Raw genomic sequence first — 72,089 nt, forward strand, 5'->3', positions numbered from 1 at the left:
TTCTTGGTCTTTCTATGATTTCAACTTTATCTTCAGATTTATGAGAGTCTGACCTGGTTAGGACTGTCCTCTGACAGACTAAAACTCTAAAATTGCTGTCCTCTGGTTGTTTTGACTGTGCTGTGTAATAGAGGATATTGTTAAGCCTAATGACTAATATGACAATTGCTGTGAGCTTCCACTTTTAGCTTCGGCAAAATAAAAGTTGTAAGAATCTACTTTAGAAAAACTGGAAGAAAACATATTATGGATATTTTTAACTTGTATTGCAATATTCTAGGTGCAATATGAACATTAATAACTGAAGGTAGTATTAGTAATGATTTTGAAATTTCCTGTTTGTCCATCATGAGCATATTAATCTAAGTCCTAATAAAAAGCAATGCATTTTTATCATATAAAGAAGAATCTTTACAGATTACAACATAAATATGACTTTAGGATAAATTAAATTGCTTATATTTTTTGCTTATATTTTTCCCATATAAATTATGATTTAAAATAGTTTATTGATTTTTTTAAAAATATGAGCTTCAGTTTAGATTTGGTTAGAACTGGATGCTTTCTATTATAAAATTAATTTTAAATCATCATGAGGTATCATAAAGCATAGAGTTTTCTGAACTGTCTTTATCTTAATACCCTATCCCTCAAACTGCAAAGTCAACTGGAAGTCACTGCTAAAACGATAATGACCCAAAATGAGAAAACAATTTATCATTTTCCCTTGTTATGTTCTTAGTTTGAAGGGTAAGAGCAGCAATAACAAAGGATCAAAAATGGGAAGTGACTTTAGACTAAAGAACAAAACTTCAGGAATTCAGGTGAATTGCAACATATCCAGCAGAAAGCAAACAAGATAATGAAGAAGAGTATTTTCACTCTGGACCTGTGAGAAATCTCTGGCTATGGAAGAGCTAACTAATCTTAGGAGGTGGGACCTGACCTCTGGCCCCTGAGCCAGGCTGCCTTGCACAATTCAGCACCAACAGGTGCTAGTCTAACACACCTACTCATCTCGGTGGCTTACATGGATGGTGACATGGTAACTGTAGGTTTCCTCAAACACAGCTACAAAGTACTGCCAGGTCAACTGTATGATGTTTGAGACAAACTTACAAGAAAAAGCAGAGGAATTTATGAAAAAAAAAAAAGCTTGAATTAAAAACAAGTAAAAGATTTGTTTAGATCTTGTGGCACAAAAATGAATTCTGCCATGGGACATGAACTCAGAAGCATGTTTGGAATATTATTTAGGATCAATAGCCGCAGTGTGACTAGAGGCTCTGCGGATTTCCCAGAGCACTAGTGAGAACAACCATGACTTTTTGGTCATTTCAAAAGACTGCTGGGGCCTTGAGGATAATAGAAAGTTTAAGTCAAAAGTCAATTCGAAATAATGCATTGCTGCCCACTAGCAGAGCCATCCCAGAATCCCTGTGTGCCTCCTTCTCACCTATTTACCCATGGCAAGCACCTAATTTGCACTTGGTGCTAATTTCAATCCCATGGGAATGCTACTCCACACAGCAATGAGAACCTCAACTCTAGATCCAAATGACCCTTGGCCTCCAGGGACATTTCCCCTTCCCCCTATTCTGCTGTGGGTCTCCTCATGTCCTCACTTCTCATCCTAGGATTCATATCTCCCCAGAATGATTGACATTAGGACTATCCCTTCCTCTCAGGAGAAAGCTCACTCCCGTCCACAGAAATGTGACCTTTCACTATAACCTTGGCAACAATCATTCAAAAGTCGGACATTTGTACATTTCTCAAATTCAGCATTATCCAGTCTAAGTAACACTATTACAATAGTTTAATCCAGATAGGGCGTGCCAAGCTCAGAAAGGTTCCCTTCCAGTCTCTCCTTGTTAATTAATGAGTCAAGATCTGTTACAATGGGGTTACTCTTCCTCCACTAAAATCTTCGGACTCCTTTACAAATATCCTCTTCTTCAACCAGTCCTTTTAAGGAGGGAGGAGCAATCTTCCAGTAACTTCCCACTGGCTGGAAGGAATGGTAATTTCCACACAAAAGACAAAACCCTATTGTGTGAGAGATAACTTCTTATAGCAACTAAACTAAAGCCATATAACAAAGCCCTGATACAGGGTGAATTTTTTGTCCACCTCATCTAAGAATCATCACATAATTCTTCACTTTGATTTCCTCTAGAGTGAAAAATCTCTCTCCACTGGGTGAGACTGCAGTTTCTCCTGCACATTCACATGTCTCCAGGAACTCATTGTGTGCATCTATCTGTTCAGAAGGCATTGCTCAAGAGTGAAGGTTACAGGTGTGAGTGGGCTGACTGCCAGACCTCATGTGTCATTGATGTCATTGATCCCGGCGTCATTCCCTGATTCACTGCCCCATCAGCCTTCTTTCTCAGAAGTTCAGAATGACCATTCCTTAACATCAGCCTGGAGAAGGAGTGTATTCCCCAGTTTAGATGCCTATTAACTAGCTCAGGAGCAGAGAGGCAGCTTTTGCCACCAGCTCCCCATGGGCTAGCAAATTATTTAACTCAAGAATTATTTATTATTTTATTAGTTCATAATTACATATTAATTAATGCTATTTACCTCAAGATTTGTTCATCTTGATTTGTCTTTTCTTTTCAGCCTACCAAGTATCCCAAGTCTTTTGTCTCTAGATGAGGGGTAGCTTTCTACAAATTCGCTATTTACTGTTCACTGAGTCGGCGCAATCCCAGAACAATAACCACTTCTTTTCTTGCCTTGCTTTCAAGGCTCATATCTGTATCTGTCTTTCCAATGTTATAAGCTACACCCCTCCCTAACTGATAAGCACTAGTCTTGACTTACATACATCTATGGCGGGTTTTACCAGATCTCTGTTTCTCTAAACAACTCTAATACAGAGGTCCTGCCTGAACATTTAAAAACTGAGGAGCTAGTAGTAGTTCGAGTAGGTTTGTAGGCATGTATCAAAAAAGCTATTTTGTTCCCCCTCCTAGTAAGATTACAGTGTTCTTGACAAGTTCCATAAAATCTCCTGCTTAGAGACTAACTGAAGTTTTGAATTATTTGTTGACTTATCTGATGTAGTTGCCTTGGTGTAGGTCCACGTGTTTTTCCAACCTCTGGCCTCTTAATCTTGTAAAACTGGATAATTTTGAAAATTATTTTTCCTTCTCCATTTGATCCAATTTTGGTGATCCATACACCTATTCCCAGTCAGTTGGCCAAAGAATAATATTCCTGACCTTTCCTTCTTTCTTGAGTAACAATTTATATGTAGTAAAATCCATAGGCCATAAATGTACAGTTCAATGAGTTTTGACAAACATATATACCTATGTTACCATCATTCGGGTTAAAATATTTCTTTCACCCCAGTTCATATTCATCCCTACCCTGGGGCAACCAGTGTTCTGCTTTCTGTCACAAAAGAATAGTTTTGACTTCTCTAGAATTTCACATAAATGGAATCACACATTGAATTAGTTACCTATTGCTGCCTCGGTTTTTATCTACTAGACATCACTTGTGCATTACTCCAAAACTTAGTGGCTTAGAGGAAGGACTCATCTCACAGTTTCTGTGGAATCCAGGCATGGCTTAGCGAATCATATCTGGCTCAAAGGCTGTCATACAGGCTGCAATCAAAGTGGTTAGCTGGGGCTACACTCATCTCAAGGCTGGATGAGAGAGAATCTGTTTCTAAGCTCACTCATGTAGCAGTTGGCAGACCTCCAGTTCTTGATGATTGTTGACCAGAGACATCAGTTGCTTGTCACAAGGGCCTCTCTAGGGGATCAAACAACATGGATACCTGGCTTCCCTAAGAACATGTGAGAAAACTAGAGTTTCAAAAATGGAAGTCACAGTCTTTTTGTAACTCAGTATCAGAAATGATACCTATCACCTCTGCTGAATTCGATTGGTAAAAGTAAATTGCCAGGAACAGTCCACAGTTAAGGAGAGGGCATTACACAGGGAAATGACATCCAGGAGGCAGAGATCATTGGACCCCATCTTCAAGGCTGAATGCCACATGGTATCGATGCTTTTGTGTCTGCTTTCTTTCATTCAATATATTTTAAATTTATACAATATGTTTGAATATATTAGTAAGACATCAGTTTTCATTTCTTTTATATTTATATCTACTTGTAGAATTACCCAGTCATAGGATAGATGCTGTACTCAACTTTATTAGAAACTACCAGACCAATTTCTCACTTCTTCCTTAGTAATATATGTGAATTTCAGTTGTTCTGCATACTTGCCAGCACATTTTTGTCGGTCTTATAATTTTAGCCATTGTGGGTATCTCATTGTGGTTTAAATTTGCATTTCCCTGGTGACATTATGTTTCATTGTGTTTGGAATTTTCTCTGATGGCTATTGATGTTGAGTAATATTTCCTATGCTTATTTGCCATTTGTAAGTACAATTGGATTGTTTGTTCTTTATTGTTTTGTAACAAAAATGTTTACTAAATGTTAATGAAAATTTATTTGTTATGTATAATATATTATTTAATATATTATTTTTATGTATAAATACATTATTTAAATGTTTATTAAAAGAAATTTCAACCTGGCCAACATGATGAAACCCCATCTTTACTAAAAATAAAAAAATTAGCTGGACGTGGTGGTGGGCACCTGTAATCCCAGCTACTTGGGAGGCTGAAGCAGGAGAATCACTTGAACCTGGGGGGGCAGCGGTTGCAGTGAGTTGAGAATGAGCCATTGCACTCCAGCCTGGGCAACAAGAGCAAAACTCTGTCTCAAAAAAAAAAAAAAAAAAAAAAAAAAAGTTTTGTGCACTTTGAATGGAATTATCTTTTATTTGTTAAAAACACAACTTGAATTTTCATTTCTATTCCTCCATTTCATAAGAACTGTGAAAGTGTGAAAGTTCTTGTTTCACAGGGTGAATTTGTAGGTAGAAAGAAGAAGGCAAAATTATCTTCTCTAGAGCATTACTATCTAAACTTTTAAACCAAAAGACCCTTTAAAGTTTTGTTGTGGATGCCAAGATAAGATTTATTGTCATGAAAGACAAAGGCCCAGCTCTGTAAATGACTCAGAGGTGTGGGAAGTTTCAGCTGCACCTGGGTGGGAACTGACTAAGGCCTGTTACGTCCACAAGTGAAGCTACACGTTTAGGAGCATTATCATCAAGAGGAACATTTTTTAACTCTGGCCGCATGTTGGTGTCTCTAGGGAGCTTTTAATAAACACCAACCACCAGGCCCCACCTCAGAATCCACCTCAGAATCTTTGGGGATGGGGGCTCTATATTGTATGTTTTATATTATTTAAAAGCTTCCCTGGATACTCTAATGTACAGGTCAGGGAGACAATTCTTGCTCTAGATAAATTATTCTCAAAATGTGGTTCATAACCATTGGCATGTGCACCACTGGGAACCTGAAGGTTCTTCACTTACTCTGAAATATGATGACAGAGATATAAAACCCATGAAATGATGAGACCAATTTTGGAAGAATTCAGGTCTCTGGGTTTTTGTAAGAGGCAGTTTCTTAAATAACCCTTTAAAGAAACCTGTTTTATTTTGACTTAGAAGTAACATCTCCATTCACCATTTCTTAGCCTTCTTTGCAGCACTTATATAATCTGTCTAATCTGTGTTTTAACGAGAAAGGCTTAGATCTGCTTTTGCATATTTCATGAGGTCCTTTCATGGTAGGCATAACAAAATGTACTGCAGTTCTACCCCTTGTACTGCCTGGACTGTTGTTATCTGTACTCCATTATTCTTACTTGCAGCATCTCTCCTTTGATTCAAGCAAGTTTCAGTAGAAGCCTATATCAAGAAAGTATTTCTCCCACATAACCATCCATGTCCAGATCTTTTCTATCTTTAGTGAAATATTTATGGCTAGAAAGCTTCTAATGGTTCTCTTCCCCATGTGAAGGAAAAGAGTATTTATTCTAATCCCTGAATCTTGATGTTTTATGTGACTTCCAGATAGACTGTACTTGCCATTAAGATTTTCCTCTGCTTGCAGTAGACAAAACTCTCACAATTTACTTTGATGTCCACAGTCATTAGCAAGAAGAAAAATCCCCACATTATTTTGGTATTCTTTTCTTACTTGGATAGCCAAAATGATTATCTAAAACTTGAGTAAACATGGAACAAAGATAGGTGTTTTGACTGTCTTCATACTAAATGGGGCAATACAATACCTTATTAGTAAAGGGTTTATGCCAGTCTTGAAATCAAACTTACTTCTCTTTGAAATAGTTCTATTCATGTTTACTTAGAGGTTATGGGGTTTTGTTTTTGTTTTGATTTGTCCTAATTTATTTCTTTAGCTCAAGCTTTAATTACTTTTTTGTCTTTCTAGCTCACACTCTCAACTGGAACATTAATAATGTTCTCAGGCCACATGTAATTAACAATGATGACCGCATAATGCCTGAAACAACCATTTTCTGACACACCTCTTTTAGGAAATCCAAACAGCCCTGAAAACTGAGCTAGTTTAAATAGCCTGAGAAATGGGTATTTTAGAGACGTTTCCTGGGAAAGGTTTACTGAGATGTGAACTTTGGTTGGAGACTTGAATGATAGAAGAGATTGATGATCTGGAGTAAAAGTATTCTAGCCTAAAAGAACTGCAAATGTAAAAGCCCTGTCCAAATAGCTGGGTACATTCAGGGAACACAGAGAAGCCCACAGGTGCTGGAGCAGAATGAGGTAATGAGGGGTACTAGAACAAGAAGTAGAAAAAAAAAAAAAAAAAAAAAAGATAAAAAACAACTCAATGGCCTAAAAAGGTTAGGTTTTGTTTTAATCTCATGTGTTCTTAAAAGCCACTGAAGGATTCAGAGGGTGGTATGATCTGATTTATGCATTTCTAAAATCACTTATGGTTGTTGCAAGAACACAGGTTGTAGAGGGCAACAAATGGCAGATGAAGTAAAACTTGGATTTGTAATACGACGTGATGTTAGACCTCACAGGACTGGCTTATAGATTGGAGATGCATTGTGAGAAAAAGAGAAAAGCTAGGGAGTGAACGCAGATAGAGGTCATGGGTACTCCAACTCCTAGAGTCGGGAGGGCAAGAGGAACCAGCTCCACCTAGACTAAGGAGGAGCAACCAGTGATTGAGGAGGAGCAGCCTATGAACGTGGTGTCCCATAAGCCAGAGGACAGTTGGTCAACAAGAGGAAGTAATTACCTGACTTCAAACTATACTACAAGGCTACAGTAACCAAAACAGCATGGTACTGGTATCAAAACAGAGATATAGACCAATGGAACAGAACAGAGCCCTCAGAAATAATACCACACATCTACAGCCATCTGATCTTTGACAAACCTGAGAAAAACAAGAAATGGGGAAAGGATTCCCTGTTTAATAAATGATGCTGGGAAAATTGGCTAGCCATAAGTAGAAAGATGAAACTGGATCCTTTCCTTACTCCTTATATGAAAATTAATTCAACATGGATTAGATACTTAAATGTTAGACCTAATACCATAAAAACCCTAGAAGAAAATCTAGGTAATACCATTCAGGACATAGGCATGGGCAAGGACTTCATGTCTAAAACACCAAAAGCAATGGCAACAAAAGCCAAAATTGACAAATGGGATATAGTTGAACTAAAGAGCTTCTGCACAGCGAAAGAAACTACCATCAGAGTGAACAGGCAACCTACAGAATGGGAGAACATTTTTGCAATCTGTTCATCTGACAAAGAGCTAATATCCAGAATCTACAAAGAACTCAAACAAATTTATGAGAAAAAAACAAACAACCCTATCAAAAAGTGGGCAAGGGATATGAACAGACATTTCTCAAAAGAAGACATTCATACAGCCAACAGACACATGAAAAAATGCTCATCATCACTGGCCATTAGAGAAATGCAAATCAAAACCGCAATGAGATACCATCTCACACCAGTCAGAATGGCAATCATAAAAAGTCAGGAAGCAACAGGTACTGGAGAGGATATGGAGAAATAGGAACACTTTTACACTGTTGGTGGGATTGTAAACTAGTTCAACCATTATGGAAAACAGTATGGCGATTCCTCAAGGATCTAGAACTAGAAGTACCATATGACCCAGCCATCCCATTACTGGGTATATACCCAAAGGATTATAAATCATGCTGCTATAAAGACACATGCACACGTATGTTCATTGCGGCACTATTCACAATAGCAAAGACTTGGAATCAACCCAAATGTCCATCTGTGACAGATTGGATTAAGAAAATGTGGCACATATACACCATGGAATACTATGCAGCCATAAAAAAGGATGAGTTCATGTCCTTTGTAGGGACATGAATGCAGCTGGAAACCATCATTCTCAGCAAACTATCGCATAAACAGAAAACCAAACACCGCATGTTCTCACTCATAGGTGGGAACTGAGCAATGAGATCACTTGGACTTGGGAAGGGGAACATCACACCCGGGGCCTATTATGGGGAGGGGGGAGGAGGGTGGGATTACACTGGCAGTTATACCTGATGTAAATGACGAGTTGATGGGTGCTGATGAGTTGATGGGTGCAGCACACCAACATGGCACAAGTACACATATGTAACAAACCTGCATGTTATGCACATGTACCCTAGAACTTAAAGTATAATAATAATAAAAATAAAAATAAAAAGAGGAAGTAATTAACTCTGGCACCGTCTTTTGAGGAGTCAAGTGAGATTAGGGCTAAACACTGACCATTGATTTGACATGAATAAAGTCATCGGTGATAACAAGAAATTAAGTTTTACTGGAGTGGTGATGAGAAAAATATGACTGTGGAGAGCCAAAGATAGACTAGGTAAAAGAACAAAGAAAACAAGGCAGAGCCAGATGTTTCTCAGATCCTTGTTCCCTCATGCCTGTCACATCTTGGTTCCCCTGAAAGCAGAACCTGAAACACAGATGTGAGTGATGCTATTCTATTGGGATATAAACCCAGAGGCAGAGGCAGAGAATGGGAAAATATAAAAATCAATAAAAGGTGTGTTATTGAGCTGATTTATGCAGTATAATCCTGTGGGTTATACCCTCTAAGATATGATGTAGAATGCACCTCAGAGTTATATTCTGAAACAAAAATTTTTTACTAAGTAACCCTAAGCTGCCAAAATCTTCTATGTGTGAAACAGCACATATTTATTGTCCACAGTTTTTGTTTATCAGAAGTCTAGGCATGGCAGAGCTGGGTCTTCTGCTTGAGAATCTCACCAGGCATTGGCTGTGTTTTCATCAGGAGGCTCAACTGGTGAAGGACTCACTTTCAAGCCCAGTCATGTTCTTGGCAGATTTCCTCTTGCTGTATAACCAAAGGCCTGCTTTCTGCTGGCTATTGGCTGGAGGCCACTGTTTAACTCTACAGGCCACCTGGCGTTTCTAGAGGATTTTATCACATGGGCTTCCTTAACATGGCTATTACTTCCAAGCTAGCAAGGAAAACTTCTTCTTTAGTCTTCTAAAATAGAGTCTTATAAAACACAGCCACAGGAATGACATCCTATTACCTTTGCCATGTTCTATTGATGAAAAGCAACTCATAAGTCGTACCCATGTTCCAGGGAAAGAAAATTACACAAAAGCATGGATACTAGAAAGCAGGAAACCACTGGGGGGTCTGCTCAACAAACTGGAACCTAGGACACGTATTCATTGACCCTTGTTCCCCTTTGTTTGAGAATGGGGCCTGAGGAACAATAACTCTTCTGATCTCCAGGGCCGTACCTACACACAGACCAAGAGACACTTCGCAGGTGCTGTGGGTGAATGCTGGCAGCATAAAAGGAACCATCAGCCTCAGCTATGCCACAACCCGGTGAAGAGGGGTTGTGGTGTGCTGCACAAAAGGCATTTGTGACAGTGTCATAAAGGGAACTGGAGAAAATTTAAAAATAGCGGAAGGGCAACTTAGTAAAGAAGTTTTATTCATATGAAAGAAGCAAATTGCATAGCGGTTAAGAATTCAGACTCAGGAGCCAGACTGTCTAGTTCAAATATTGATTCTGTCACATCAGAGTACTGTCACTCTGACCTAGTTACCTAACCCTCTGTGCCTCAGTCCATAAAAGAGTAAGAAAAAGAATTCCTAATTTGAGTGAGAATAAAAATAAGTAGCATGTGTAAAATTTTACAACAGGATATGGCGCATCATAACTGCTATGTACATGATACCTATCATTTTTATTAGACATTTCTGTTTATTAATGAGAATGATCCAGGCAAAAGTGAATAATTAACAATGTAGGAGACAGAGGTTTCATTTCATGAACAAAGGTCTCGAGGAAGCAAAAGTTCATAGGAACCAATGTAGTAATAGAGTGGCTGCCTTAAATAGGAAGAGAAGTTCATTCAAAAAGGATATGTCAGTGTATATGGTACAGATGTTGATAGTCTAGTATTGTTGGTGGTGGAAAGTTAAGGGAGTTTTCTTCTCCTATTTTGTATGTGAAATCAGGTGTGAAGTGAGGAAGGCAGGTTAGAGATTTGAGAAAAGAGTAGTTGTAAAATAGAAAATTGACTAGGTCAGTGTTTTGAATTGTTGACTCTAATCCATTATAAGAAATATTTCTAATATTGTGAACTCTTCTGCAATTCATATATGCAATCTGGAACAGACGTTTTGTGAATAATACTTACCATTCCTATGTCTAATATACTCTGACAATTTCTGTTCTTGTCTTCTAATTCATTGATAATGCATGTTGTCACCTCTGAAGTTAATCTTATGTCCCTCCACTGGGTTGTGTCTCACTGTTTGCAAAATCCCTGAACTTAGGTAACAGGGTACAATTGTGGGTCAGGAATGAGAGTTCCAGGGCCCCATGTTCCAGGGCTCAAGTAAAAATCACAAAGTAGGTAGAAAATGGCATTTATCGAGTAATGGGGTCTTGCCAAGTGATTACAAAGGAGGGGAGAAAGGGGGGGAATTGAGAGTTATGGGACAATGGATGAAAGCAATGAATAAGTAAATTTAAGCTGAGAAAGGAAGAAAATGAGACCAATGCGCCTATGAAGTGATAGAGCTTTCCAGTTTTGATAAATATTTGGAATAGAAGTGCTAGAGTAAGAGAACTAGAAAGCTAACAGGAAGTTTTTAGAGATAATGATGCTTGAAATTTCAATTTTGGATGTGGCACAGTTAGAGGTTATTGGGAAATCAAAAATATAGGCATGAGAATAGATAAATGAAGGGAGATGGTGCAAAAAGGTCTTTGTAGTTGAGCTACCAGAGAATTTGGATGGTTATGTTTTGAAGAAAACGGAGTAGATTGGTGAATTAAATAAAAAAATAGTGCACTAGGTGCTGAAATATTTAATGAATGAGGAGGAGTATCTAAATGTCTATTAATTTCTAGACACCAATAGGTGTCCGCAAGAAGGTGTGATGGGTGTTGTGGTCTAGTGGCACTCACACCAAAGAATGTGAGACTCCCTTTTTGGAGAGAAGGGAGGAGGAATGGTCTTCATTGCCAGTGACAATGATGAGGGAGGAAGACATCTACCTGTCCCAGGAATGTGGGAAGGAAAAATTGGCCAACACTTGATAGGTCTCTGGCAAAAGTCATACTCAGAGGGTAGCCTGAAGGTTTTTTCACTCAAGATTAACGGTAACAAGGTGAAGAAAATGGTCAGAAAAGAGATTAAGGGTCTAGGGTGACTTCTTTGGATTCAGACTATGAATTTCAGAAGGCAGAAGGAAGCATATGAGGGCACAGAAATGGATGAAAGATTAGATCATAAATTTCAGTTTGTCCTACACAGTCGTGGCTTATTAATGTCATTCCAAGGTATCTGTTTCCTAATAGCACCCTGTTTCATTCTAAAAAGTGTTCTGCTTGGAAGTTAAATTACATAACTACCATACCTGAGAGAATAAGGATTTCAGAGACAATGGATAACCTGAGAAGTTTAGATTTTTGGTGGTACAAGTCATGACATGAGTAATCCTGAAGAGCTCTTAGAAAGTTTGAGAGTAAGGTGTTCTAATGCCAGCCCTTTTCTTGGGGTTGGTCTCTTAGGCAGCTGTGAAGTGGTGATGGGAGAATGTGCTCCCTGATCTTGGTCTTTGCTCATTGGCATTAACATAATAGAAGGGAGTAGATAAGCATTTTGTGTATTTAATCAATGTTCATGCCCCGCCTACTTTTGAAAAAGAAGGTTTAGGAAATTTAAAAACATGAAGTAGATAAAAATAATAAGGTATCAGTAAGGCAACTGAGATACATTAATTGCTATCATTGAGTCTTGAATTTTGCTTATTATTTCTTGGCTATTCAGCCAAAGTAACATACTTTTAGTTTTAGAGCAACATCTTTTTCATTGTTCAATAAAAGAAAATATGAAAGTCCATCTACAGTGTTAAGTTTTATCTTAGCATTGTTTTAGAATGCTAAGAAGACAATTAGGTGCAACATAATGAATCTAGTTTTCCAGTCTGCTTTTTCACAAGCTTTAGAACATTATTTAAATATGCTGTTCCAAGATGAAAGATATTTTAATGCAGAGGGCACAAACGCCTAATCCCTAATCCCTCTCTCTTAAAGAAAATGTTTAGAAATGTTAATGTTTTAATTTAAAAAATGATTAAAACTGAAAGTGTTGCCTTTTCTTTTTCTTTTCTGCTTAAACCTAGAATGTATTGGCAGGGTTTAAATTATTAATGTTATTCTTGGAAGAAATAGCATATCTAATTATAATTGTAGAAAATGAAGTTGTATCTGCAAGTTAAATCCTGCTCTGGTCTCCAGGAAAGCATCCAAATTATTTCATTGCTTTGACCTTATTTTTTACAGCCTTGTGAGACTATGAATCCATCAACCATATAGAGGGTTTCAGGATTATTTTTATTATGTAGAAGTGTTCTTATAATCATATATATCCTCATAAGATTTCTATGTGTTAGGCAACAAAGAGGAATTTAAATTAACCGATGATTGTATAAAAATTTTGTGTGAGATAAGAATTGCATTAACATAACTGAAAATGACTGGTATTTGGGATTTTTGTTTCTTTCATTTCTGCAAAGAAACTTCAACCGCTATAATGAGGACAACTAAAATAGGAGATTATCTGTATTGCCCTCATTATAAGACAATATCTATTGTTTCTGCTTCTTATTTCACTGTACACCTATCGAATCTGTAAACTTCTGATATCCTTCCAATACATTCTCTCACACTCCCAAGATAACCAAATTTGCCTTCTGTTGCCTTTCAGAAGCTTTGTTATGACATAAGTGTATTAACTTTGTGTTTTCCTGCTAGAAACACATTATTAACTCTGTGTTTTTCTGCTAGTTTTCTTACTAGAAGACATCTGGTAACGGCATCGTGTTTTTAAAACTTTTGGGTTTAGGTTTGTATTTCTTTCAGATATCACACCACACTGAGATTGACCTTCAAACTGGAATGAATAGGACTTTGAACTTCACTAAACCTGAATCAGCTCTTCTAATAGGAAACTTTTACAGAAAGGGAGAGTTATAGTGAAAAAAAAAAAGACACCTTATTGCCTTTAAAATGTTAACTCCATCTGCTGCAGTATTACTAGTATGGTAAAGATGGTTATTAACTACTAGAAGTATGGCCTGAAGTTCCTTTCCCAAGTGCTCGCTTGTGTTAATCCTGTAATTCAGATTCAAATGAAATAAGCTGTGTCCCATTCCTTGTGTGGAAGGATATTAGAGTGCTCCTAGACTGTCTAGGTATTCTAGACAGCCTGTTGTAGTTTTCTGCCTACACACCACTCTGATCTCTTCCTTGCTCTTGATTAGCTCAGTTTTCTGCTACATGTTCCTAGAGAGCACTGTAGCACACTGCATCACCCCAAGTGTGAAATACAGCCTCCATTTCTTGTTTTCCACAGAAAGTCCCATGCACATAAGGTATCTCAGTGGGTAGCAAGCTTATTGAAGTTTGAGGCAGTGGAAAGGAAAGATTTTCCTCTGAAAACTCTGGACACTTGGTGGAGCCACCCCTCAGCATAGGACATAAGTTAGCCCCAAAGTCTCCACCAAACCTGCCCTAAGAAAACTTAAGAAGCCTCAAAAGGACTCAATGTATTTATTTAATAAATAACTTAAACTGCCTGCCAGAACAATGTTCAACAAGAAATGAAATGGATTTTGTTTATTATCATAAGGTAAATTCCCAATGTCTAGCACTAACCTGTTTAAAATTTTAAAATGAGTAAACTTTTAACAGCTTTCTCTCCTGAATGATGAGAGAAACTCACAGTATACCTGCCTCCCCGCAGGAGGACACTTGCTGTTGATTCCAAAGGAATGCTGTAGTGATCAAAATGTGAAAGGATTGAGACTTCTCTTGCTAAAAAAAGATCACATACACACACACACACGTGTGTGTGTGCACACTTAAAATTTGTAGTGTGTGCACATTTAATATTTGTAAGAACATTCCATTACAGATTTCTTGTGGCACTTATTAATACATCTCTGTGAACATTTTATATCATTTCTGGGACTACATATTTTTGAAAGCAGAGGCCGTATCTAACAAATAGTAGATACCAAATAAATTTTAACACCTAACATTTACATAAAACTATGTTCTAGCAATTTTGTAAAGCAAATGAGAAAACTGAAGACTAGGGAAGTTCGGGATACACAGATGGTTTGTGGTAGAGCCCAGATCTGAACCTTGCCTGTTGGGCCCCAAGGGATCCAAAATTCAGGTTCCATCCCAGACTGCTATGTTATATTGCATAGAGAATGCAATTCACTGTGCAAAGATTAACTTTAATTGTGTCTACTACAGGAGAAATAGGGAGCAGCTTTAGCTTGCTAAAAAGTGAACACATTTAATTGGCTTAAAGTTGTTTCCATTAAGCAAACTTTGCTTGAAATATTTCATTTGACAATTCTAATAAATTAATACCTATTTTTAGTCTAGACAGTGCATAACAAATTACTGATGACAAATCCTAAGTGTGTTAAAGTAAAATTTTAAGACCAAAAGAACATGAATGTACTCAATTTTGATAATGTGAGATGATATAGTATTTTCTTTCTGCTTTCAATTTAATCATTTACTGCAAATATAATATGTTCAGTGTAAACTTTACTTGTTAAAGCTAAGATGAAAAGTCTTTTCTTCACAGGTCTGTAAGCTCCCCAAATCCTAAAGCCTATGAGTTTTTTCTTGCCCTGTATTTCATTTATATGAACTTTTCCCTCAGTTTTATAAATAACAAATACTTGTGGTAAAACGAAAACTTGGAAACACACAAATAATACATATTTCCTTCAAGGATTTATCACTCAGTATCTTAGTGTATTACAGATAGTCTCATATTTAATTAAATGTGAGATTATAATAATTTGAAAACCTATCCTAGTTTTAAAATACTACTATATTTTATGTCTTTTCCCATTTAATTAAAGTGTTCAAAATAAAATGATTGCACGATATTCCATCATTATATCACAACAGTGATAGCTGCTGCTTATTGACATACTGATGAGTCAAGCAGTAAGCTAAGATCTTTATGTGAATTATATAATTTATTCCTAATTTGCCTTTATTTTATATGCTAGAAATTTGAGGTTTCTGTGATGTCCCAAGGTAACACAGCAAAAGCAAAGCTGAGATTTGGATCCACGTCTTTCTGACTACGAAGTCTGTGTGTGAGCGTTGTTTCCGTCGTCCTCAATTATGGTACATTGTGTCACAGTAATGTAACATGCATCATTTAATTACATCCCTGTCACGGGACATTTAGTTTATTTTCAATTATTCACATATTTAATGCCACTGAGACAAACATCCTTGCATGTGAGTAGAATCTTTATACTGTTCTCTTACTTCTTTTGGATAAATCCCTTTTACCTGATTTCATTGGTAACTCTGCATCACATCTGTGTATATTGACACCCTCCACTCCTTTCATCTCTGGCTTTCTGAGCCTCTCATTCCCTATGAGTTATCTCATGTCCTTGGTGCCTGGGAGTTTTCCAATTGGCCCTGTTCCCAGGGGAACACTCCTTAAGCTGAAAAGTGTCATCTCTACCCTCATCCCCCATCCCTGATTCACAGGCCCCTCTGCAGCTCCTGGCCACCACAGTCAGTGAGCATTATCTGTTACCCAACCCGACACAGGTCCCACACAACAGCACAGTGATGCCAAACAGTTGCTGCCTTCTGGACAGTCACCTGTTCCACCTGCTGTTGACCTTTCTAGCTCTATTTATCTATGGAGATTTGACAATTCTGACTTTTAAAAATATATGCAACTTACTTTGCATACATCTTCTTGACTAGCAGCATTTATGTGGCAAAATTTGTTACTTTTTATTAAATGTTTTCTATGTGGCTTGGTCCTGCATTCCTACCTTAAGAGTATTTCTCTAGTTCACATCTATTTAGAAAATAGAAACCACAGGAAACAACGTACTTTCTGAAATGCTTAGTTTACAGACATTGTGGAGTTTTACTAATCAATGTATTTCAACTCTTTGGTACATTTCTAGCATTTTGCTTAATGTTTTATACGAAAAAGCAAACTTAAAATACTTAAGTTTCATAAACCACCAAATAATCAATAAACCCAGTTATTAAAACCCTATCAATGATTGTCAAACTTTAGAGTATGAAAAAATGACCTAGGAAGTGCATTAAAAAGTGAAGGCTTCTATACTTTTCCCCTACTAGCCTGTTACTCCTGTCACTCTGATTCATGAGGGGATCTCTATTTTCAGCAACACCAGGGGTGATTCTGATGCTGATGGTCAGTGAAACACACTCTAAAAATTATACAAGCAAATATGTCAGCAAGTTTGCCTTAATATTTGTTAACCGAAAAGCATTGAGTGTTCCGGTCTGTCTTCTCCCTTGAATCCTAACAAAATCAGTAAACAGAAGAGAGGTGGCTAGCAGAAACTCCACAATTCTAACCTCTCAGCTATGCCCAGATTTTCTGTAGGGATACAAAGGCACAGTCGCAAAGGGAATAGAGAATGAAGCAAAACAGCCCTTGTCATTTCCCATGCACCAACTGTCACTCCATATGGAGGTACATCAGTGGGTAATCTCTTCTTTAGTCTCACAAATATCTAGAATTTAGGATATACCAAATGGCTTGAGAAGTGAAGAATATGCTCCAAATCCATGATACAGTAAAATTCCTCTATAAAACAAGATTTAGGGTGTGTGTGTTTTTTCAATACGATCAAAGTGCTCTGTTTACCTAACTAGCTAGTTCAAAGCTCTAGCTTCCTTTTTGTTGCCTGTTTTTTAGCATTATGCTCTTTTGTTTTACCTTAAGACTCTATATTGCATGTCTTATTTGAAAATCTAAAGTTTAAAATGCAGCCTCATAATGTATTTATTTGCTTAACACTCAGGATTTCAGTCCTCAAACCTAGAAAACCAGAACTGGTGAAGAGGAAATAATAAAGGGAGGCATACAACTGATCCCCTCTCCCCAGAAAGCAAAACACACAGGTTTATCCTACGTGTCCTACATGAGACGCGCAGGGCTGGGAACTGCCTCTTATGTGTTATCTTCCAAGTGACATTATCAGCTCACAGCAAATACAGGTGTTGCCTCTGAGGTTCGTTGCTATGCATTTCGTTCCCTATTCTCTACTTCTTGTGTGAAGATTTTCTTCTCTCTCAGGGCACACATGATCACGATGGTTTCCTGTTACAGAACGTTCTCCCAGCCTAACATGGAAGAAGCTCGTAGATGCATGCCACTCTCTTTGCTTTGTGGTTTCTCAAGATATTTTTTTGAGGGAAGGCCTGACTTATAACATTTTATAAATAACTAATGGGAATTTTGGCAAACTCATAAGAAGCATTTCTCGAATTTCTAAACATAAGTGGTTTTTAATTGCTTTTCCTCAGGTGGTTAGAGAGGGGCCTTTTGGTTAAAAAAAAATTCATTACAGTGTTTGAACTTGGCAGTGATGAAGTGACAGTCACAAATATAATTTTCACATTGGTTAAAAAGTTTCAAGTTGAGAAAAAAGAATTCTTTAGGCAACAATGCAGTCTGATCTTATTCAGGTATCTAATACACATGTGCATTTATTCATTCATCCATTTATTCATCACACACCAAATATATTGTCTACTACTCTATATGTTAGGCACACAGTGGTCAAGAAGACAGACGAGAACCCTTGGGGGTTACATTTCAATATGAGGCAATTATTGGTCGCTACAAGTGGGTTCATGCAATTATTGGTGGTGGGATTTGAGCTGGCCTGAAGCACAATACTCAGACACTACCCCTTCTGCCTGCCACTCTCACTATCCCAAGGGAGAAGAAGGGATTCCAAAACCTCAACACTTCATTTTCCTGTATTAAGTTGTGAATGCAAATGATTGATGTTCTAGCCACTCAATGTCTCATGAGAAAAAAAAGAATTCGTGCAGAATCTAACATACATCATGTCTATAATGTAAAATTTATGCCACAGAAAACTAGTGTGTACTGAGAATTAAAAAACCTAACTTTTATTCTTTCTTTTTTCCTTTATGACCTGGGCAATACAATTTGATGAATCAAAATTTGGCTGGGCACAGTGGCTTATGCCTGTAAACCCAGCACTTTGGGAGGCAGACAGATCACTTGAGGTCAGGAGTTCAAGACCAGCCTGGCCAACATAGTGAAACCCTGTCTCTGCTAAAAGTACAAAAATTAACCAGGCATGGTAGTTAACCAGGAGCCTGTAATCCCAGCTACTCAGGAGGCTGAGGCAGAAGAATCGCTTGAGCCTGGGAGGCAGAGGTCGCAGTGAGCCATGATCGTGCCACTGCACTCCAGCCTAGGTGACAGAGTGAGATTCCATCTCAAAAAAAAAATAAAAAAATTAATGGCCAGAGTTGTATAGGCATGCAATTGTGAATACCTTTCTTGGTCCTTACTGTCCTACATGACAGAAAAGAAACACACACACATAAACCTATAGATGAAAACTTTACAGCAATACGCTCTAGACACACAAATGTCTAGGAGGTAGTATTTGTACTAGATCCTCAAAAAGTCATATTTTTACAAAGAAAGAGATAATGAGTAAAGACATCGTAAAAAGAGAACTAATCATGAGCAAGGCACAAATTGAGAAATGAGGGATACAAGGAGATTGGGGAAATTAGTACAGAAGGCCCCCAACTTAAGATGGTTTGATTTACAATATTTCAACTTTATGATGGTGTCAAAGAAATATGCATTCAGTGTGCTCCTACACTTATGAGATTACATCCCAATAAGCTTATTTTAAGTTGAAAATATGGCAAATGGAAAATGTTCTTTTGATTTATAGTATTTTCAATTTACCATGGGTTTATCAGGATGTAACCCCATCGTAAGTCAAGAAGCATCTGTATTTAAATGTGATTTTGTGTTTAGAATTTATCCTCTAAAACCATAGAAAGCTCCTAGGCAGGAGAATGGCATGATCACATCTGCTCTTTGGTGGCCCTTGAAGAAAGAGAAGAGAGAAGAAATTGGAAGCGCAAACACCACTGGAGCTGAGTGATGCTGAAGATTTAATCTCAGGTACTGGTGGGGGGAATATTGATCAGGGATGAAGTGAAGAGTGAGAACAGCTGACATAGGGTACACCTCAACCTCATGAACGCTTGGACTGGGAGTAGCAGAAGCAGAAGTACACTCACCAGTGTCCTGCAGTTCTTTCAAGTCATCTGAAGCTTTTTAAAAACACGCATTATGGGCCGGGCACGGTGGTTCAAGCCTGTAATCCCAGCACTTTGGGAGGCCGAAGCGGGAAGATTACAAGGTCAGGAGATTGAGACCATCCTGACTAACACGGTGAAACCCCGTCTCTACTAAAAATACACAAAAAATTAGCCGGGCCTGGTGGCGAGCGGCTGTAGTCCCAGCTACTCGGGAGGCTGAGGCAGGAGAATGGCGTGAACCCGGGAGGCGAGGCTTGCAGTGAGCTGAGATCGCGCCACTGCACTCCAGCCTGGGCGACAGGACAAGACTTCGCCTCAAAAAAAAAAAAAAAAAAAAAAACATGCATTATGCACTTCCTATGTGCCGAGCATCGTGTGATGTGTTTTATAGGCATTAGCCTACTCCTTATGTCCACCGTGTCTTGACTTGCATTCAAGGGTGTGGGTGGGGAGAGTAGCTGATTCATCTTGCACTTTCTCATAGAAGCACAGTCCTTCTAGTCTCTGTTTTAAAAGGCTACATATGACTGCACTGGGAAGGCATCAAATGACTACAGTACAAACAAAGTATTTAATGAATGAAATTGTGTTTACAATTCTCAAAAATATGGCAGTTTTTGGAAACAAATAGAGGATGCCATGCAAAGAAGAGAGAGAAATCAAGGATTCTCCGTTTCAAGCCCAAGTAAGTAGAAGAAAGGCACCATTGTTTAAGTAACGCAGGAGAACCTGATTTGATTTGGTAGTATGTGTTTGTCTTTTTGCATGAGTTTAAAGTGCTAGGTTAACAAGGGGCTCGCAGGAGAGCTGATATAAGAGCTGTAGGTTTATATGGGTATCAGGTAACTTCTTAGGGCTTTGAGTATTCAAGGAGGTAGAAAAATGATGATTCTAGGCACAAAGAAGGGAAAGCATTTTATTTGGGGAAGGTAATAAAGGGGCTGACCAGAGCAAAGTCAGTGGTCAAGACTTCAATCTGGAGTCCAGGAATGGAGATGGAGACAAAAGGGAAGCCTGTAGTCAAAGTCACATTTGGCAAAACAGAATTGGGATCCAAGATAAAAACAGCCTTCAGATAGGAAGAGAGAAAAAGTGGTGATTACCAGGAGCCCCCAAACACACACTGCACGGAACAGAAGATCTTGTTACTTTCCATGTGCTGAAGAAGCACCAGCCATTTCTTCGGGAAACTCTTTATGATTTTGCCTCCTTGAGCATTTTACCTGCCTTTTCAGTTAAGCATCAAGATTTATCACACTGACTTCTGGCTATGTAACTTCCTGAATATCACAAATGAGAGACCCGGAAGCTAGGATGAGCCATGAAATTCCCAAAGGCCATCACTAGTGAAATACTGGTCGGGCTTCTGGGAAAGATGAATAAGAGCATCGTGGCAAGATGTCAGCAGTAAAGCAGAGTGGAAACTGAAGCTACAATTATTCCCAACTCAGGCATTCTCTTCTCATAGAACAATAGCAGTGGCTAAGGTACGTGATTGAGTGCTAACTCTATGCCAATCCTTTTCATGAATTAACTCTGACCAAGCCCTGTCAAGTAGACTCCTCTACCCTCCTCAGTACAGGTTCTAGAAGTAAGGAAACTAAGCACAGAAAGCTTAAGTGACTTCTCAAATCCCACAGTTGGTAACGATAGAGCTGGGATTTGCATCAAGACGCTTACTCGGAAGTCTTAGCATTTAGGGTTACTATGACGACTGCCAAACAGCCATGACCTCCCAGGCAAGTGACTGCTAATGTTTAGCTGGACAGCTAGGGAAGAAGCCGAGGAAGGGATTGACAGGGAGACTCTAAAATACACATAATTTTCATAGGGTGTTAGACTCAGTGCCCATTTTAAGAAGCAGATGTTCTGCTTTTCATCCAATTTGCACCTAATAGTTTCACAGTGTTTCAGACTAGGCAATCCCATGCGAATGCCTCAGCAATCTTTGCACTACATATTCTGGAAAACTGAACATAAAAGACGCAGTCATCAGGCGATCATTATGAAGAGACATGTTCTACTGTGAAAAGAAAAATCCTTTCAGTATCTTATTTTCTTAATTGACCTTTTGTTAACATGAAATGAGTTGTACATGTGACTTGTTTAAAATCATTTATTATTATCAGGAGTGCCTTTTAGGTGGACCACTCTGTATGACTCTCATGCTTCAAAACTATTTTTTATTCAAGTGACTTACAATGGCCCTAGGAAACAAGTTCCGCTATTATCCCCCATTTTAAAATGATGAAAATGGACAAAGAGAAAGCAGGCAACTTAACCAATACCCCATGGCATCACAGTCTTTAGAATAGTTATATTATATAAATATGGCAATAACAATGCACTGAAAATGTCTCCAAAACAAACTTTACATTCTAAAAAATGCATAACAGAAACCTAAGGAAGGGGTTTTACTTCTTTAACTCAGAAAGTGCAAAATCCCTTAAATTCATATCAGACCTGTGATTAACAAACTCACACTAAGTTTTAAAAACTGCTTAATTTACTTTGTCATGACTAGCAATATATAAGAATTTTGTAAATAGTTTATTAAAAATAACTTTGGGAAACTATTTTTGCCTGATCAGCAATACAACTACTGATAAGATAAGCTGGTTATCAAATAATTACCCAACGTTAATCTTCCAAATAATTGTTATAACCCAATCTTGTGAATTCAAGACAGGCACATTATAGATAATCACAAATATTAGAAACACATTTAAAATGTCCATATGTTTAGCATACCTAGAAAATTCATTGACTAAAGTCAGTCATGGACTGGACTGGAATTTTGTGGACTATTAAGTTTCATTTTGTCTTACTGTTTTAAAATTTAAATAGTTTGGCTCATTTCTATGTTTGTTAAAATTGTAATCTTAAAACATTAAAAAAATAACTTTTCAAACACATAGATATGACTAGCCATTTTATCTAAGTTACAAAATAGTTACCCCAGGGAGTTTTCAAGATCCCTGTATTTTAAAAGCTTATTTCAAAAACCATCACTACTTTGCATTTTTAAATTGCATCCTCGCATTAAAGAACTGTAAATGTGTTGTCAAACAGTAAATATCCACATCCCAATTCTAATTACACCATTCCTGCTGTTAACATAGAGCATTGCTTCTAATAAAAGCATGACGTAGTTCTAGTTTCAATGGCAAAATTAAACGTTCTTTGTTGAAGAGATAATGAAGCATCACCAAGATATTTGAAACAACAAAGTTAACATTACAATGATTTCAAGAAAAACCAAGAATATATACACTTACATAAAACAAAAAAAAAAGGAATAATTCACTTTATGAGAGAAGACAGATAGATTTTTAAAATATTTGGATTCTTTAGCCCATATGGAAGTTAAAAAAAAAAAAAAAAACAGGAGAGAGAAACAGAAAGAGAGAAAGAGAGAGATGCTACTTGACATTTTAAAGACCAAAAATTTGCAGTAGTAAGAATACACTCTGAAAGCATTTTAAAACTTACATTTCACTGGCAAAAGTAGGTAACGAGGAGACATAGATTCAGTGCAGGATTTTATATACAATAAAACCTAAAACTAAACTCCACCAAAATGAAATTGCAATAATAGTCAATGCCTGGCTAGAAATCTCCCTTTGCACTATGAAAAAGGCCACAGTACAAGAATTAAATAATAGCAAGAATGCAGTCTACACACTTTAGATGTTTAGGAAAACAACAGTTTCCAAGCACCGCATGAACACGTAAGTAACCGGAGATAATGTTAAAGCAAGGTCTCTACAATTTTGCATTAGGTTGTGCTTCAAATAGTCTATAATATGGACTTGAACTAATTACATTTTATTGCACTATAAATTGGATGTTGTCATTATACCCAAATGTAACAAATAAGGCAGACTTTAATTTATCTGTAGATCTCCTTGGATAAAAAATAATTTAAAAATACGTAAAAATTGAAAAATTTGTGTACTTGTTTATAGTGTCTCTCTGTAAATGTGCATTTGACCAAAGAGATTCTATCCAAATAATGAGAGAAAAACCCCCACAAATAGCATCTTCTGTTTTAAAAAATTCTTGGTTTGTAATTTTTTAAAAAGTCATAAAGCCATTGGCTTTCATAGACTTATTAGGACACACTCATCTCTTCATGCATGCTTCTGCTAGTGTCCTAAATTTGGGCTCCAAATTATCCAAAAATTCAAGCCCATCTTCTTCTTGTCGTTCACTGCAACACCCTACAGACCCAGCCACCGATCCTCTTCCTTCATAGTTGTATGTCAGGACATAGTCTTGGGCATGCTTGTGATTTTCATCTTGATTACACAGATACACTTTCTGCCAAGAGGAAAAACACAACGTTTTTATTATTATTATTTTAAACACCAAAACTTACTAACATAAAAGTAATTGCTTTGATTTACCTTTCACTGTTTAATTTTTAATCAGAGTGTGTCCTCTAACGGATTCCTACACATAAAAAATGCACATGATTGGTCTGTTTCATACATCACACTATAAATTCAGTATAGCATGTTTCTAAAAGTCACGCATGTGGCAGCAAGTATACAGGTGTTCATTTTACATAGTCATTATTTTCCCTTTCAACATTTTAGCTGAAAGTGACATGCATCCATTAAACTGAAGACAAATTGATGTGGGCTCAGATCTTCCCAGACAGACACAGTGATGGTACATGCTGGTCTTGCTGGTACCACATTTTTGGTTTCTAAGGCACAAGTTGTCAGATGGGAAATATTAGGACAAAGCCATGAGACAGTAATTTAATATCATCACACACTATTTAAGTAATTCTTTCAATTAAAAAAATACTAGGGCAAGTAAATAACCACTTAAATCTGAACATAACTAAATCAAAATTGAGGAAAAATAATAGCTTTCAATTAGTAGAATTAGTAGATTCATAATTAATTGAAAATTATGGTCAGAATCCAGTTAGTTATTTATAAAGTTTAAAGGAAATTAAAATAGATTTGTAGGCCACTTAGGAAAACTCACTTCACCAAGACGGGGCTGAGTGAAACTATGCCACTCCGAGTACGTGTATCTGCAGTTGTCCACCTCCGTGTGTCCTCCCCTGCAGGAGTCCAGGGTGTGATGGTGCCCAGCCCCCCGGCAGGATTCCAAGGTCTGATGTCCTCCTTTCACCATTTCGATGGTCTCCTGACCGCCATTTTTGACTCCTGATCCCATGGTGCCACAAACTCCCTGAGCAGAAGCACCCACAGTTTGCGTTGTGAAGCCATTCGCAGAATACTGAAATGAAAACAATTTGCATTAGGAATAATTACAGAGAGAAACAAAAAATTATGAAAAAGAACAACATCAAGCGGATAATGCCATTTTTGTGTGTGTGTGCTAGAAGATAAGCTCTCTGAGAGCAGGAACTAAATCTATTTTGTCAATCCTGTGTACCCAACTATGGAAATCCCATAATTTAATGTAGTAGCCACACAAGCAAACTGTCAAGTGGTTGGTACCTGGAGATAAATTAGGAAGCCTGATGTATATTCCTTCTTTAAAAATCTCTTAGAATACCTGCCCAGTGTGGTGGCTTATGCCTGTAATTCCAGCACTTTGGGAGGCCGAGGCAGGTAGATCACTTGAAATCAGGAATTCAAGACCAGCCTCGCCAACATGGTGGAACACTGTCTCTACTAAAAATACAAAAATCAGCTGGGCATGGCAGTAGGCACCTGTAATCCCAGCTACTCAGGAGGCTAAGGCACAAGAATCGCTCAAACCTGGAAGGCAGAGTTTGCAGTGAGCTGTGATTGTGCCACTGCACTCCAGCCTTGGCGACAGAGTCAGACCTTGTCTCAAAAAAAAAAAAAAAAAAAGCCTCTTAGAATACTGTACAACTTTAATTCTTCAATCCTTCTACATCTCACACCTCAAAATAAACACTGTTGTCTCACATATACTTACTCTGCTTAGTTTAAATTAATTCCTTTTTACCTGACTAAAGCAGAAACAGAAGTGATGATCAATATTTCCATTTAGTATCTAGTTCAGTTACACTTCAACTACATCAAAAAGAATAAAACTGTAATTGCCATAAAAATCTTGACTGCAATAATAAACCCTTGCCATCTAAATATACATGAATAAACTAGGCAGGGAAAATAACGAGAACGCTAAAGCTTTGGCCACTAGTTATTTACATTGCGTTTTTGGAAACTCTAACATTATTTAAATTTTTGTTTTTCAGTACCTTCCTGGATACTGTGATGCTTTTGTTTTCTAAATATTTCTTGCCCTAGTCATCAATTATACTTCTTATAGGGTATTTACTTGTTCCTCTTCCACATATTGAGCTAGAAAGCAAAGTTGGAGAAATAGCTACTTGCTAGCATTGCTATTTCATATATTTGGCCCCAGGCTCTTTCCTAACCCATATTAGAGCCAGAAAGAATCTATTAAAGTTCTTCCCACGATGATCAAAGCTTGTAGTGATTTTATTGCTGCCAGAAAAAGTGTAAAACCATGTTGGTGAACCGCGAATAATTAAAAGCAGCATTTTTACAGCACAAACAGCAGTTGAAATACATACAAAAGACAAGGCTTAAAGTTGAAACCATGAATCATTAGAAGTAGAAATAACAATGACATATTAAAGCATTTTCACCATTTAGTAACACACTATGGTCAAATTTAAATACCATATATCGCCATGTAAATCAAAGTCATTTTATCTGTTTCAGGGGACCCATGACATTCTAAGGTAAATTGCCCGATACCAAAAGAACTTTTCTGAGAAAAGATGAGTTTAGAAGGAATACGCATTATAAGCAAATTCATCCTTTGTATTTATTTAAAAACCCAGATTACTTACCACTTTGTCATCTCCAGGAGCTTCTGTGTTGGACACAATTAGGTTCTGCTGGGCTAAATCATCAGGAATTACTTTCGGTTGTTTAGATACCCCAGAAGCCCCACAGACTAGCGTAAACAGGATGCCTGGAGGAAGAAAGAAATATACTTGAGTTTATCATATAATAACGTGAAGTTATGTACAATGGTTAATACACAGATAAATCATAAATTAAAAAGTGCATATTAAAAGGAGACAGCTTTCCTGGGATTGCTTATGTCAAAGCAGTATACAATAGAAAAGTTTAAATAGATATACTATTTAAACTTTTAAACAGATATGCTATAATTATGTTACATGTTCTGTTTCTGCATTGAATTTTATGTCTATGATAACTGGGAAGACCTAGAACTATACATAAATGCACTTAAAATATGTAAATTAAATATATTTATATATTAAATAAAAATACAGCTACATGCAAATGATCAACTATAGGAAATAGCACTGATTCTTAGAAGGTGTCTTGAAAGTTGCCAGGCGTGCTGGTTCAAGCCTGTAATCCCAGCACTTTGAGAGGCCGAGGTGGGCGGATCACTTGAGGCCAGGAGTTAGAAACTGGCCTGGCCAACACAGTGAAATCCATCTCTACTAAAAGTAGAAAAAATGAGCTGGGCATGGTGGCGCACACCTGTAATCCCAGCTACTCAGGAAGCTGAGGCATGAGAATCACCGGAATCCGAAGGCGGAGGGTGCAGTGTGTCGAGATCACACCACTGCACTCCAGCCTGGACTCTGTTTCAAAAAACAAAAAGTGTCTTCAAAGTTACTTTAAAGGGTATTATTTGAATTTAAGAAAAGACTTAAGACTTACAAAAGAGCAATGCTATGCCCAACAATATTGCAAGGATGGCCCACTTTCCAAGTTGTACTCCTCCACCACCAATCCTTGGATCTGCACGATGTGTGCAGTCATTTTCGGTAATGCAGTCACACAGTATAACATCCAATGAAGTGACACTAGACATGCCAAGTCTATCTCTCACTGTTATAGGTACTACATATGAGCCAAATGCAGGGTCATTCTGATAGGAAAGACGTGCTGCTGTATCTGAAAACATAAATAAATAAAACCAAGCATTATACAATGTCACTGATTTCTTCTGAGCATAAATAACTCATTATCTGATAGTTATCATATTTTCCTAGAAACAGATATTCCTGATGGGATGGCACAGCTACTAGAATATGCTAAATGTGAATGGATAGAGTAGTTCCAATCTATACCCATTGCAAATATATTGCATATAAAAGTTTGTCTATGCTGCCTCTTAAAGTCTTTTGGCTCTTGTAATAATATATTTTATTTGTCGGTAAACAAATCCTTCCTTTCGTAACTAATAGACTTGTTAATAGTTTCTACCATATCTTGAATACATTTAATTAAAGCAGTGAGTGTACATTTTCTTTTACACATGCTTCACTGAAGTAATAATCTGAAATTCTGAATTCTTTACTTTGTTTTCAAAAATTGTGCCAAATAAACATAAATCCTTGTGACTTACTGTCAGAGACTGATTCTGACAACTTAGAACACCCCTGACAGTGACTACATTAGCAGGTCATGAGACACACAGCTGGAGCTGCATCTCCTGGTCCTAAAGGATGAAGGGACCAACTGCACATGTCTTAGTTTTGATGTAGTTTTCTTAGATAAAGGCTAGAAAATATCTAGAACCAAAAGCTCATACCGATTCTTTTACGGCTTTTGTGGTGCATAAGCATGATGATAGGGTTTTTACGCTCATGTGTTAGACGCACCTCTCTCAAACCTTATTACAACATCAGTACATTACCTGTATGACATGAATTTAGAAGAAGAAAAAAATAATAAAAAACTAAAAAAATTTTTAGAAGTCAACACAATCTTGGTTTCAGAGACTAGCTATATTACTACTCTAAATGCAGATACCTGGTGCCATAGAATAATACCTCTCTCACATAACTTCCCAGCATGACATTCTTATTTTCTGCATAGTATTTGAAGCTCTAAATACAAATTTGAGTGCCTGGGTAAAAACACACTGAATTAAGTCAATTTTAAGAGAAGCCACAGTTAACCCATTAAGTCTATTATGTAAGAAATTATAATGAGACTAGCAAAACCAAAACTTATAATTCCTAATGTGTCATGATGTATTACATGCATTATCTCATTTACTCCTCCAAATAATCCCTTTTGAGTAAATTGATGCTCAAAGACAAAAGATAGCATGGTCAGATTTACATAACTAACAAACAGTGGAGAGCCAGCATTTGACACTAAGCTTATCTGAATTCAAGGTCTCTCTGGGGTATGTTCTTCTTAAAAGTTGGGTGTTTCCCAAGCTTACAAATGATTACCCAGACAAGTAAATCTTTAAAATAAGAAAGATTTTGACAAACATACAGCTGCCAAAGTTTTATTTTGCTAAGTAAGACTATTGGGAAAAAAATGTCCACCTTCTATCAACACTATTTAAAAATGAATATCATGACACCAAATAAGTAGAAAAGAAAAAAAAAATCTAAGAATAAAGTTAATTCTTCCTCCCAACCCCAAAATAAACTGATAACCCCCTGAGACACACACACATACACCCCAGAATATTGTTTAAAAAGCTGAAAATCTTGTTAGTTCACAGAGCAGGATCCAAGACATAGTAGCTTAGCTTAGCTTATTTCTGTAAGTCTTCATTTTTCTTTCCTCATCCTGTTCTCCCTTTACGTTCCCTCACAACCTTTCTTTTCTAATTTGTCATAACAGGAAATTGAGGGATATTCACTCAAAGCATGGGGCTGAAAAACATTCAAGGGCATTTGAAAAGCAAGCCCCATTCAGTGGTTCTAGAGTCACGAAAGCTGGTAGACCACGACGCCATGGTCCATAGGCAGTGTGAGCGGGAGATGGGGAACATGCTGAAGAGTTACGGGCCGACTAGGGAATGAGGCAGTGGTGATAATGTAGACAGGTTGCCTTCATTTTTGCCATACTTATCACTGTAGATCCTTCTGGGCTAAAGACAAAAGTACAGATGGGGAACCAAGTTAGGGGAGAATCCCAAGGAGAATACAATAGACACGAAATAGTCAGAAGTCAATACAGTGGCAAAGAGGAGAGAGAATGTGGTGGACACTGTGGGGTATATCAGATCCCTTTTCAGTGAAGGACTTACATCCCAGCTGCTTGGGAGGCCATCAGCACCTTCCGTGATTGTGCCTTTTTGCCATGGGCAGCCCACATACAGTGATGGAGCAATAAGAGAGAATAGGGGACCGATTCAGCACCACTCTGAAGGCCCATTTAGCTCAGACATCCCCTGGGGTTCACTGAGGTTGTCATTTGGCTTATGCTGCAGCTCGACTTCTCTTTTTGTCTAATCCTACTTCTCCTCCTTTCAAAGCTACTGATCCCAAGCAAATTCCTTAGTCATCATTCTGCTTGAGATGCCCTGTCTCAGGGTCTGCTTTCTGGAGAGCCAACCAGTAACAACTGAGGACTCCCTTATGACCTAGGAAACTATAAAGAAACCTATGCCAATGGGAGGTACACAAGTTAGGAAGTGATTGCATTAGACCCAGTCTGAGAGAGAGAGAGAGAGTGTGAGTATGTGTGTGTGTCTGTGTGTGTTTGGAGTGGGAGTGAGAATTCACAACACACCTAAGGGAATCTCGGCATAGGATTAGAGACACACTAGAGAGATCTACTCCCAACACACAAAAACTGAGAAACTTTCATTGGTGGTTCCCAGATGGTGAATTTTCTCCTATTTCATACAAAAAAAAAAGTATTGCAGACACCCTGATGTTGAAAAGGACAAAGCAATGTTCAAAAATATATACCATTAATTTCATTCAGTCTCCACATTCTCTGTACGTCTGAAGTAGAACTCTCCAGACTAAAGTCAAAGGGTGGGCCATTGATGGGCTCATCAGGATCAACTGCAACAATCTCCGCAGATGACATGGTGGGTTTGCAGATGATCACTGTCTTCTTAGGTATGAATGGGCCGTTATCATTCACGTCTTGAAGTATAATGCCCAGTGTCCCTGTACATGTTCTCCCTGCTAGATAAATGAAAATAAAAATACCTTTTTTATGTTTTGAGTTTTCACCACAAAATTATGCACTGAAAACATTGAAAAATATTTATTAAGCACCTATGATGTATAAGTTACAATGATAAGCAGTCACAAGTTATGTCCTCAGGGAATGTTAAAAGAAAAATATTATTACTTTCATATGGGTTGTACAATGACTGCTATTAAGATGTGTTTATTCATTAGCTAAATTATTACTGCATTTTATTAGAGGCAAGTTTTGGCTGATTTGTGAGAAGAGGAAGGAAGAGAGTATGAATGAGGACACTTCTGGCATATTTAAAAGCACAAGGAAATTCAAGGAGATGGAAACCCACGTTATACACACCCATGATCTGGAGACAATGACAGGAAAGGTAGAGAGGTGAAAGCTGACACGGAAGCAGGAGCTAAGGGTCTTTGAAAGCCAGACTAGGGAGCTTAGAGTTTGTTGGATAAATAGGTAGCACTTAGGTTTTGGAGCAAAGAAATTAAAGTTACGTATTTGAAAGACTGTAACAAAAATAGTAGATGGGAATATTCGAAGGGCGGAAGACTCCAGGAGAAGAAAATTACTTGAAAACTGAAATAATCACTGTGGGGTGTAGTCTAAGTAATTCATCGATCTGTATATTCAATAGAAACTTACAGGATAGGTGGGGTGTGGTGGCTCACGCCTGTAATCCCAGCACTTTGAGAAGCCGAGGCGGGCAGATCACCTGAGGTCGGGAGTTCGAAACCAGCCTGACCAACATGGAGAAACCACCATCTCTACTAAAAATACAAAATTAGCCAGGCATGGTGGCACATGCCTATAATCTCAGCTACTCGGGAGGTTGAGGCAGGAGAGTCGCTTGAACCGGGAGGTGGAGTTTGCAGTGAGCAGAGATCATGACATTGCACTCCAGCCTGGGCAACAAAAGTGAAACTCCATCTCAAAACAAAAAAGAAAAGAAAAGAGAAAGGAAAGAAAGAAACTTACAGGATAACTACTTTATATAAAGAACTGCATTGGAAAATCTGGGGAATTCAAAGATGAAAGAGTCATGGACCCATGCCACTAATTATTAATGCAGTTATGAAGTCTGAAGCTGAACACAAGCCCAGGAGTTCTGTCTCTAAATCACTCATTCTTTCGGTTTCAAAAGAAGGCTTTCAACACTACAGGTGGAAAAGAGAATTAAAAAACCCCGTGCCACCCACTGCCTGGGCTGTGTCTTATATGAAGCTGCTAACCTCGGGAGGCTCGGAGATATGAGCACAGCCCTGAAGTCACAACCTCAGCCAGAGCACCTGCAGCACAGCAATTAGATTCATGATACATCCAGCGTCATCACGGGTCAGGAACACTAGGCCACCAAGTTAAGAATTGGTTCTAAACCATGGGCCACAGAGAAAGAGCAGGTGAAGGCAACTACAGGACTAGTAAATATGGGCAAAGTTGGAGAGAGGGAAAAAATAAAAACGGAAAGCAAAGCAAACACTTCTCATTTAATATAAGTCTGCAAACTAAAATTCCCAGATAATCAAGACTAACACTAAGAAGGAAAGCCAACAAAAGCACCAGTCAAAAAATTAACTCATTCTATGCAAGACATCTCTGAAACAGGTATGTTTAGAATCTTCAAAGACATAAAGAGGGGTAACCAATTAAACAAGAATGAAATTACAGCTCAAATTCCAGCAGAAAATAAACAGCAACATTCACCTACCAGGGATTCTAGAAAAGAGAATAGACAGAATGGCAGAGAAGCAATATTTAAAGAGATGAATAGCTGAGAATACTCCAAAATTAACGAAAACCATGGCTCTTCAGATTGAAAGTATTTTCTGACTGCAGAACTAGACAAATATAAATAAATCCACGGCATACACTTTGTACTAACACTGTAGAACTCAACTTATAGTACTATAAGAGCTACCTAAATATATTACCTACAAAAGGACAATCGCTAACTGACAGAACAAGAAGCATCAGCAAGAAGAGATGCCAGAAGATAATGGGTTAATAGCTGCACAGTGCCACGGGAAAGAAGCTGTTGACTCAGAATCTTAAACCAAGTCAAAGTATCACTTAAGTATGAGGCCAATATTAAATTATTTTTCAGAACAACAAAACTGAGAGTGTTTAAAATTCACATTCCACAATTGAAAAAAAAAATAGTAAAGGATGTCCTTCAGCAAGAAGAAAAAAGAACTAGGAGAGAAAACAATGAGAAGCAGGAAACAATGCAACTACCTTCCATTTTTGGACAACTTCGAAAAAGAGTATTTACATTAGAAAAAGGAAGCAGGTAGATATATATTTCATCTATCTGGCATATGTTTCTATTTACTAGAGCAGAATAATTTCTGTCTCTCAGCTTCTCCTGTTCTCATGTTATGTGGTGCTACCTTGCTCTCTCTGAAAATTGGGACTGCTGGTGTCTTGAACATTTCTTTCCCTTTGAGTCCACACACACAATTGAGAGCACGTGCCTTACCTACTGAATCTGGTTAATTGTGCTATCTTTAAAAATTGAACTCTACAGTGCTTGCTCTTCTACAACTGGCATAAATGCTTCAATTCCCTTCCAGTAGATGTTTACAGCTGCTCACTGATTAAACTCCATTTTTTTTTTTTTGCACATTGTGATTAATACTGACGTAGAAGAACATTTAAGACCTCAGATATCTAATGCACTGTGTTTCATAGCTGTTTTTCATCTGTTGATGAGTTACATACTGCTTTATTCGTTGGAATGTCAGCATAAAATGCTCATCTTCTAGTAGTAACATAATTCTATATGGGCAAATGCTAATTCCAAATATGAAGTCACATGAGGTGCACTATCCATGGTTTCACACTTTATGTGCATGACACTCTTCGGTCAAATGTTTTAAAACAGTTGCAAGTAACCCCATTCTAACAGCTGGAATAATACAATAGAAACATTAATCTCAAGCTCAACTAGATAGAGGTGATTCCTGGGTGAAACTGCCAAGAGAATTTAAGATTAAGAAGTTAAGAAGGAAAGATAAGTTGAATTTAAAGCTTAAGAAATACATATGTTTAGGAGAGGAGAAGGCAGTTAAGACCAGAAAGCATGCAGGAATGTGTGGGCAAGTTTAGACATAGAAGCCTTGAGAGAGTTTTAAAAAGAGGAAGCAATTGCTGTGGAGATGTAGGTGGGCAGGAAGTGAGCACCAGCCCAAGAGAGCAGTATCCATGAGGAGAGGTTTCCATTAGGGAGTGGCAGGGAGAACTCAAAGGAAATTAGCCAGTATAGATTTTAGAAAAAGGTTTTTCAAAAAATGACACACTTTTGTATGATCTCAGTTCATTCAATTCGCAAAGTAAAAAGATGTGGAATTACTGATTCACAATTCCCTCACAGACAGTAACACAGTGACTCCCACCCTCCTCAAAAGAAATGCAGGTTTATTGCGGCACTATTCACAATAGCAAAGACTTGGAATCAACCCAAATGTCCATCTGTGACAGACTGGATTAAGAAAATGTGGCACATATACACCATGGAATACTATGCAGCCATAAAAAAGGATGAGTTTGCGTCCTTTGTAGGGACATGGATGCAGCTGGAAACCATCATTCTTAGCAAACTATCACAAGAAGAGAAAACCAAACACCGCATGTTCTCACTCATAGGTGGGAACTGAACAATGAGATCACTTGGACTCGGGAAGGGGAACATCACACACTGGGGCCTATCATGGGGAGGGGGGAGGAGGGAGGGATTGCACTGGGGAGTTATACAAGATATAAATGATGAATTGATGGGTGCTGACGAGTTGGTGGGTGCAGCACACCAACATGGCATAAGTATACATATGTAACAAACCTGCACGTTATGCACATGTACCCTAGAACTTAAATAAAAAATAAATAAATAAATAAATAAATGCAGGGCAACGGCCTCATTACACATTTATTCTATGTCGCAGTGAGGATGAGCAGTGCCCCTCTCAATTCCCTAACAAATATTTGATTTCTCAATCATTCGAACTCCTCTGCAACAGAGGAGAAGGTCGAATAAAATTATAGGCAAAATTTCTAATTTCAGACAGCAATTTTTATCTCAACTGTCAATCAACTATTTCCCAAGTGCCGTTAAAAAAATAATGGATTTGAGTTTCACGTTATTTTGTTTTTCTTTTCATTTGCCTTTGACCAACAAGTATTTCTTGGCAAAAAGACATGAGAATCTGAGGGCTTAAAGGACAGTCTTTAATTAGTTAAAGATAAATCAATAATGATTACAACTTTAGCAATTTAGCAAACTGAGTCATTTATCATTAATTTACAGAGAACTGGAATACGTAAATCATCTTCCAAAATCACTTCTAAATTCTAATTTTGCAAGTTATAGTATAATAACTTATGTTTGTTATAGTTCGCCTACTTATTTTACAAAGACACAAAGTCCAAATTCATGTTATAGAAATTATATTTTATGCACCAAACACATCTCATATATAATCATCAGACTCATATTTCTCTCAATTTTATTGAATGCACAGAACATAATTTTACATTTTATATGATTATATGAATTCATAGTGTTTGTCTCTCTAATTTTATAATATACTATTTATTTACCATCATCATAAATATACCATGAATTGTTTTAATATAATGTCTTTAATCAGAATTCTAACCCCCAAGTAAATTGTCAACTTCCTGTAAAAAGTTATAGCTATTTTCCAGGACTGCACTATGTAAGTATGTTCTCCCTGTATGAACTTTCCTACCAAAGTGAACACTTTAAGCAAAATAAGTAGATACATTGAAACAATTTTTTTTTTTTTTTTTTGAGACAGAGTCTCACTCTGTCATACAGGCTAGAGTGCAGTAGCGTGATCTCGGCTCACTGCAACCTCCACCTCCCGGGTTCAAGCGATTCTCCTGCCTCAGCCTCCCAAGTAGCTGGAATTACAGGTGTGTGCAACCATACTCAGATAATTTTTAATATTTTTGGTAGAGACGGAATTTCACCATGTTGGCCAGACTGGTCTCGAACTCCTGACCTCAAGTATCCCCAGCCTTGGCCTCCCAAAGTGCTGGGATTACAGGTGTGAGCCACCACACTCGGCAGAAACAAGTTTTACTAAAATAATTTTCTCATTTTTTAATAATTTTAACTTTAATAAATTATGGTCTCAAGTGTTTCTATGAGTAAATTATTTTATAATTACATCTAAAACTGAGAAGGCTATTAGAAAGCAGACATGAGTTAACAAATTATAGTAAACTTCTTACTTCATATTATCATTGAGAGATATGAAAATTGAGTGCATGTACCCAGCTTTAAAACGTATACTGTTGGCTTAAACACTGAAGATGTATGTAGCTGAGGAAGTATGTAGCTTGCTTAAAGACAAATTCTTACCTTGGTCTGATGCAAGGACTGTAATATTATATATGCCATTTCTGATGGTCTCTGCCTCTCTATCCAGGCTTCTGAAAACTTTGATTGATCCTGTATTTTCATCAACGGTGACCCACCCTGTTGGATCAGTTAATTTCTTATACCTGTTGGTAATGATGAATTAAAATAATAAAATTTATCATATGCTAAATTATAACAATGTAACAAAATAAGCTATAAATTTTAAAACTCAGATAGAATGGTAAGTACCTTATGCCACTGCTACTTCTTGTGTCTGGGTCATATGCTTTATATCCATTGCTTGTTGTTCCCACTGCTGCATTTTCATTCATGCGAATAGTCTGTATTGGAGGGTTACACTCAGGGCCCTCATCCTGATCCTGTACATTAACAGTAACTGTTGCTGTGCTCATGGCTGATCTTGAACTAGCCTCTCTGGAAAATGGAGCTTCATTAACTACACCAATTTGCAGGATCACCTGTTGCTTTTCTTCATAATTCAATGGCTACAAAAGCAAATGTATTGAAAAATCAGATGAACTCATTTAATATTTGGCAATGCTAATGAGTATATATAATGTTACATTTGGAAATATGTAAGTGCTGTGTTGGGAATAACCACGAGAATATGAAACATATATCCAGTGATATGGTTTGGCTCTGTGTCCCCACCCACATCTCATGTCGAATTGTAATTCCCAATGTTGGAGGAGGCACCTGATGGAAGGTGATTGGATCATGGGAGTGGATTTCCCCATTGCTGTTCTCACGATAGTGAGTGAGTTCTCACACGATCTGGTTGTTCAGAAGTGTGTAGCACATTCCCCTTTGTTATCTCTCTCCTGTTGCCATGTGAAGATGTGCTTGCTTCCCCTTTGCCTTCTGCCATGACTATAAGTTTCCTGAGGCCTACCTAGCCATGCCTCCTATACAGCCTGTGGAACTGTGAGACAATTAAACCTGTTTTCCTTATAAACTATCCAGTCTCAGGTAGTTCTTTATAACAATGTGAGAACAGACTAATACACCCAGAAATCCAGTGGCGGTGGAAAGAGAGGAGTCCTCCCACTGATTCAGTACTTGGGTAAAGCTGGCAAAAAAAAAGGACAGAAAATTGTTCTTCAATGGCAAATTTAAGATAAGTAGTATAACAGGTATTGATGAAGATTTCAGAGAGTATTTTTTTTTTTTTGAGATGGAGTCTAGCTCTGTCTCCCAGGCTGGAGTGCAGTGGCGCCATCTCGGCTCACTGCAAGCACTGCCTCCCAGGTTCACGCCATTCTCCTGCCTCAGCCTCCCGAGTAGCTGGGATTACAGGTGCCCACCACCACGCCCGTCTAATTTTTTGTATCTTAAGTAGAGACAGGGTTTCATCGTGTTAGCTGGTCTCAATCTCCTGACCTCGTGATCCACCCACCTCGGCCTCCCAAAGTGCTGGGATTACAGGCATGAGCCACCATGCCTGGCATTTCAGAGAGTATTTAATGAGGGTTCCTGGATGTTAATACATGAGATACTTCTTTAGGGGATTCATACTATAACCAATAGTTATTTGCTACACCATAAATTTTAGGACAGCTTGTCCTACCCTCCTAAGATGAATAAAATTATTTGTACCTGGTTTGAGGAAGAGAAAAAAATGGGTAAATTTTTAAAAATGTTTTTAAGAGGAGAGAGGCAAGAAAATACAAAGCTTATGGGCATCATATTTTCTTTTTTTATGTGTGTCTTCCATTCCAGTTCCTGTCTTAAAGACAGGAACACATTTAATAAAAGGTTTTATTTTATCTTGCCTGATACGTAGTTGTAATGAGAATTAGTGAAACCATGTCCCAGAAGACAGAAATTTTTTCAGGTCTTGGACTTCACACAGATAAATTTCCTTCTGAGAATACCAAGGATTAGAGGAGGGGTTAGGTGAAGAAAGAGGCAAGATTTAAAGGAAATTTCTTTGCTATTTTAAAACAGAGAAAATAATATAAAAACATCAGCTGATTTTCATCATCGTAAGGAAAATGGATTCATCATTTTTTAATCCATGCTCCTTGTGAATATATACAAAAGGAAAATGGCATAGACCCACTGTAAAACCATGTTCTAGTTAAAGATGCAGCAGAAATAAGTCTATAAATTTGTCCAAGGCCAAAGGAGCTCAGATTGCTTTATGCACTAACTCTGGCTCCTGGAATAGTATTAGAAAGAAGTTTTAGAAGTGCTTTCATCTTTGAATGATTGAGGATTTTCATTCTGAACCTGTATGCTAAGGATGTAATATAAACTGAACATGATGAACAAACCTACGAATAACCTCTCCATGGGGCTGACCAAGAGTAACTCTTCGTTTGGGAAATTCAGTAAGTGAAGCCTCCTTGGCCCAAACACAGAAAAATTGGGCTATGAAAAGTCCAGAACTGTCCCAGTGGCAGCAAAGCTGTGCTAGTTTTCGAACTGTTTAAAGATATTAGTTACAAAATAGATATTGTATTATATGGACTTTAAAAAAAAATCATGCCTGAACAAAAGATTATCAAAAACTAATATATTCTTTCCATTATATATGAAGAACAGAGCATTTGCATTTACTTATATACCTATTTTATTCCTACATTTGTCAGAATTCCTTTCTTTCCATTAAATTCTAGCGTGCTATTCTATAATATTATAAACTACAAATAATGTTCTAATTTATTCTTACCTTAACTACACAGAGAATTCCTTCATTGGTTTTGGCATCTGTTACAATTTTAAAATTTCCATTTTCATTGCCCTTTAAAATGGTATAATTAGCTCTCCAATTAGCAGTATTCACTAAGTCCTTATCCTCAACAGTAACTCGTAAAATTTCCATATCAACTGTATTTTCTTCCACTGATGTCACATACTAAAATAATAAAAACAAACAAAAAATTTCATTAGTAACTCTCACAAAAATAGAACACCATGTGAAGTAAATCCCATTCTTCTAATTTCCAAAGTACTATATTTACATGGTGTAACACCCTAGCACTATACAACTTTTAATGTCATTGGAGCACTTCATTTGAAATCACGAGGGCTGGATGGCAATGTGCATTTTTTTTCTTTTTCTTTTTCTTTTTTTTTTTTTTTTTTGAGATGGACCCTCACTGTATCGCCCAGCCCGGAGTGCAATGGCTCAATCTCAGCTCACTGCAACCTCCGCCTTTCGCATTCAGCCGATTCTTCAGCCTCAGCCTCCAGAGTAGCTGGGATTACAGGTGCCTGTCACCATGCCCAGCTAATTTTTTGTATTTTCTGTAGAGAGAGGATTTCACTATGTTGGCTAGGCTGGTCTCAAATTCCTGACCTCAGGTGATCCACCCACCTTGGCCTCCCAAAGTGCTGGGATTACAAGCGTGAGCCACTGCGCCAGGCCAGAGATGTGCATATTAAACAATTAAAACTGGTCTATATATTTTTCTTTAATTAATATCATACACTTACAGAAGTACGAGTAAATGTTGGCAAGTTGTCATTTACATCATCAATATTAATGATACAAGTTGAAGTTGTCTGTAGACCAAAATATTGACCATCCATGTCTTGTACTTTTATTTTCAACTGGTATTTGTCAATTAACTGAAAGCAAAAAAAGAATTTAATTATTGGGTGAAAGCACTAACATTATAATTGAAATCTTACTTTACACTCCATAATTTTTTTGCACTAAGAATTTAAGAAGTGCATTATTACATTTCACAGCATTCATGTATTAGAAGAATTTTCTCTCACTAGTAATTTTTCTTTTCTTTTCTTTCTTTTTTTTTTTTTTTTCTGAGACGAAGTCTCACTCTGTTGTCCTGGCTGGAGTGCAGTGGTGCAATCTTGGCTCACTGCAACCTCTGCCTCCTGGGTTCAAGTGAGGCAGGAGAATTACACTAGGAATTTTTAATCAACTTAAGAAAATTGAATAGTTTCTCAAATTTCTAGTGCTATTAACTTACAGAATATAGAATCAGTTGGTTTTGTCTTTATTCAACAGAAAAAGAAGAGCTATTTTGCCATAAGTGCATTTAAAACTGCCTGGTAATTAATCAAAACCTTTATCTCCTAGCCAAAGTACAGCCTTATGTTCAAAAAAATAGATAGCAATGACTCTTATAATAGTCTTTTAATAAAACAATAAAATGAAATTTCTTCCTGCAAAAAATGTAGATTTTACAGGTTTATGCTACATTTATTAAGAGATCATTTAAATTGATATGAAGACAAAGGTCTGGGGCTATGTAGTTTTTTTCTTTCTGTGGAAAATAGAGTCTGGCTCTTAAGGCTTTCAATTTATCAGATTTTGTTGAAAACTCATCACTACCTTAAAAAATACTTTTAAACATCTAAAGCATTTAAATATTTTGAAGTGTTTCTCCTTATAACTTTCATTTATCATAAGTGATTGAGATATCAGAGGATTAAAAACAATACAGTAAGAATGCTTTCCGGACTGAGCATTAGGAGACTTGGGTTCTATTTCCAGCTCCACAAATAAGAGACACAATCTTGGGCAATTGGAAAATTCACTTTGTCTAGGTTTCTTCTTCTATAAGATGGTAATGCTTACCTTTCCTACCTAGTTTATCTCTTTTCATAAGACAAAATAGTATGTGAAAATCTATCCTCACCTACCTAGAATGTTCACCCTTCTCTTACAAAGATTCTTCACTTAATTCCATCACCTCTGAAACTTTCTTTTCCTCAGGCATTATCTAAAATAAAACCAAATTTTCTCTTGATCTTCCTGCTTTTTACACACATAATCTTCCAAATTTACTCCTCCCTCACAACCAATCACATGTGTAGACTTGAAAAATAATGGCCTTATTTCAACTGAAAAATTTTAAAACATCATGCTACTGTACTTTCAAGAAGGAATACATATTTTGTTTTTAGTGAACTAAAATTTATTGGAAATAATTAACTGGCTAATGAAACAAGGAAATGAAGTTTGATACCCTAAGTATTAACTTGTGCTATCTTCAGATGGAAGAGAAATTCTGATGTTTAAAGGGACTAAAAGGTTGTAGGCAACTGAAGAAAACCGGCATCCTGAGGTCAAAAAGTTACCAGAGAGCACCACTGGGTAAACTCCTTCATTGGACAAGTGTTTTCAACTGATTCTTTCAGAAGAATCTATTCAAAGAAAAGCACTTCTGTGGTTGTTTGGTTTGGGAGCTGAACAAGCTGTTGAGTTGTTCCCCGGCTCCCCCCATAGAACATTGTTTCACATAGACATCTATGGCTATTCAGACTATAGTTTTATGAAGGCATTTTGTGAAACATAAAGTTAATCTGTCACTTCAGGGAAAACAACTATTTGTTGCCAATGATAAATTGGAGTTTTCAAACAAAAACGAGAATCTTGGAAAACCTTTATCAACCAATGTGATATCAATGGGAGTAAAGAGGTAATCTTTTTCATATTATTTAATGGAATGTGTCAATATTTGGAAGCTCTGCATTACTTAATGAACCAATATTTTCCAAATGACCAATGCACAATATAGAATGATATATTGGTAAAATGGTCACTCACAGCGTAAGATAGAGCAATGGATTTTAATGTAATAAAGTACAAAAGGCCATTGGTGAGGCTTCAGAGTCCACATTACCAAAAACATTTAGGAAACTAGCTACTCCTTGACAAGTTTTCATGTAGTATCAAAGAATAATATCCACAATGATCTGTAATTACCATTAAAATACTCCTCTCTTTTCTAATTTTATATCATGTCAGATTGCCTTTATGTATGCTTCAGCTAAAACTACATATTGTAACAGACTAAATGCAGAAGGAGATATGAGAATCCACCTGTCTTCAGCAAAATATTAAAAACATTTGGGAAAATGCATAACAATGCCACTCTTCCCACTAAATTGTACTATTTTGGAAAATGTACTTATTTTGTAGGTACAAAAAGAAAAACAAGTGTAACAATTTTTACTGTTATAAGAATTTTAACTGTTAACATGCAATTAATTTATTGCTATTTTTAATATTTAACTTAATGTATAATTTAGACTTTCCTTAGTTTTAAGCATTAATCAGGTAATATAGATAAATACAACTAGATAAATAAAAGATCTTTGGGATTTTCAACAATATTCAATATTGTTAAGGGATCTTGAGACCAAAGCTTTTGAGAACCACTACCCTAATCCATGAGGGATAGAGGAAGGAAGAGAAAATTAATCTGAAGATTTAAGATTTAAGAATCAAATAAAATACCTGATAAACATCTATTACTGTATTTTAAGATTAAGGATTATAAATATAGTAAATAAGGATACAGAAATTACTATAAGAATTTAGATGAATAATGCTTCATGGAGGAGGTAATAGTTGAATAACTAAGTGAATGAATTACTAAACTAGAGTATTGCAGTAGAAAGAGACAGAATATAGATACGAAACAATCTAGGAGGTAAAAACATGCTTTGGGAAGTGATGTGATTCAGGTGGGCCAAGAGACATCAAATACAATTTGGAGATCGTGACTCCAAGGTGACAATAGAAAATGATTAATAGAGAAAAAATATATAAATGTCTTTTTAACTAGAAAACATAGAAAGGAAAATATGTTTAGAAGAAAGAAGGCAAGTTAAATTTTAGATTTATTACATCTTAGGTACCTGTCAGACATCCAAATCAAGATTTCTAGCAGTTGATTGAAAATGGGAAACCAGAGATTAGAGAGCCATAAACTGTCTTTTCATCTATGTAAGTGGTAGAATGTAGATGAGATTGTTGGAAAGATGATAACAAATTTCTACATATATTTAAAAGATTCACTTTTCATATTTGACATTTTGTTTTAATACTGTAAATACACTTATATTAGGAAATTTGATGGTATGAAACATATAATTCAGAAAAGAATGAATTAGCAGTTCAAAACCAGCATACTCCAAGGTTATTTAGTGATCTCTATTAACATACATAAAATAATAATGTTTCTAAAACAAGATTCACAACATACTTTTCAAAAACACATCTACAGGAGTTATACAGATACTATTGAATAGCCACGTCATAATCAGGTTTTATTAATGTTTACGTTACCTCTCTGTCTAGCTGAGATGATGTTGTGGTGATCACACCTGTAGTCGGATGCATAGAAAATAGGGTGGGTGATGGTGGCACCTGCCCAATGATGGAGTACTTCAGGCGTGTGTGCATCGTGTCAGGCTCATCTTTGTCAGTTGCACACACTTGTCCCACAGTAGTGCCTACAGAAGAAAAGTCCTTTTTAATCTCCAAAACATTCGCATGTTCTATGATCCCTTTATTTCATTCCTCTTCACCCACCTCAAAAAAGCTCTGGACCACATTATTACATAGCAAAGTCATCGCTTTTATAAATTTGCAGACCTCTCCATACAGTATCACTTCCTTTCAAATATTCTGGCATACTAGCATTTTCAAATTGGGTGATCATATTCATATTTACTGTATTTAATGTATGATTTTATAAATGTTGATACTATCCCTCCATGTATTTTCAGACTAAACAATTCTGATTATTCTATAACCTTTCTCTGTTAGTAAGCCTGTGCTTAGACTGATTATAGGAGTCAGTTTTCTCTAAAACTGCATGGTTCACTTAAACCTTTCTAGAGAAGGTCTCCAAAACTGCATTCTGACTTTTAGCTAAAACGGACCACTTTCACAGGACTGAGAAAACGCTTGTATTATTCTCAGTGACTTTAATAATCATGCCCAGAACACTGGCAATCATTTAATCCTAGAGAACATCCATACATATCTTTAAGACTACATCTCCAGTTAGTGAAAGACTTATTCTTTTTGGGCAATGTTCTCTTACATCCATCCTTCCACAGGACAATAGCATAACATTTATTAACTCCTATTTGATAGACTGTGCTTGGCATTCACTGTGTATTGAGCTTCACTTAATCTTCATAACAATCTGGCATACTGATAACCCATTTTACAGATGAAGAAATTAGACTTGCCAAGATTAGGAAATTTGCCCAGGGTCACATAGCTAGTGAAACGCAGAGTAAAATTCCACCCAGAGTCCATTATTCTTGCCGCTGGGATATGCTGCTTCCCAATGGACATAGTGAAACTAAATGTATGAATTGAAACACAGTTAATTTGCCATATATTGTTTAAGGAGATACTCACCCACTCTGCAATTTTCAAAAATTGTAAAAGTATAAGTTTCTTCTGTAAAAATTGGGTAGTTATCATTTTCATCCTCTATTTTGATTATTAGGGGCAATGGAAGTTCTGGAGTATACCCATCTGGAGTTGTTGCAAAAGCAATTATCTGTGAAAAGAGTAAAATAAGGAGAAAAATGAAAATAATCTTTTAAAATGAGGTGTGCTTCAAATTCACTTTGGCTTTAATTTGGAGACTGCTCAGAATTACAGTGTGAGTCTCACCATTTGTTATTGTTTTGGGATATGGATATAATTTTAATGCCAAAGAGGTGCCTAATTTCATGATTTAATATAGCATTTTATGTTTAAATTTACCTGTTTAAATTTATCAAAGATAATTTTAGTTTCTTCATTATTACTATGCTGTTGTTCATGAGTGTAACAATTTTTACTGTTATTTTCCCAAACAGCCTTGAAGACTTTTTTGTTTTGCTTTGTTTGAAAGGTTCAGGTGCATGGATTTTAAATACAACTTTCTGGATCCTTCTGAACTTGGGATCCTGTAGGATTACAAATTCTCCAGGTACAGTTAACTGGGATCTTATCCTATTTTCTACTAATGAGGACTTTAGGCATATCAATGGTTACATTTGGGTAAGTCTTTTCAAAAGAATTTTTAATTTAAAAAGTGTGAATCAGAAATGAAGCAAATGAATGGTGGTAAATTGTGGTGGAATACAGTTTAATTTTTTTGTTTTTACAATATGAATTTCAATACCAATTTTCTCATAACAGCTATCATAAAAAGGCCAGAACATCCTAGGTACTTAGAAGGCCAGGCCATGGCAATTCTAAACCTAAATACTTTATTCAAAGTTTGCCTATCTTATTTGATTAATTTGTTCTTCTAATGAATAATTAATTCATCCAAAATAGAAATAAAATAATTAAAACCGACTTAAGCAAAATGACCAAGTCCTGTTGGGAAATCAAACCAGCATTAGATTAAATTATTTCATATTAACTTGCTTTCCAGCAAAGGAAGTTAACCAGATGATTAAAGGACTGAATAAGCTTAGGTAAGCACTGTCACACTCCCTACCTGCTCCCCCTAAACTAACGTTCTCCCTTTGCCAAGGTACTGAGGTTTACTTAATGACTGAACCTCATTTACCTCCTATGGTATCACCATACTATAAAGAGGTTCACAGATCTTTGTGTGCCAACTAAGTAACTGTTCTTGGCTGGGCACGGTGGCTCAGGCCTGTAACCCCAGCATTTTGGGAGGCCGACATGGGCAGATCACCTGAGGTCAAGAGTTTGAGACCAGCCTGGCCAACAAGGTGAAACCCCATCTCTACTAAAAATACAAACAGTTAGCTGGGCATCATCGCGCACGCCTGTGATCCCAGCTACTCGAGAGGCTAAGGTGGGAGGATCACTTGAACCCAGGAGCCAGAGATTGCAGTGAGCAGAGATTATACTACTGCACTTCAGCCTAGGCGTCTAAACCAGACTCTGTCTCAAAAAAAAAAAAAAAAAAAAAAAAAAAAAAATGTACTTCAAAGTGATACTTTTGTGGGGGAAAAAATAAATGGTAAAACCATAATACCAGGAACAATCTAATGGAATGTAATATTATTTATTCTGTGAAAATATTTTTTGTTTCAAGTCAATTCTGTGCTATTAGGGAGTAGCCAGAGCATTGGTGACAAACTCAGAAAACAGAAAAGGTTAAATGAATTGCAAATGAGAGACAAAATGGCCAAGCATCATCATTACTAATACAATACACACGCAGGCACCTGTAGTCCCAGCTACTCGGGAGGCTGAGGCAGGAGAATGGCGTGAACCCAGGAGGCAGAGCTTGCAAGTGAGCTGAGATCGCACCACTGCACTCCAGCCTAGGGGACAGAGCAAGACTCCGTCTCAAAAAAAAAAAAAAAAAATACAGTACACACATTTTAGACTTTACCTCAAAAGATTCATACTGCTCACGATCTACAGGACGAGTACAATACAAGTTTCCAGTGTCTCTCTCCACATAAAATAAATTCCGAGGTTCTTGGTCAACTCCAGGACCTCTTATGGAGTAGTATATGGTATAGTTTTGGGCTGTGTCAGATTGAACCTAGAAAGTAGATAATATATACATGAGACAAATCTTTATTTCAGCAGAACTTTCATCTATATATTTATGAAATCTCATTGCCATTTTATTAGTTTAAATAACTGCCCTTATTATTATTATGTATAAACAACAACAACAAAAAAAAACAGAGTAAGAAAGTCCAATTGAGAAATTTTAAGAGCAAGGCATGAGTAAAATAATGTAGTGCATCTTAGTTCTCCAGAATAACTAAGGGAATATTTGACAGGATAGATGGTGTCTATACATGGAAAAAACACTTGAGACTTTTATTGTCTTAGAAAACAAAGTATTCTGAGCATGGAAAATTATTCTGTTGTCAATGTTTTAAAAAACTGAGTTTTTATTATATGTAATATAACATTTAAGAACAGAGCTTAAAGTGTACTGTCTGCAGGGCAAAAATGTGGACAATAACTTCCTTAATGAGTTTTTTGTTCTTTGCCAACATCTTCCTTACAGGAACTGAGTGAAAAAAAAAAAAATATATGAGTGAGAATAGAAATGGAATAATATTTTGGAATGTGTAATATTCTGATCTTTGATTCAAAAAGCAAATTTCCTCCAAGCTGTGTTCATCCACTCAGTAACATCCTGACTATCTTTATATCAGGATAACAGACACAACTGTTTTCTAACAATTTCTCAATTTTAATATGCTCTTCTCTCAGCTGTATTAAACTTGTTGGTGGGGTATAAAAAGGATTCTCCCTTGCTATGTCAAGAACTGAGGGAAAATAAACCAAAGTCATAGACTGAATGTAGTAGCCACTAGTAGTGGAAGAAGACAAGAAGGCTTGCTGGAGTTTCTACTGAAAATTTTAAAAAGACAGAGAAAAAGAGCCAGGCATGTTTGGCTCATGCCTGTAATCCTAGCATTTTGGAAGGTTGAGACAGGAAAATCATTTCAGCCTAGAAGTTCAAAACCAGCCTAAGCAATATAGTGAGATCTCATTACTACAAAAAAAAAAAAAAAAAAAGAGAGAGAGAGAGAAAGAAAGAAATGTGGATCCAGTGTGATTTCAGATGTAGATTCAAGAACAAGAAATAGAAAGATAGAAGGGCCTATGTGTCTTCCTCCTTCGTGGCATTTGGACTTTCATCCAATTTTCTTCTTCATTATGAAAGAGAGTTTTGGGTTTTCTAGGCTATTCCTAGGCTTGGCGATACCCTTGCTGATATGATAATTCATTAAGGAACCATGTGTTTGAGTGCTACAGTTTTATGATGGCCTTTGCAAGCTGAACAAAAGTATATGCAAGTATAAAGAGATATATTTATACCCTTATATGGAAACATATTATACATGTACTCATTCACTCATATATTTATACACAACTATTATAAATAACTTCATACTCAGTGTCATAATGGTAAGAGATGGAAACTACAGACTTCCACAGCAGAAAGAAAGAAAACTGTACCTGTTGAAGGAAAAGTGGAAAAGGACCCAAGGAGTTTTCGAGCATTGAACAGGGAATGGGAGCCCATCTTCTCTTGGCGCGCCTTAGAACTGTTTCTTTAGTTTGTCTTTTCTTTAGGACCTCAATTCATAAGACAGGAAAAACAATAAAGTCAATGACTACTTTATTCTCAAACATTAAACAATGACACATCTTTCTCCTCTCATGAGGATTAGCTGGGGAGGGGTGAGACCATGGGAGTGTTTGAAAACCAAACTAAACATCAACACTGCGAAAAGATAATGAAGAAGTAACTGTCCTAACTGTTATCACAACAATCCTCTTGGGAAAATGATTTGGTGGAAATATGGAAGAAAGAGAGATGGAACTGGAAGCCTAGAAGCAAAACTGAAAAAAAAATTACTGTTGCCACACTGCCATGCAAAAACAGGGGAGAGAGATATGCAAAGAAAATATATAAGTGTGTATGTGCCCTTCTAAATTTAGCACAAGCAACTTCCACTCACCAGCAACTAGGCAGAGCCAGGGAACCAACAGAGAGATCTGTGTCAGAATGAGGAGAGAAACACGGTGACAACTCTCAAACTGCTGCAGTGAGGAATGGCTAATGGTTGAATAAAAGTTATTTTGATCTTGGGTGTCACAACACAATAGCATGCATGTGGTCCAAACCTCCTCCTAAAATAATCATCATGTTTTAAGACCACAGATTATGCTAAAATGAATGCAAAAAAAAAAAAAAAAATCTTTTCTTTCTTTATCCAGAGTTTCAAAACTTGTTTTTAGAAATCCATTCTATGGTAAAGCTAAAAAAAAATGTTGCTTTGTGTCTAATCTCATGTTCCCATGCTGTACCTTATCCCAATTTCTCATTTTATGTCCCAAAAGAAAAGGAATGACAACCCGAATGAACCATGTTGCACAGCCCTTTTCCTTTTAAACACTGTGAAGCTGCCTCATGGTTTTCATTCTTTTTGAAGCCAAACTATACCATATCCTTTCTGATTTCATATCTTCCCCGGTAATGTTGATTATATCTGAAGAAAAGACATCATTTCTTCATTTATGTAGCCTTGTATACCTTTGTTTGATGCTCCAAAAAGACAAATATTTTCTTCTTTTCTTGGTTCTCAGTGTTGGAAAGTAATATGGTAAAACTTCTCTTCTCCGAGGACAATAGAACAGTATTTGTTGTATAGACTGAACCATCTTCCAAAATTTGGAAGTCAGGATCACTTGAATGAATTAGATTTGCAGCTGTAAAGCACTCTTTCAGGTTAACTGTAGAAAATATGCACAGCAATCATTTTTAAAGTAAAACATAGGATATAGTTTTAACAGTAATGTATGCATGTGGGGAGGGCCAAAAACTTAAAATTAATTATACTGGCACTTGTAAATTTTTGCAAGGACACATAAAACTGTATGGTGTATTAAGTTGTGCTTAAACGCTTACATCACTTCTAATACCTACTTAACATTCTCTTAAAGAAGAGACATTTGCTCTGAAGTAAACATATGTGAAGTCCAGTGTTTGAATATTTAAACCAAAACCAAAAAAGTGTTTTCTTTATCAACAGAAGTAAGCCATAGAGTAATACCTAAGTACACCTGAAGTTACACAGAATCTAGCAACCTAAAATCGCATTTACTAAACAGAACTATTACTAAATTCTTTACATCTATTGCTAAGCAGTCATCACATTTTATGCTATCATTGGTTTGATCTTTTCTCACAGTTATGTGAAATAATTTAACTGATAAAAATAATATGTGGAAGTAAGTACAATACAGAGTGAAATATTTAAGAATAAAAATCCAAAAACAATACCTTTAAACTAAAAAAAAACTTTCAATACTATTTGCCAATTTTTTAGAGGCATGTTAAATGTCTTTATCTTTCCTCTAATGTAAATGTCAATAATTATTACTCAAGTGAAATATTTTTATTAACTTCATATAATCATGTTTTCCAAAAATAACAATATTCCTTCCATTAGAATGACACCACATGTATTACAAATGATAATATACTACGTTAGTTTTATCTACTAGTTCCAGCGGAGTTATCATTCTAAAAATTACACTAATTTTAAAATATCACAGCGAATCAGGATTTATTTTGTGTGTGAGTGTTTTTATTTTATTTTGAGTTCCAGGGTACATGTGCAGGATGTGCACGTTTGTTACATAGGTAAACACGTGCCACGTTGGTTTGCTACACCTATGAACCCATCATCTAGGTATTAAACCCAGCATGCATTAGCTATTTTTCCTGATGCTCTCACTCTCCCAGAACCCCAAACAAGCCCCAGTGTGTGTTGTTCCCCACCCTGTGTCTACATGTTCACATTGCTCAGCTGCCACTTATAAGTGAGAACATGCAGTGTTTGATTTTCTGATCCTGTGTTAGTTTGCTGAGGATGATTGCTTCCAGCTCCATCCACATCCCTGCAAAGGACAAGATCTCGTTCCTTTGTATGGCTGCATAGTATTCCATGGTGTATATTTACCAGAGCAAATCAGGATTTATTACAAATTTTAGGGCTTCCTTACCTCTACCAATAAGTTTCTCAGCATCTAGTTTGAAGGGAACATATAATGTCACATTTTTGCAGGCATCACTGGCAAATATTAAAATCTAAAAAATGAAAAAAATCAAATATTATGCATAAAAAGAAACCTTTAATGTGTATATCATTTATATAAATTATAAATTTATATATTATATACATATAAAAAGGATGTAATACTTATATAAATATTAATTACATTACATATTGATTGACTACACTAAATATTAATTTTAAAATACTTAATTAAATAGAAATACATGAATTTTTTGTGGTCTTTTTTTTATTATACTTTAAGTTCTAGGGTACATGTGCACAACATGCAGGTTTGTTACATATGTATACATATGCCATGTTGGTGTGCTGCACCCATCAACTTGTCAGCACCCATCCACTCGTCATTTACATCAGGTATAACTCCTAATGCCATCCCTCCCCCCTCTCCCCTCCTCACAATAGGCCCCAGTGTATGATGTTCCCCTTCCCGTGTCCAAGTGATCTCATTGTTCAATTCCCACCTATGAGTGAGAACATGTGGTGTCTGGTTTTCTGCTCTTGCGATAGTTTGCTGAGAAAGATGGTTTCCAGCTGCATCCATGTCCCTACAAAGGACACAAACTCATCCCTTTTCATGGCTGCGTAGTATTCCATGGTGTATATGTGCCACATTTTCTTAATCCAGTCTGTCACTGATGGACATTTGGGTTGATTCCAAGTCCTTGCTATTGTGAATAGTGCTGGAATAAACATACGTGTGCATGTGTCTTTATAGCAGCATGATTTATAATCCTTTGGGTATATACCCAGTAATGGGATGGCTGGGTCATATGGTATTTCTAGTTCTATAATTATATGTGATTTCTGTAATTATAAATCACTTTATATAATTATCAATCATTTTATATAGTTATCAAAATTAAAACATTTTGGAGAAAGAAATCAGGACAAAAGTATATCAAGGGGAAGAATAAAACAACATACTGAGTTCTAGCTTCCTCCTGCAAAAAGCTTGTAAACTCAAACAATTATGTATGCTCTTCAGCTTTGTTTCCTATACTGTAAAACGGATGTAATAATAACTTCACTGATTAGTTCAGTGCATACAGTGACGGTCCAACAACAGCCTATGTGAGAGAGTGCTGAAAACTATCAGGAAGGCAGCATAGGTATATCCATAGGAAAGAGAAAACCAAATTTACTGAGGCAGCAAACTGTTTCAATACATTTTTAATTGCCTATGAGATATGATACCAAATCAATAATATACCAAATAAAAAGTCAATGCTTTTAAAGACAAACATTGACTTATTGCCATGAAGTGATGATGGGGAGTATTTATGTGTTACTCCACACGATAGGCACATAACTTTGAAATATACAATTATTTTGAAGGTGTATCTTCTCATAAATAAAAGTTAAGTTCATTTTACAAAATAATTTACTTAAATTTTTTTAATGATTTAGTGATTCATGGTGAACCAAGTCCAATGCAACATATATATAAACACACTGAAATTTAATTCTGTTCTGACTGAAACTTTACAATGGATGTTTCTCAAAGATTCACATTCTTTTTTTCTAGTTTTACAAACATCTTTGACCAAAAGCAAGACAGTTAACTAGCATTTACACTGTTACTTACAAAGTTTATAAACATTAACTAAAATCATCAAAATTTGGATGGAAATGTTTATTTTTAATATATATTAAAGACTCTTTAATTATCCAGTTTTAATTACACTTGAAGGATTGAATAAAGCAGAGGTTGGGTTTCATTTGAAGTGTTGGGATAGACACAATAAAGACATTCATTTTGAACTGGAAATTAAATGATATGAAGAATTTTCACTGGCTGCATAGCCAAGAGAGAATAGGAGTAGAATCAGATTATTCTGAAGATTCCAGCTAAAGGTGATTGGAAGAATACATTCACTTATTCATTCAACCAGCATTTACTGGTTGCTTACTAAGTGCTAAACACATTCAATGGCGAGAGCAGTGAACAAAGCCAAGTCCTTGCCTCACAAAGATTACATGATAATAAGCAAAAGAAATACACAAATGCACAAATGTCACACAATGCCAAGGCAGCAAGAGATAAATGTCATGACAAAAATAAAGCAGGGAGAGAGGGTAACAACAAGAATACCTGAGTGTATATGAAGTGAGGAACTAGGAAAGAGTCTTCCAGGTGGGGCAAGAACCAGAGTAAAGATCCTGGAAGGAGACTTGTGTATTGCAGGAACAAGGTGGTCACAGTAGCAGAGCACAGTGAGGGAAGAGTGATAGGAGAAGAAAACAAAAGGACAGTCAAGGGCATATGATGTAGGGTCTAAAAGGTCATGGTAAGGAGTACAGATTTTGTTCTGAATGCAAAGAGAGGCAACAGCATGATGAAGCTGTGGAGTGGCGTAAACTGATATTTATACAGAATAACTCTACTAGTTATGTGGAAAATAGGTTGTAGAAGAGTAAGAGTGGAAGCCAGGAGACTGATGGGGAGACTACAGCAGGAATCTAAGACTGGGGTAATGGTTACTTGGGCTAAGGTAATAATGATGGAGAAGATGAGAAAGGGTTGGATTACGACAATTCTTTGAATAACAGTATCTTGGACATCCATCCATTCATGCATGAATTCAACAAATACTTATTGAATGTGTATTATGTACCACATACAGAGCAGTAAACATGGTCCTCATGAAACATTCAGTCTAAGAGTAAGACATATTTGTAATTTCAACAAAGTAAGACGAATGTAATGATAAGGAAGTACAGAGAGCTACAGGAGAGCAGAGGGAATAGTGATGTCTAAAAGCCGGGTGAGGTCACCTGAAGAGTGGCTACAAGTGAGACAGGCTAAGAGGAGACAGAGCTTAAATGTTGCAAACAAAAGAACAGCATATGTGAAGGCCCAGAGATGGCACAGACCTGAAGAAGAAATCTGGAATGGTTGATATGTGTACCAGAGCGGGGGCAGAAGTTTAACATGGGCTCAAAGAAGTGGGTGTGGGCCAAATTTTGAATGGCATTAGCAAAGCACATGGATCTTTTTTCCCAATGATAATAAGAAACAAAGACTTACTTTAAGCAAACAAATTAAGTAAGCAGCTTTATATTTGAATGTGATAGATCTGTCCAATGTGGAGAATGGAAATAACTGTCATTTCCAACAATAACAGGTTAGGTAATTAAGAAAAATCTATGCCAAAACTAATTAAAAATGATGCATAACATTTTTCGAACATCCTAAAGCATCAAAGAGCTACTAAAATAGCAAGCAACTGCTAGGCCAAAACTGAAGATGAAGCTGGAACACAAAGTGGTAAGAGGAACTCAGGAACAACTTCTGATCTGCAAAGATTTGACTCTGCTTTGTTGGCCTCTGGAGAGGAGAATGAAATCAAAGCACAGGGCCCACCTAAGATCTAAGAGGATCCACTCCACATTAATCTGGGACCCTAATGCTAAATCCTCATTACAAATTTGAGCCAGAAGTAAACTGGCCCTTGCGTGGATCTGTGATCCACACTCACATCTTTTGCTTGGTCCAGAAACTTCAAGCCATGAATTTAAAGAAGGCTTGACATGTGATCACCATCACAGATGCAGAAAGGCACTTGACCAAATTCAATAACCATTTTTATTTTTTTAGTCTCAAAAAATAAGAATTGATAAGTACTTTTGCAATGTGATCTTTATAAATTATAACACAATACAAATGGGAAAGCACTAGAAGCAATCCAGTTAAACTCAGAAACAACAGGCTTTCCAAGGTCACCATATGTAGTTTACATTATATTAAAGGTATATTTGCAAGAGAAGGATATTAGATAGGAAGATGTAAAAAAAAAAAAAATCTCTGCATTTAATATGACTGTTTACCTGGAAAACCCAAGCAAATCAACCAATACATTACTATAAAACAAGAAGAGACTTAAGTAAGGAAGCAGAAATAACCATGAAAACATGGCAATCATTAGTCTTCATACCTATAAACAAAACCAGTCAGATAATATAAGAAATCATTTTCCACTTTGGGAGGCCGAGGCGGGAGGATCACGAGGTCAGGAGATAGAGACCATCCTGGCTAACACGGTAAAACCCTGTCTCTACTAAAAATCCCTATACAAAAAAAAAATTAGCCAGGCCTGGTGGCGGGCACCTGTAGTCCCAGCTACTCGGGAGGCTGAGGCAGGAGAATGGTGTGAACCTGGAAGGTGGAGCTTGCAGTGAACAGAGATCGTGCCACTGCACTCTAGCCTGGGCAACAGAGCAAGACTCAGTCTCAAAAAAAAAAAGAAATCATTTTCAAAAGCAATTAAAAGTTGAAATGCCAAGTAGTAAATTTAACAAGAAACATGTAAAGCCTATTTGAAGGAAACCTGAAAACATTTCTGCAGGGCAGAAAAGTACACTTGCAAAAAAAGAAAGACAAAAATCAATAGCATATCTATATCAATTCTTACTAAGTTAAATTACAAACTCTTGATACCAATAAAAACCTCCATAAAATTTTCTCTGGAACTAAACAAGCTGATTTAAAAAGCCATAAGGAAAAAATAAAAAATTAAGATAGGAAAATAATTTTTTGAAAAGCAATGAAAGGCTATCAGCCCTAGCAGATATTATAAATCATAGAATCTCAACAATTAAATGAATATGGTCCTGGCATATGAATAGAATGATCTTTGAAGCACAGGTATTAGAAAAGAGGTAAAACAATTTGTATTTGCACTATGTATGACTGCATAAAGTCCCCAAAAGTTGTAACCTTTTATTACACCCACCAATAATTTATGAGTCAACCACATTCTTGCCTACATAGCATGTTGTTGAACTTTTGGGTGTTTGCCAAGTGTGAAATGGCATTTCAATGTAATTTTTATTCATATTCTATTATGAGTGAGGTTGACATATTTTTATAACTTAAGAGCCATTTTACTACTTTATGGATACTGTTACATCCATGTTGCACGTTTCCTTCTTGAGTTACAAGAGCTCTTTATGTATTAGATTAACCTTTTAAATATGACTTGTGAATATTTTTTCCAGTTTATCAATCACCTTTTGACTTTGCTTGTGGTGTTTTTGGTTGGTTAGAGTTGTTTTTCTGGCCATGAAGAAGTATGTATATATGTACTCTCATATAATTTTCTCAATTGTAATAAATTGGCTTTCGAAATCTAAGTCATAACTAGGCCTCGTGGGCTCCAAATTTATATAACAATTTATTATGTTTTCTTCTATTACCTGTAGGGAATCATATTTTACATTTAAATCTTTCATCTCTGGAATTTTCTGTGGTGTTCTGAATGAAGCATAGATTCAATTTATCTTTACACCTACATATATATATATATATATATATATATATATATATCCTCGATCATGTAATATCTATCATAAAATAGCTTTCTGTCTAGTAATATACAACATTTATGGAGGGAAGAACAAAATCTAACAAAATTAGGCACTTTTTTTTTGGACAGAGTGCAGTGGTGTGATCTCACTGAAACCTCCACCTCCTGGGTTCAAGTGATCCTCCCACCTCAGCCTCCCAAGTAGATGGGATTATAGGCATGCACCACCATGCCTGGCTAATTTTTGTATTTTTTGTAGAGAGGGGTTTTTGCCATGTTGCCCAGTCTGGTCTTGAACTCCTGAGCTCAAGTGATCCTCCCACCTCAGGCTCCCAAAGTGCTGAGATTTACAGACGTGAGCCACTGCACCTGGCCTAATTTACACTTTTATTTGTAAATCCCATTATTGGTAATCTGTCCTACTGATACACCTGCCCATATATGAAATGACATACATTCAAGTTTATTCATTGTGACATTATTTGTAATAGCAGAAGTGACAGATACAAGTGAAGAGACCCATGAGTTGTCTTTGAATGTAGATTTAATGGAACTTGATGGATTAAGAAAGGGGAGCAGTGAGAAAGAAAAAACAAACAGCTTTCAGACTTCCTACTTGAGGAACAGGCATATGGTACTGACACATATTGAAATACAGGACACTAAAAGAAAAACAACATTGTTTGGGAAGATAAAAAAATGTTGTGTCACACATCACAGTCAGTAGAGTGATACAAAGGACTATTGTTCAATGAAGACATCTGAACTAGCAACATTAATTTAGTGTATGTTGGCAACTGTGTGATATTTTAAGCTATAAAAGTGGATTAAATGCCCTAGGGAAACAGGGTAGATTCCAAAGGACAAGACCTAGAACAGAGCATCAAGAGACACCATCATTTAAGAGTGGAGGAAAAAGCAGTCAAATTCATAGAAGCAGAAAATAGAATGGTGGTTGCCAGGTGATGTAGGGTAGGGGAAACAGGGATTTGCTGTTCAATGGATATAAAAGTTTGGTTATGGAAAATGAAAAAGTTCTAGAGATCTGCTATGTGACATTGTGCTTATACTTCACAATACAATACACTTAGAAATGCGTTAGGAGGGTTGATCTCATGTTATATCATTTTTACCAAACCAAAAAAAGAAAAAAAGAAATAGACAAGACAAAAAGAAAAAAAGACAAGACATTAGGTAGAAAGTCAGACCCTGAGTGGTCAGAAAGATTAAAGAAAAAGGGAGTGAGTGTCAAGAATAAGGGCAAAAGCTACAAGGTGGAACCATATAAAGAATGAGTCATTCGGATTTAGCACGGGAGAGCCAGTGATCTCAGAGGGAGAGAGAAGCTTTATTATGTGGTTAGCAAAAGACACAGTTCAAGTGGCTAAGCCAGGTGTGGTTTGAAGAAACATTAGGAAGTGAGGAGAAGCTGATTTGTAGAATGGTGAAGGATTACTTGGGTATATGGGAAGGAGGTAATGTAAAGGATCCTACTCCCCTCCCAAAGTCATTTCTCCCCAATTTTTGAGACAGGATTTCACTCTGTCACCAAGGCTGGGATGCAGTGGCATGACCAGGGCTCACTGCAGCCTGGACCTCCCAAGCTCAAGCGATCCTCCCACCTTAGCCTCTCTCCAGTGGCTTGGACCACAGGTGCACACCCCATGCCCAGCTAAAATCATTCTTACTTAATAATTTCTTACACTCAGTATTTACACATTTCTCACACTTGAGACTCACAACCACAACAGCCACGTTGAGGTTGGCAGGGGTTTGCACAGACGTGCACAGAGCAAAAACCAGCAGAATGAGAGTGCAGCCAGGGCCAGCACACTTCCTATCCCACTCACTGATACCCCACCTTCTCCTAAACAGAATCTGAGATGACACACAGAAAGCTCTTTCTGCAGGTATATGCAGAGCAATGCTACTACGCATTGCCAGTGTCTGTGCATGCCTTTTCCTTTAAAGAATAATGGCCAGTGGTTTTAAAAGAAATTGCAATTTTATTAGGAGTCTAATGAAACTTTATTCCTTACTCATCAACATATGTTCTTACCGTTATTTATTCCATTCTTAGTTTCCTCATCTGTAAAATGTTAACTGCTGTGTACTTGGCCCTTTCTATATTATTAATATGCCCTGGGAATTTAGTTAAGGGTTTGAAGTCCATTCAGCTCCTCGAGAAAGACATTCTAATAATCGTAACAATTACCAATTCATGATTTTAAAATGTGGAACTCTACTGCGAAATGAGAGCCGAAGAGAAGGGGAAAGTATACGAATATTTCAGCCCCCAGTTCCCTTTTCCCAGAGGGAATTAGCCTTCCGGGTTCCTCCCTTTGTCCTTTAAGGTTGATTGGCTCCCAATGCCTTTTGCTCAAGGCAAGGAGCACTTTTCCACACCTGTCGAATTGCTTCGTCTTCCAGGAAGCCAGGAAAAGTCCAATCAGACTTTTTATATCCCACATTCCCCAGAGGCTGCTCCCGGCATTGGCTTTCTGTGTCTTCAGGCCTCCAAGGAGATCCTATCTGTCCAGGCTGGGAGTGGGGCTGCCCCGCTCCAAATAAGGCCAACCACTTAGGCTCCCAGCTCTGGGAAGGGGTAGGGTCATTGCTGTAGTGATCTTTAAAGAGGGAAAGAATCTGGGGCAAGGGGTGGTGGCGCGGGGAGCCAGTGGTGAGCAGAAAAATCGAGTCGCCCCTGGGGACAAGAAATCAGAAAGACCCTTCCTTCCTCCAAAGATTTAGGGAACTGAAGCCTCGCACGTTAAGAAACCACTGAAACTGTACAAATGTTCACCTACAGCCCGCCAGTCCACAGTCTTCAGGAGCAGAGGGTCAAGATCCCCTCCCCCACCCGCCACTTCCCCCCGCCCTTCTCCCAGAGTAAGCAATTCCCAGAAAGGCAAGCAGTTCCCTTTTTCACCCAAGGACACTCGCGCTCCGTCCCGGCCGCCCAGCGATTCCCCTTTCCGTGGCCTGGGCAGGCGCTGAGGCAGAGGGGGCCGCACATTCCCGGGGAAGGTGCCAGAGGCACAGCTGGACCGCTCCGGCGCACTTCGGCCCCGGCGCACCCCGGCCCCGGCGCACCCCCGCCCCGGCGCACCCCGGCCCCGGCGCACCCCCGCCCCGGCGCACCCAGCTCCCCGGCGCGTACCCAGGGGCCATGGTTTTGCCTGGGCGAAGGCGGCCCGCTCCCGCCTGAGTGCGCTGATTACATCTACTGGAGACACCTTCCCTCCCCTTGGGGATCCAACTCCCAGGTCGGGATCCTCTTCCTATCTGCCCTCCCCCACCCCCGCCAACTCCATTTTCTAGCCACCCAGAGGCCCCTTCACCCCAGCTTTTCCCTGCCACCCCCACCTATCCCCGTTCCCCGGGTTTTCCTCCGTACCCCAGGCGATCGCCCCCTTCCCCGGAGCGGTGACCGCTGCTGCACTCACCGCGAGGGTCAGCAGGAGCAGCCGGCAGAGGGCTCGGCTCCAGGAGCCGGAGGGGCGGGCTGCCGCCATGGAGAGGGTTCGGGACAGATCGCCGGCCGAGCGTCGGGCCGGGGTAGGAGGGCTCCGCGGGGCGAGGACCGCGGCCGGGGCACAGGCTGGGCCCGCTGCTCAGGAGGAGCGCGAGGCGGAGGAGGTGGCGCGCGCGGAGAGGCGCTTTTCTCAGCTTCTCTGAAGCGCCTGCCTCTCATCCAAGGGGCTTTTCCTTTGGCGGAGGGTGGGGCTCCTGGCGCGTCCAAAAGACACCGATCGGCCCCTCCTTGTTGTCTGTTTAAGACTTAAGACTTCATTTCTCTAAGAAAGCCATGGGTGGGAACTCCCTCTCGCCGCCACCCTTTTACCTGCGCAAGGTGTTTCTCACCAGCGGACGCCACCTATAAGGGCCATCACCCCCCACGCCCCGGTGTCCGCCAGGCGAGATTAACAGCCTGCCCTGCCCAGCAGAAGCCCTGACTGCACAAAGACTCACTCCTGAGCGCGCGCTCGGCCCCGGCTCCGCCCTGCCCGCTGCCCTTCGCGCGGGCCGCGGTCGCTGCCCTGGGGTCAATTACAGCGCGAGGTCTGAGCCGCAGAGGCTGGGTTTTAGGTCACAGCTGCCTGAGGCCCACCTGATAGAAAGTTGACTCCAAGGAGGCTGTTACACACTCTACTGGAGTGAATTTCCTACACACACCCACAAGCAGTTCAGACATCATAATCTGAGGCACCATTCTTTGGGGTCTTGTGTTTTTAGGAATTTACTGGCATGACAATGATACAAGACAATCGCCATAATTTAGAGACAAAAATACATATATACATACATACATACGTAAAGTTAGGGAATCAAGGCCACTGCAAAATAATAAAATCGAGGGCGAATTACTATGGGAAATGCATCCATTGAGTTCCTAGGCGTGGGCTACACCTGTGTTACTGATTTTCTCCAAGAACATCCCTGATCACAAATAAAGTTATAACTTATTTCCTGTACCGGACTCCTGAACATCTAGTGGAGAGTTCTCACCTTCTTTACTACCATGAAAACCAGAGTTCATGGTGAGAAATGAATAAGAATGGGATAATATACATTTTTATTTGAAGTGCACTTAAACTAAACGAATTATTGCAGAACATAATCTGGAAGATTAAGATATAAATGCTGTGTTCTTTTGGCTCTTCAGAAAGCAATGGCAAGGCATCTGACTCATCCTCCTGCACCTCTTTTCAATTACTGACTTAAACCAGGTAAGCCTGACCACAAAAGGAGAAACTTGTCTCTTCCCTTTTGTTTGGTTTAAGTTTCCTCAGGCATGTCCTGAGAATCCTATTTGCAAAGCCAACTGTGACACTCACACCATTTCAATTCTTGAAAACGTTCACCATCTTAATACCATTATATGCCGAGCCAGAATTATTGCAATACTGAGCGTATATTTAAATTAAAAATTAATGTCAAACAGCACATGCCTTACATTCTGTGTGTCTGTCCCATGCTCTATTTTATTAATGAATGCCACGAATCAGCTGTTCTGTCTCCATATCCATAAAATTATCATCGACGCTTTGCTAGTAAAATAAGCCTCATCAGCATGAGGCATGAGACTATAGTTGACATCCTTCCATTTCCATATGTTTTAACACTCATGGTTTTCCATCAATGATACCATAAGCACACCTCATCCTATTAATGATGACATCATGATCTCTAGCACGAAGCTTTTTCAGAGGACAAAAAGAAAGCTAGTTTCAGGTTCTGGAGTTCTACTCAGACTATCATCATAGGCTTTGACTACAGGACATTTCCAAACTCTTGCCTACTCTTTAACCTCTGATGCCTTAAGGGCAGCTCATGTTTTTCCTCATTCCAGGAAAGGGTGGAAGCGCAATTTGACCAGAATTCATCTTAGATATTTATTTTCCTCTTCACATTAATGGATAGAGGCTATTAAAATGGTGATTTGTTTGTTTTATCACAAAAAAAAAAAACTTTAAACAAAAGAATGGAATATAAAGTACTTTCTCTGAACAAGTACCCAATTTATTTAATGTATTTAGGTTAGGCTATATGGTCACTGAAATAGATCCCTCTAGAACATAGGTTTGAAACAAACGGCATATTTTTAAAAATGCAATGGAATGTGAGTAGATGTGATTTTTTAAAAAAAAAAAAGAATGACTTTTGTTTATGAATATGATTCTGCTTCATGAACTAGTTTCCCAATAAAAATACACTTTTTACAGTAAAAAGTACACCAGAGCAAAAGAAGCAACTTCCTTTGTGTTGCTTAAGTAATCTCTCAGGTCTCAACACTCCCATCTGTCCATCTGTTAAGTAAGATAGTCAATAATAATAAGGTAATACCGGAGGTTATCTATGGTGCTTTCTACATCTAAAATTAAACTATTTAGACTGCTTATGACAGATTTTTGAGAAGCTTGGCTGGAAATGGGTGTTCATTTCAGAGATAACATAGAAAGTCAGGGCCACAGCAGTCCTTAAAGAAGTGAACAATTTGCAATCCAAAGCCCACAGGCGAAATCTATCCAGCCTAACTTCACAATTTTAATTTCAGAGGCCAGAAACTATTAAGGGCAGCAACAACCAAAAAAATCCCACTTACTCACTGATGAGCAAATAGAGACGCTCTCCATGAGCTTTGTGAATCCTGCCAGTTCCTCCCCTGCCAGCATCAGAGGATGAGTGATCCACAGGGACAGATGTCATCTTCAGGGCGAAACCAGCTCAGCATGGCATATGACATAGAATGGAATTCAAAAGCAAGGCAAACACAAACCTAACAGGCAAAAAAGCAAGATTAAAGGACATTGTTTAGTTGCTTCATAGGTTGGAGCATAAAGGGAAACATCTGCTAATCACAATAAAATGAACACAATTTTTTAACCTTTTAGAGTTGTTGCAATAATTAAATGATATCAAGGCACTCAGAACAAGGCCTGGCACATTCTAAGTGCTCCCTCAGTGTCAGTTATTATGAACATCCATCTTCCCTGCCATTGTACTACCACATCTCTCTGATCCATTCACTTCCTCCTCATGACAGCTCCCTATTTCCTGTCCTTCCAGTACCTCTCCTCAGAGAGTTCTCTGTCCTGATCTAGGGCTGAACCCTAGTGCCAATTCATTCACCTTCAACCCCCTCTCTTCAACACTAACCCCAGATCTTGTCTGCTAATAAATGAATTAACAGTGTAATACTAAGATGAGCTGTGCAGTTTGCGTCAGTTGTGCACTCTCTGAAAATTTGAACCAATTCTTTAAAAAGAATCTTTCTCAATTTAAGAAAAAGTTTTAAACTTCTGTGTTTTTCAACAAATGCTATCTTTACTTTTTAATGGCATGTATATTTCGTGGAACTTCACTTTTCAGAATTGATCTCAGCGAAACATAGTATACTAATCAAGTTCAATTTCTGTTACATTTCAAAGTTTTTGTTTGTTTGTTTGTTTGTTTGTTTTATGGAGTCTCACTGTGTCGCCCAGGCTGGAGTGCAGTGGCGCGATCTCCGCTCACTGCAAGCTCAGCCTCCCGGGTTCACGCCATTCTCCTGCCTCAACCTCCCGAGTAGCTAGGACTACGGGAGTCCGCCACCACACCCGGCTAATTTTTTGTATTTTTAGTAAAGACAGGGTTTCACCATGTTAGCCAGGATGGTCTTGATCTCCTGACCTCCTGATCCATCCATCTCGGCCTCCCAAAGTGTTGGGATTACAGGTGTGAGCCACCGTGCCCGGCCTCAAAGTATTTTTAAAAATTCAAGGTAGAGTATGAAATAAATTATAAATCGGTTCTTATGACAATAGTTTTCATTTAGCAGGCACTCAATTAAAACAAGCCAATGAATGAATTCTGAGGCAATTGTGTTGAACATGACTGGAGACAATTCACAATGTCTGGTCTGCCTATAACAGACACAGTTGACATGAGAACCCCACTCCCTCAGTGGTGCAATGAAATAATGTATCCTTAAAACTACAAAACTTTCATTTGTATGCTTTACCAATTAACTAACTCAGCAAGTATTTATTGAGCACCTACTATATCTAAGGCATTGTTCTGGGCACGGGAAATGCAGTGGTGAACAAGACAGAAAGGACACTTCCTCAAGGGAAACACCTACAGAATTATAAGATAACTAGGTTGGATAAGAAATACTCTCCCCTTGAGATTTATATCATGTTGACTTCTTTGGGGAAAAAAAAAGAGAAGATTAATCTTGAATTAATTGCAAAATAAAATATAAGGATAAAAAATTACCAAGATAAAACTTGCTAGTATCTTTTTATGGATTATGAAGTGTTACTCTAGATAACCTAATCCAGAGCATATATCCTGTTGGCTTGCTGGATTGCAATAATTCTTGGTTTTTTTCTTCCCTTGCTGGCTGTATTCATGCATTCTCCTTGGCTGGTTCCTTTTGCTCTGACCGGTAAATATTATCGTGCCTGTAAATACTTTTTTTTCTTTTTCTTTGAGATGGAGTTTTGCTCTGTCACGCAGGTTGGAGTGCAGTGGCACGATCTCGGCTCACTGCAACCTCCGCCTCCCGGGTTCAGGTAATCACTTTTCTGCCTCAATCTCCTGAGTAACTAGGACTACAGGTGCCCACCACCATGCCCAGCTAATTTTTTTTCTTTTCTTTTTTTTTTTTTTTTTGTGTGTGTGTAGTTTTAGTAGAGACAGGGTTTTGCCATGTTGGCCAGGCTGGTCTCAAACTTCTGACCTCCGGTGATCTGTCTGCCTCGGCTCCCAAACTGCTGGGATTGCAGGCATAAGCCACCACACCCAGCCTGCCTCTATGTATTGCTGTGTACAAATACATCTGCATTGTTTCAAACCCTTGCACTCACAAGGCTCCGTCTGCTATAAGTACTTTGTACATGCCCTTTTCTCTTTCCTAGAACCTTCTTCTATCTCTCTGGCCTAGTTAACTCCCATTCACCCTACAAATCTCAGCTTTTATTTTCTTCCTCACCCAGTCAAACCTTCGACATTAAACCACTGCCTCTCACTCAGAGCACTTGTCACAATTGCAATGTTAAATTTGTTCAAATACTTGTTTCTCACCAAAGACTACATTTCCATGATTGTAGTAATCCTTTTTATGTTCACCCTTGTATTACCAGCATTACCATGACTCCTGATTCATAGTAGACACTTAATAAATATTTGCTGAATGAGTGAGCAAATGAATAAATAAATGACTAATGAACATTTCTGACAAGCAATTCTTTGTTTTCCTTTTTCTATTCTAGTGTTTATTGGCATATTAAAGTGATGTCTTGGGCCACATTTGACAGGGTGGGAGTTCCTAGTCTAATCTCAAATATGCTGGACATACGTTATAGTAGCATATTAATAAAAAATGAGATGGGCCTGCTAGACATTTCTAGTATGGCTTTTGCACAAGAACACACAAATATGCTTATGAATTTTAACTTAGAACTCCAAAGAGACCTGTGTATAAATGGATACTTAATATCTGATAAAAGTGGCAGCAGACACCATGAAGAAAATAAGGAATTATTTAGTGGTGGCACTGGGAAAACAGATTCATTATTGAAGAAAAATAAAATTGGTCCCCTACACAACCAATTTTATATTTATACATATGCTGTGGTGGAAGACACACAAAGTTAATGAAAAATAATACATGAGAACATCAGTGTTACACAGAGGCAGGAAAAGATTTTTGAACTAAAACCTAAAAAGTATGTACCATATAGGAATAAAAATATATATACTTGATTACATTAAAATGCAGGCTTTCATTTGACAGAGGACACCATAAATAAAGTTGATAAACAGATGATGGATTGGGAGAAGACATTTTTCATGACTAAAACAGACGAGAGAATAATATCTAGAAAATACAAGGATCTCCTACATGTCAACCAGAATGTGGCAGAACCATAACAGAAAAAGATGGGCAAAGAGTATTACGAGGCATACTGTTACAACAGAGGAATCTGAAGCCTACCAAGTATATTTTAAGAAATCTGAGAAAGGCACATCAAAGTCATAAAATATCCTTCTATACTTATTTGGCAAAAATTAGGAAGCTAATAGCAAATGTTAATAGGAATGTGGATGTTCGGGAAGCCTGGTGCATTGTTGGTAGAATTATAAATTTGATCAAACGTTCAGGACAGTAGCCTAACAATGATTGTTCAACGTAATATATGAAACCCTATAGCCCAGCAATTTATCTCTTGGCTAATAACCCAGAAGAATTCTCACTGAAGTCTATGAAGGGATGGTTTGCTGTCGAGGGAGCTGGGAGCAATCTGGGTTACCATCCTTGGAAAGAAGATAAATTATGGTGGCAGATCCACCCCATGGATCACTGTGCAAAGTTAGAACCAATAGGCTACCTACATATGGCAATATGAATGAATCTTAAAAACATAGAATCCAGTGAAATAACTAAAAATAGAGTATTTCTACATTCAATATACATTTAAAAAGACAAAAAAAATCATTATACTGAACAGCAGCATTTTAATAAAAATTATATAAACAAAAACACACATTCTAAACACATTCAACTAATTTTTGTGGAGGTAGAAAGGAATGAGTATGAGAAGCAAAGGTTGTGAAGGGTTAATAAGAAGGACATAATATATCACAATATGTTTAAATCTCATTTATTGTAGTAAGTGGAAGAGGAAGAAATTTAATTGTATATTGTTTTTTCCTATTAGTTACATGTCTGCTTATTAAGTATTGGTATATATAATACTTGTTACTATCTTATAATCAGGAAGCAATAACACAAGGAGTTATTAATAAACCAAATGGGTAGAGAAATTAACATTGTTCCCAAAACAGGAAGGACTATAAAACCTGGTGGTCACATATAACCGGATAATCACCAGTAGTAAACATGTATTGCTGTTATTCAGTTTGTCACACACAAACACCAAATAAAAGGAGGGTTTGGAGTGCATTCCAATATGATAAACGCACCAAATATTCTCTGGAGGAGTGTTAACTACACAGATTCAATCCCTCATCATCTGTTAACAGGAGATGAGCATTTTAGGTAGCCTATAATTGTAATAGAAACTAATGAGAAGGCAAGCTTTAAGTTATGTTACCAACCAAATCAATAGATTTATAATGATGAGTTAATGGGTTTTGCCACACATCTATGTGAGGTATGCAAAGAACAATATTTTGGGGAAGACATCTGGTTGCAAATAATAAATACTATGTAACAAGAGTGAACATAAAACATTTTATTTACTAAGCAGCTGTATTTTAATTATAGAAAGAAACTAATTCTGCTGATTAGTGCCTGAAGTGTTTATCACCTTGAGGAAAGCAACTAAATCTTGTGCTCCAATCAAAAATCAATTGACCCACATTCTGTAACCTCTGAAAGTCAGAGATGGTATTCCTCTTCTTTAGGACCTCCTAAGAGTATTGTCAGTCCCAAAGTATTCAAAATAATATGAAATTCTAAGAAGATTATAAAATAAATATATCTCTAATCCCAGAAAAGTTTAAAGAAATGCAGAACTGGTGAAGAAATAAATCAACCCCTATTGATATTCTAGAAAAACATGATAATGGGTTTTGAAATAATTTTATTCATGTCTCTCTCTCATGTTTAAGATATTGAAGTATTAGTATTCAAAATAACCAGCAGTCTGATAGCAGTCTATGTAGTTTAAATTATCTTAGTCAACTTTATAAAGAATTTTTAAATGCTCAAGGAAAATTGTTCTTTGAAATTTTATGAATAAAATGTAGTATACGTAACTGTGACATTAGAAAGGAAAGTGTAAGAACTGTCAACAGCAGTTGGGCTTTAGGACAGTTTGATGGGGCATATGAGAGATGGAAGGGACAGAGTTTTCAGGAGCAGCTGCTTTTATGCCTAGAAGATACTTAGAATCAAAAGTGGGGAGAAACGGGAGACAAATTGTTAACTATTTAACTGTACATTTAACATTTATTCTTCCTTTTGAAGTTTCTCAAGTTGTGAATAAAGGTTTGAAACTATATCAAGTATATTTTTGTGTAGGACTTTTTTGGGAGAGCTTTGTGTATGATTTTTTTAAAATGTAGTTCTCTATTCAACATTGATCATATGACTGCTTGATTTTATATAGTTTGTATAAGCTATAGTTACTGCTTTTCTTAGTCATTTTCTTGGTCTTCCTCATTGTCATTTGAATACATAACATCTGCCTCCAAGATCTAAACTGGAAAAAAAAAATTGATTTGAGTATACCCTAGCCTTCTTTCTAGGAGCTTTCAGGCATTCATCTAACTACACTTTCCTAAAGAGAGTGGACAACTTTTTCCTTCCCTTATTGCCTGATTGGTCTTTGAAACTAAAGGCAATATCTACAGTATGTGTAACTCTAACACCCTTTTGGTCCCTTCTACAGTAATTTGTGTGGGGATCACACTTCCTAGATCACAATGTGCAATTGCTGAGTCTACTTCCTATTATGGAGTTAGCAGTCATTAAAGACTTGTAGTAGAATAAAGACTGTTAAGATTGGGTCAGAGGAAATAGGACTTTTGCTGTCTCAGAGGAATATCTGATCAATATTGTCCTCAGTGGTTTATATGAAGGAACCATTTTTTCTCTAAAATTGAAATAACAATGAGCTGCTTCAAAAAATTTTAGTGAGATTAAATATATATATAATATGTAGCACTTATATTTATTTACATATATTTATGTATTTATGACAGTGCCTAGAACATAGTAAGCATTCAATAATAATTAGCTAATCTGTATTAGCATGTATAGAACCTATAATTATTTCTAATGTGTATCAGGCAGTCATCTTACCAAGCTTAATATATCTCTACTGTCCTTCATCATCAGGGTTCAAGCGGGAACCCTATAGACTGAGAAAGGCAGCCACTTTGCCTGTTCCATATCTCCAACAGGAGTCAAAAGAGAGCCTCAGAAATTTCTGAACCTTTGACAAGACCTTTCTTCTCTCACCCAGCCCAGCCCTCATTGTGTCTCACTGTTATATATTTAAAGGTTATAGGACTAATCTCTGTAGGGTATTTATCCTATTTATCTCAGCCCCCAGAAGAAGTTCTGGTTCCCCAGGCATCTCTCTTCCCCTGAAATCTAATTTCCTTAAGGCTCCAGACATACCCTTTGCTGACCCCACCCCAAATCTCAAAACCCTATTGACTCTTGAAGTCAGCAGCATCTCTTATATCTTCAACCTCTTCTCACAGCTCTTTCTCTAATGGACATGAGCCCTTTCACATGGAGGCCTTTTTCATACAATGCCTCTAAGACTACTGCGACTGGAGTTGAGTAGGTATTCTCTTTGCTTTTTCTTTCCATTTTCAACAAATTCTCCCTCTCACAAACCTGAGTAGCATCTCTCCTAGCATTGAATCTCAAGTTAACAGACTATTGCTCCCACTCTACCCCTCCTTCTTGACATCTGCAGATTTCTCCAAAGCACACAAAGCACATTGTTTTTCATTCTAGGGTAATGCCCCTGGCACCCTGTCATACTGTTTAAAACTCCACTCCTCTCATAAATCTTGAGGATTTCAAAATGTACACCATGGTAGGCAGAATAACGGCCTCCAAAGATGCCCATTTCTTAATCCTCAGACTCTGTGAATATGATGGAAGTAGCAGATGGAATTAAGGTTGCTAATCTGCTGACCTTAAAAAAGGAGATTATTCTGTTTGATCTGGGTGACTCAATATAATCACAATAGTCCTTCAATGTAGAGGAGAGAGGCAGAAGGGTGACAACCAGAGAGGTGATGATGGAAGCAGTGTCCATGATATGACTTAAGAAAGATGTGACCTGCTGTGCTGGCTTGAAGATGGAGAGAGAAGCCATGAGCCACAGAATGTAAGCAGCATCTAGAAGCTGGTAAAGGAAAGAAAAAAAAAAAAAGGTTCTCCCATGGAGCCTTCAGAAAGGAACACAGTCTTGCTAACACTTTGATTTGAGCCCAGTGAGACCCTGGACAGACTTCTGACCAACAAAACTACATGATAGTACATTTTTTGTTGTTTTCAGCCACGAAGTGTATCATAATTTGTTACGGTAGCAATAGAAAGCTCACACACTCTAATCCCTCAGTTCCTTAAGTTCCTCCCATTCAATGTCATTCTCCACCACTGCCTTAGCTATTCACTCCATGATCCTACTCTAGATATTACTATTTCTAAGCACTGTAACTACTCCATAAATCTCAATTTCAAGCATTCCACCCCATGATCACCATCTTCTACTTTCACAGCTCCCTCCCTCTGTTATCTCAATTTCAACAAATCCTAGACTACTCTAGTAACTAAATTCATAGATTCTACCAGTTTTACTTTCTCTCACTCCCTTTGAGGACCCATTTCATTCCTCATCCAGCTTAACTTTCCTGATAACCATTATAGTCTGTCTAGTAATCACTCTTTGCATATACTTCTTCTCTATTACTATCCTTTATAGCTTCATTATTCTCCCTTGTCAGAGTCACTCCCTGATCAACGTAACTCTCCACTTAGCTAGCTGCTACACACAGTTGAATGTGGCTAGAGATAAACTCATATCCAGGCTGAGGAATTTCATGTTAAGCTCATTATTAGTACCTCAAATAGGCCTTCATCCTGCCCTGGAGTCTTACTCTATTTGTCTAGCCCATTCACTTCCCCTTTATCACTGGCAGTATTTTCATACTCTCTTCTCTCTACTGAAACTGTCTATTTATCCTCCTCTGTCCTCACTTTCCATTACTGACTTTGCTTCCTATTTCACAGAGAAAATGGAAATGATCAAGGAGAACTTCTGTAAGCTTCTCCACAACTACTCACTTGCCTGCATCTGCACTGTCTATGTAGCTTTTTCTTGTATATTATGGAAGAACTGCCCCTGTTCATAGCTAAGGTCAACTGCTTCATTTGCGCATTAATTCTAACCCGCTCCCACCTGCTTAAGAACATTGCTTGGCAATTCTGCTCCTCTTCTCCTAAATCATCAGTGGAATCCATTCTATCTATCCGACAGCATGTGAGTCCAGCCGAAATAAATACCTGCCTCTCTATATCCCATTTCTTCCTCTAGCTAACACACCCCATTCCTCTACCCTCTTTTACAGAAAAAAAAATTCTGGGGAAAGCTGTTTTATATGTACTGTCTTCAGTATTTTTTCTCTCATCATCTTCTCAACCATTTCTAATCAGGTTTTCACTCCTACTTCTTTACCAAAAGTGTTCTTACAGAGGTGGCAGAGACTTTCATATTGTTAAATCTAATGGTCATTTTTCAGCTTTATCTTATTGTTCTAACTGTGGAAAGTTGGTACACCTGTCATTAAAACTTACCCTTCACTTGGCTTCTGTTTTTCCTTCTCTACCTTATTTATCCTTTTTTCTCTCTATTATCTCTTAATAATGCAGTTCCCCAGGACTCCATAGTTGGACATTTATTATGGTTTTATCTACATTCACTTTTTGTGAATCTCATTCAGTCTTCTGACTTTAAAAACTGTCTCTAACCTGATGGTTGGAAATTCTAAAACGCTCTCTCAGATTTCTCCCTTGAACTTCCCACTCCCCATAAAAATTTTAACTTACATGCCTCATATGAATTACAAAATTAGTGTTTCCAATTCTGAGCTCCTGATCTTCTCCATCTCAGAATCTTTTTCCCTTTCAATTAATGGCAACTCCATTCTTCATGTTGTTTAGGACAAAATCTCTTCAGATTTATTTGGCCCCTCATATTCTAAATCTAGTCTGTCAGTAAATCTTAGCAAATTTATCTTTAAAGTATACATGGAATCCACCCAATTCTCACCATCTCCATCAGTATTATCTTGGTCCAAACCACTCTTGTCTCTCACCTAGATTATTCCAAAAATCTCCTCATTGGTCTTTCTGCTGCCAAGACTCTTCACTTGAGTTTATTTTCAAACTGGCACCCAGATTGTCCCTGTCAATAAATAAGTAAGTTGGATCGAGACATTTCTCTACTCAAACTCTTCAAGAATTACTCGAAAATAAAAATATTTTTAAACATTCGCCCAGAGACTTCTCATCTCTTTTAGATGAAATCCAAAGTATTTCCAGTGGTCTCCAGGACCAGACAATCCATCATGGATCTCTCCTACCCTCCCATCATCCACCATGCTCCAGTCACCTTGGGTTCTTTCCTGGTTGGTGAAGACACTGCCACGCTCCTGCTTGGGCCTTTCATTTCCACGTGGGATGATCTTTCTTCAGATAGCCACACTGCTTGCTCCCTCACCTCCTTCAGGTTTTGACCCTTATGTCTCCTTCTCAGTGAGATCTTCTCTGAGCACCCTAATTGAAATTTCAAACCTCTGATTGCTTTCCAGAGCTTTTAACCAAGAGCCTGGTGACTTTACTGTGGCCCCTTCCCCTAGCTGGTCTTATTTCCTTCACAGACTGGAAACTCCTTTCTGCTTATCATAGTGATTTGGCTTAGTTTGTCAGCTTCCTAACTTCATAAAACTTTAGAATACAACACATGCTTTGAAGGGAAAACCAGAAGTTCATGAAATCCTTCCAGTCTCTGATTTTGTCACTCCAGCCCCACACAATTGCTAAAACCTCTGCTACTTTCTCTCTTCCTGAGCAGTGTCCTTCTGCTTTGGCTGAGCCTGGATTCTCAGCTTCTAGCCCGTGTTCAGTAGCTTCAAATGCTCCCTGAGAAAAATGGGGCTAGAGGCTGGTGTTCTCCTCTTTGGATTTTAGTCTACTTCTTCTTGATTCTGAAGCTCTCTGGGAGCTCTAAACAGATAGATTTTATATTTTATCCAGAGCTTCTTATTGGCCTTGGTGAGAACATTGGTCTAGCATAAACCACTCCATCCTATCATCTTTCTCTCATATTTTATTAATTTTTTTCTTGCTTGGTATCTGTGTTAGAATGTAATTTTCACAAGGTCTTATATTC

At 37.6% G+C, this 72,089-nt stretch overlaps 1 protein-coding gene and 1 pseudogene across 2 annotated transcripts; one reads left to right on the forward strand and one right to left on the reverse strand.

Annotated features, from left to right (window-relative positions):
• Nucleotides 1–21,780: 21,780 nt before the first annotated feature.
• Nucleotides 21,781–59,625, reverse strand: DSC2 (desmocollin 2). 2 transcript variants are annotated; one of them, XM_010380906.2, is made up of 17 exons: nt 59,103–59,625; nt 50,277–50,361; nt 48,802–49,001; nt 47,721–47,840; nt 46,123–46,278; nt 44,169–44,313; nt 43,080–43,246; nt 39,470–39,604; nt 38,703–38,888; nt 36,257–36,513; nt 36,008–36,150; nt 30,381–30,605; nt 27,373–27,609; nt 26,520–26,644; nt 24,683–24,940; nt 24,088–24,133; nt 21,781–24,001 (listed from the first exon to the last, which is right to left on the reverse strand). In XM_010380906.2, the coding sequence occupies exons 1-16, from the start codon at nt 59,169–59,171 to the stop codon at nt 24,098–24,100; spliced, it is 2,544 nt and encodes an 847-aa protein (XP_010379208.1). In that variant the 5' UTR covers nt 59,172–59,625; the 3' UTR covers nt 21,781–24,001; nt 24,088–24,097. The 2 variants fall into 2 exon arrangements, with proteins under 2 accessions (XP_010379208.1, XP_010379199.1); XM_010380897.2 differs by lacking the exon at nt 24,088–24,133.
• LOC115895579 lies at nt 28,252–28,364 on the forward strand (annotated as a pseudogene).
• Nucleotides 59,626–72,089: the final 12,464 nt, after the last annotated feature.

Source organism: Rhinopithecus roxellana, chromosome 21 (genome assembly GCF_007565055.1).
Source record: "Rhinopithecus roxellana isolate Shanxi Qingling chromosome 21, ASM756505v1, whole genome shotgun sequence".
NCBI classification, from domain to species: Eukaryota; Metazoa; Chordata; class Mammalia; order Primates; family Cercopithecidae; genus Rhinopithecus; species Rhinopithecus roxellana.

What these genes read in the sequence shown, in the direction of transcription:
- DSC2 (XM_010380897.2), bottom strand. Translation starts at nt 59,171, where the DNA reads ATGGCGGCAGCCCGCCCCTCCGGCTCCTGGAGCCGAGCCCTCTGCCGG. An exon ending in GAATTCTCTGTGTAGTTAAG is followed by an intron (nt 36,514 to 38,702) that starts GTAAGAATAAAT and finishes TTGCTTTTGTAG; the next exon opens with CCATTGAATTATGAAGAAAA. An exon ending in AGTCCTTGCATCAGACCAAG is followed by an intron (nt 30,606 to 36,007) that starts GTAAGAATTTGT and finishes TCATTTATCTAG; the next exon opens with CAGGGAGAACATGTACAGGG.